We start from the raw sequence: 71,692 nt of genomic DNA on the forward strand, positions 1-71,692 counted from the left end.
TTTTGCATATTGTTACTTCTGTATCACAAGCTGATAAAACTGATGTTTTTTTGAAAAAAAAAGATTAATTTAAATGTAAAAATTGTTGAATTTTACATTCTAAAATTAAGGCTTTCTCTTCAATAAAGTACACACCCAGCAAAATTAGTGGGTGAAAAACTGAAGGAAGTATTTGAAATTTTTAAAACAAAATGTGTATATGTATTTTGTACATATATATAAAGAGTAATATGGGAAGCTCTTTAAAAGAGTGCTGAGTGAACTACATTAACAAATAAAGAACACATATAATACAATTTGTTGAAATTAAAGTTACACTTAAACTCATTGATAGAGAAATGAAAATTAAAACAAGATCTCATTTTATACCACTAAATTTACAAAATTAAAAAGCTGCAGCAGCCCGGTGTTTGCAGGGTTGTGAAATAGATGGAAATCCCCATACATTGATGGTGATGACATAATTCTGAAGAGTTTGCAGTAACAACTTGTCTAATGACGTACATATTAACCCTGCAATCCCACTTCTGAATATGTGTAATAGGAGATGTTTACCCAGCTCCAAGAGAGAACATATGTAGAGATGGTTATCACAGAATTTTTATGGTAGTGAGGGGTTGGAAGCGTGCTAGGTGTTCATCTCTATGGAAACACCTAAGTAAAATGCATTATATGCACACTATGAGATTTTGTAGTATTGATATTTCTAACAGGTATTGATAGAAACAAAAACTTGACACAGAATAACAAGGGAAGGTCTTTAAAAGAGTACTGAATGAAATAATATTAATAGGTGAAGCATATACAGTATAATACCATCTGTGGAAATTAAAGCTGTAGACATCAAACAATACCACATTTTATAAGAACACCTAGCAGGATAACATATTTATACATTAGAATGTGGGGAAGAAAAGGATATGGGGATAAATAAATAAATATTTCACAAAGGAAGTCTGCTTGAACAAGTGGTGTCCACGAGCCACAGTGGAGGAGAATGATTAAGTCAACAATCTGCACTTAAGTGTCCAAAGGCAAAACACAGCATAACAAAATAAAAATTGGGAAATGTTTAATGAGTGAATTGGGATGATGGGTTGCACCGTGAGTAGTTCCCTCTCAGGGAAACTACATAAAAAATGTAATATCATATAAAATACTTGTTTGTCTAAGAACAGAATAAAAATATCTGCAACATTAAAACACTGAAAACATGAGTTTTTGTAATCATCAAAGGCTACAGGATTGGGGTAAGTTTCTATACTTTACCACTGGGTGGCAGTAGAGATTAAAACAGTTTCGGCATCCTCATTATTATTCAAAAATTAGAAGTGTCAAGGCCCCCAAATCATCAAACAGCTTACAAATCCATGCTTAAATTCACAATAACATGTTATCTCTAAAACTAATTGAAAACCACTTACAAAAACATGCACGTAATATTAAAGACATATCAATGAAAATTTAGGAATTGAATCCAAAGGAAGATACGGCCAGTAAGTAAGATGAAATCAAGAATGGAGTAAATTAAAAAAGAAAGTGTCGGGCTTCCCTGGTGGCGCAGTGGTTGAGAGTCTGCCTGCCGATGCAGGGAACACGGGTTTGTGCCCCGGTCCGGGAAGATCCCGCATGCTGCAGAGCGGCTGGGCCCTTGAGCCATGGCCGCTGAGCCTGCGCGTCCGGAGCCTGTGCTCCGCAACCGGAGAGGCCACAACAGTGAGAGGTCTGTGTACCGAAAAAAAAAAAAAAAGAAAGAAAGTGTCATGACACCCTATACACCCTATACATGTGGGTCATGAATTGTTGGAGAACTATAAAATGATTAAGACAGGATCAATTACACATTCACAGTGTCTAGAAGAAACAGACAAATAAGTTGTTCAGGGAAAGTATCACTCTTCCTGGTCCTGAGGTCACAAGGAAAATTCTCCCATCAGTTCTTATAGAGAATAAACTATTTGGTGCAGTGAAAAATGTTCTCAAGGAGTATTCTTTCAGTAAATTTTATGAGGTTCACAGGCCCGTTTTAAGTCTCTTAAAGTGGTGATCATGCCAGCCTAAAACAAAAAGTGAGGAAAGTAACTCTACACAACATGCAGGATCTGGTCCACCTGTGCAGCTCTCTGATGTTCTGGCAAAATCAATGGCAGATCTTATATAATCTACAGGAATGAGTAGACTCTAAGTCTCCCATAAATATTGTTTATGTTGAACTAACTTGAGTTTTTTTTTAGCAGCAGAGACTTTCAGGTTATGTACTCTAACATACACCATATATATGACAGTTTTATATTATCTGTTAAATGCAGAGCAGTAACTTTAATAATCAATGGAGTTGTAGGTGGAATTTGCAATTGCAAATTTCTTGTGGCTTTTGGAGATCTACTCATGGACTGTTGTTTGAATCTTAGGAGGCTGATAATATCTGCAGTGAGGACCAAGATTCTTCCTGAGATATAATTTGGCTCTGCTTTAATACAGAGGCACTTGTTGGCCTACCTACAACTCCATCCATCCTCAATGCACAACCTATTCTACTTCAGAGAGAATGCCAGATACAACTTTAGAAGGGAAATATTTTAAATGAGTATGAGCCCTAATTTGGGTATAAAGTATCCTAAGAGAAACACTCATGGGCTTTGAACAATGTTATTTCCAGGTGACCTATTCAAGTTACCAACTATACATTCATGTACCTAAATAGATAGATGAATTACCAAACGGGGTTATATAGCACAGACACCTGGTTGTCTCCCAGAATCTATTTTGTGCTTCCTCTAAAATAAATTAACAACAAATTATTAGCTGGGCAGCACAAAACTACATCTCTTAGGGACCCTCTTAGCTGGTTGTGGTTATGTGACTGAGGTCTAATCAATGCAGTGTACAGCTCCTGCAAAGTGGATCTGAGCAGTGGTGGTGGGGGGGACTGAGTGTGCTTGGCTTATTCCTTTTTCCTTACTGTCGGCTAAAAGGTGGATTTGATGGAAGGACCTCTTGTAACCAACTCAGAGAACAGGATGACCTTTGGAATGAGGACCAGGCATGGCAAAGACCAAAAGAAAACAGAAAAAGCAAAGACAGAACCCCCCAAACAAAAGAGGAAACTGGAACCAAATCCCAGACACAATGAGATGCCATAACAGCCCTGAATTGCCTACTTCTAGTCTTTTCACAAGAGAGAAATAGAACTACATGTTTTTAAAGATATTGTTCACTTGAATTTTCTGTCACTTGCAGCCACATTTGATCCTAACTAATCCAGGATGTTAGTTGAATATCAATTGATAACTTTGGCTTTCCTTTTGCCACTTTGGCCGTGAATATGCTCCAGCTTCAGAAGAGGCTTGCTTCCAGTGTCCTTTGCTGCAGCAAAAGGAAGGTCTGGTTGGACCCCGTTGAGACTAGTGAAATCTTCAATGCTAACTCCCGTCAGCAGATCTGGAAGCTGATCAAAGATGGGCTGATCATCCAGAAGCCTGTGACTGTCCATTCCCAGGCTTGAAGCCGGAAAAATACCTCGGCCTGCCAGAAGGGCAGACTTATGGACCTAGGTAAGTGAAAGTGTACTGCCAATGCTCGAATGCCCAAGTAGGTGACCTAGATGAGGAGAAGGATAAGAATTCCACACCGGTTGCTCAGAAGATACCGTGAATCTAAGAAGATTGACTGCCACATGTATCACAGCCTGTACCTGAAAGTGAAGGGTAATGTGTTCAAAAACAAGCGGGGTCTCACGGAACATATTCACAAGCTGAAGTTAGACAAAGCTTGCAAGAAGCTTCAGACCGACTAGGCTGAGGCCCGCAGGTCTAAGACCAGGGAAGCACGAGAGCAACGTGAAGACGGGTTCTAAGCCAAGAAGGGGGAAATCATCAAGGCTCTGTCCAAGGAGGAAGAGACCAAGAAATAGGTTCTCCCCCTCTCGTCTGTACATAGTGGCCTCAGCAATTACATAGATCACTCATTCAATAAAATGAGACTTTATCTGCCTAAAAAAGCGTTGATAGCTTTGGTTTATTTATGTTTTGCTAAGGCTAAATCAAAAATTTCACAGTAACACCCATGTTATTTTTAACTAGTTTTCTTTTTTTTTTTTTTTTTTTTTTGTGGTACGCGGGCCTCTCACTGTCGTGGTCTCTCCCGTTGCGGAGCACAGGCTCCGGACGCGCAGGCTCAGCGGCCACGGCTCATGGGCCCAGCTGCTCCGCGGCATGCGGGATCTTCCTGGACCGAGGCACGAACCCGTGTCCCCTGCATCGGCAGGCGGATTCTCAACCACTGCGCCACCAGGGAAGGCCAAACTAATTTTATTTTTATCTGTATATTTTCTAAGGCAAAGGAGAAAATGCAACCAGTCATTCCAAAATTTATACAAAAAGAAACATGTTAAAAGTAAGAGTGAACTTCTGGGAAAATAGTAGAGAGAAATATTTCATAATTCATCTCACTGAAATAAGTCCAAAATAGAAAAAGGAACTTCCTCTGTACTGAACCTAGAGAAGAGCTGTAACTTAAAACAAAACCAAGGAAAGTCTATAACTTATAAACAAGGTTGGAATAAATTTTTAGCATACATTTTCACTCATTTTAAATAAAATGGAAAGTCGATGGATGTCCGTAGTTTAGGATAATAAGTTTAATTCATAAGAGAATTAATAAAGGCTGCTGTTAGAAGACAAGTACGGAGGGAAAATTGTTATGGAAATGGAGAACAAATTAATCTGTGAGAAACCTTTGGCTTTAGAAATTAGGGAATGCCCACATGAGTCTCTGGTCTCATTAGTGTGTAGTGACCCATATGGTTCAACATGGAGCTTTTTTTAAATTAAAAAAAAAATTTTATTGGAGTATAGTTGATTTACAATGTTGAGTTAGTTTCAGGTGTACAGCAAGGTGACTTTGTTATACATACATATATATATATATATATATATATATATCTCCACTCTTTTTTAGATTCTTTTGCCATATAGGTCATTACAGAGTATTGAATATAGTTCCCTATGCTATACAGTAGGTCCTAATTAGTTATCTATTTTATATATAGTAGTGTGTATATGTCAATCTCAATCTCCCAATTTATCCCCCCTCACCCTCAATGCCTGGTGACCATAAGTTTGTTTTCTACATTTGTGACTCTATTTCCATGCTGTAAATAAGTTCATTTGTACCTTTTTTTTAGGTTCCACATATAAGCAATATCATATATTTGTCTTTCTCTGTCTGACTTACTTCACTCAGTATGACAGTCTCTAAGTCCATCCATGTTGCTGCAGATGGCATTATTCCGTTCCTTTTTATGGCTGAGTAATATTTCATTGTATATAGGTACCACATCTTCTTTATCCATTCTCTACATGGAGCTTTTTGTATGCCATGTAGTTGCCTTTTTATTGTTGTGGCCTGGGCAGGTTTTTGTAGGACTTTGCTTCTCGTGTCCATTTGAGGGTTTACTGTGGCAAGTTGCTGCTACTTAGGACGGCTTTGCCCAAGTCAAGTGGCTATTTTTATACAGATGAGTGTCTTAGGTCAGTTTCTAAGGAAACATACTCAGGTAGATGTCTGCATGCAGGAGGCTTGCTGGGGGTGCTTTCAGGAACAACAGGACTGAGGAGAGGGGGAGGTTGAACTGTGATGCACTTTCAGTAGAGGATTTAGTCAAACTCACAGAGAGTTCTGGAGCTAGGATGGCCCTTCAGAGACTTCCTAAAACTAGGTAATGGGACTTAAATTTTTATTCACATATTTGGTATGTTCTCTCAGGGAAGGGATGTCTCCTTGGACAGAGCAACTCTCCCACTGAAGGCAATACCTGGAGAGGGACATGTCTGTGAGCTGTCAGCAGCCAACACTCCCTCAGGCTGAGGGAAACACTTATATTTGTCCTGAAGGGGGTACATTGGTGGCTCCACAGCATCCACTAGAGCAAGAGTGCGTTTCTATGGAAGTAGAGATTTACTTGCCAAGACTTAAGTAAACACACAGGCCTCACAAACAAAGTTAGTGTTGAAAACACAGGCCACAAAGCAAATCTTTAGGACACGTGCATGAGATTCTATGAGCAATGACCTTCAACTAGGCTGCCTCCGGAGGAATGGCTGAGGCAAATTATCTGTTAAAGGAATCAGAGACTCTTAGATATAGATTATTTTAAAGCATTAGGCAACAAAACAATTAGTGCCAGTTTTTGCCTTGGTTTTCAGTCTGGACTAGGTGTGCAGCTTAGATAAGATGCCCCAAATTTGGTTCCTCTCCTATATCATTTTGAACTAGCTTCATGGTCAAGGAGACCTGTGAAAAATTCACATGTTTTATACACATGCTCAGGGGTCACTTCCCACTATAGAGTCTCAACTTGCCTGTACCAGCTTTGTTGTTGCCTAGATTTCTGAGACATAAATTGAGGCTCCACATATGAAAGGATGGTAGGTTTTATTAATGAACAATTTTTAAAAAAGTAGAGGCCTTCTGCTTCTAGAAATGGTGGACTATCTAATTTGAACCAACTCTCTTGTCAAGGACAAGTAGAAAATGTGAGAAAATATAAAATAAAATCCTCCTAAAGACATTGAAGAACCAACAAAGGAGAAATAAATTACTGGGTCAATATCTAGGAGAAGACAGAAATTCACAGAATCAGCCCTGTAGTTGGGGCTGCTTTTCCAGTAAGAGCATCTGCTGATTCCATGAGAGGCAGATTAAAACACTGAGAAGTTCAGCAAAGCTTTCACCAGACTTGCAAATCTTCAAAGATATTCCTGGAGCCTGAACTTTAGGTTATCATCTTAAAGGGCTGCCTCTGAAATAAGTGTGAGGCAGAGGACAGTAACTTTGCATTCTATATACTTTGATCTGTGCACATTCTTTTTAAAATTTTGGTAGTAAAAGATATAGTAAAAGCCTATCTATAAATAGTTTTAAAATATCATACAAGAATGGTACTATTACGTTTCAATCTCCAACAAAACATTGGAGTGTATTGAAAATATAAATATGAAATTAAAATCATTGTTAAATATAAGAGAAGTGCTAATGCCATCATGGGATTAGGAATTCAATTCGTGGTAATCTTCAACACTTCTTTGGAAAATTTGAAGATATTAATAAAATTATGGGTTCCAGAAAACAAGCCAAATGTATACTTCCAAAAATATCCTTAAAGTTGATGGACTTAGTACTAGTTTGCCATGGTATTTTAGTAAAATTAATACCATATGTAGAATGATATTAGAATCCCAATCCAAAGTACTTAATTCCTTCCAAGCATCAAAGGATTAAGGCATTCTTTAAAGAAAAATGAAGTGATATGTCAATAAGAAGATATTATGGATGGTAACAAATTATAATTTTTAAATTTTGACTCCAAATCTTACAATATAAAGTCAGTCTTTGCTTTGCATAGTAGTGTGGGACTCTAAAAAATGATCATGCAAGGTGAAAGCAAGCAAAAGACCTAAATAAACAATGGGAAAATTATGATCATTCCATCACCTTTAAAAATTTTTGTCAAAACATTAAAAAACCCTGTTACTGTTGGTTATAAATACACAGTTGACCCTTGAGCAATGTGAGGGTTGCAGTTATAAAATCTGTGTATAACTGTACAGCTGGCCCTCTGTGTCTGTGTTTCCATATCTGTGGATTCAACCAACTGTGGATTGTGTAGTACTGTATTTATTGAAAAAAATCTATGTAAAAGTGGACTCACATAATTTAAACTTATGTTGTTCAGGGGTCAACTGTATAGGGATATTGAAAAAAATAGTAACACTAGTATTAATTTAGCATGTTATCACTGAAAACGATAAAAATGTCCAGAATTTAAATGTTTTATTTTCTTGTAAATATTTACCAAGAGCGGTTTGAACCGTGCTTGCCTTATTCTCATTCTATAACTTATAGATATGGAGTATCTTTTCTATGCCTTGGTGAATTTTCATAATTCTTTCTAAGATTGGGCCAGCTTCCAATTTACACTTTGAGTTTTTGATACATTGAGAGTGCTTTAAATGTGAAGTTTTCTGTAGGCGTCACTTCATCTGGGACACCTTCATCCTTCTCATCACAATTATTTTCCTCATTTATATTGATGTTTGCCTTCACTAAGTTCCTCTAGGTTCATATCCATAATTTCTCAACCAGTGGCAGTATCAACATTCCCCAGATCTGCTATTTCTTCTATGACTTCATTTATATTCAATTCAAAACCTCACTTCCAGCATTTTCATTTTCATCTTTCTTGGCCAATTCCCTCTTTCTATTATTCTTCATTTAAATGTCACATGGATTTATTATTGGAATACAAGGAGATAATGCAAGTACAGTTGACCCTGGAACAACGTGGGGTTGGGGGGCCAACTCTTTGCACAATTGAAAATCCACATGTAACTTTACATTTGGCCCTCTGAACCCACAGTTTTGCATGTGCAGATTCAACCAACCTCTGATCATGTAGTACTGTGACTGCATTTACTGAAAAAAAAAATTCACGTATAAGTGGACTCATGCAGTTCAAACCATATTGTTCAAGGATCACCTGTACACATTTTGCTGTCCATGCGTGGAACAGAATTAACAGCCACTGACAGACTGTGAAAGAAATGTTGTGATTGGTCACTGATGTCATTGGTTACTGATTGCACTTTTATTATTTCCATAGTCATTCACAGAATGAAGAGTTACTAGTAAAGTTTGTGCTTTGTTCAGTTACTAATCTTTGGTATATTGTGGCAACTGAAATTGAGCCATGTTGTTGGGGGATTGGCATTATTTAAATAAACCATGGTAACTGAAATTTGTGTATACTGAAATTGAGCAAAGCAAGGACTGCCTATATTAGAAGAAAGAAGATTGTATTGGTCATGGATCCCTAGAATTCAGGTTTGTGTTTGCTTCTGCCAAGTGACCAGCTTGAAACCAATTATTTTTTCAGTTGTGAGATACTTAATATTTAAAAGACACAACAGAAATGACAATAAATTTCAATTTTTAAAAAGCTGACAAACAAGGATATATTGTACAACACAGGGAATATAGCCAATATTCTATAATAACTATAAATGGAGTGTAACCTATAAAAATTGTGAATCACTATGCTGTATGCCTGTAATTTATATAGAATTATACATCAACTATACTTCAATTGAAAAAAAGCTGACAAAATTCTAGAAATAACACATCATCCAGAGAAATAATTTAAAAATGATCATTTTATTTAGAGAACATGGAAAGATAATCCAGTCTGTTGTCTAGCATAAGTTGATCAGAATTGTTTTTCTTTTTTACTGATTGCTTAGAAAAAAACTTTATGTATTCTATGGGTTTGGGCAAATATAGAGTGGCATATATCCATTATTATAATATCATATAGAGTATTTTCACCATCCTAAAAATCCTCTGTGCCCTACCTATTCATGCCTCCTCTCCTGGAACCACTGTTTTGATATTAATTTCTTGGATTGGGCATTCCAAATTAATAAGAATATTTTCAATGGCAAACTCATGTGAGGTAAACCTGTGATTAAGAAATTTCATAAGAATAATTTTAAAAATTCCTAGGCAGAGCATAAGGCAACCATAAGGTTCCTTGTTATTTCCCTGTTCAGTTGGATGGATTTTTTTTTTTTTTCTGATCCAGTTTCACTGAGGGTGTAGTAGAAAGTCTCATGACAACTTGCATTTTTTTTTTGTTTTTGGTGTGGTGGGTGATCTCAAGATATTACCTCCTCACCCATGTGGCTACTATAGACAAAAGGCTTGGGAACCAATCCTCGACAATGCCCTGGGAAGCTTCTATTTCCCACTCTTGTTTTCAATGTCTTATTTGATTTGCTTCTTGAAGACTTTATCATCTTGTAAGGTCAGCATATGCATGTATAAATAATTTATAAAACTATAGTTTACCTGGTATATCTGTTTTGTGATAGTTTTTTCTTGTTCATTTCTTGGCTTCTATTTTGCCAAAAAAAAAAAGCATCTTGCCTGTTGTTCATATATTTGCACAAAGAAATCTAACGGTCTAATGATAAGGCAATGCTTTATGTTTCAAAATTTAGCCAAGGTGGTGGGCAGCACTTAGAATGAATGGATAAATTAGGGAGGAGTGGTGACAAAATAGAGATGAGACCTTGGGGACTCAGATTAAGGGTAAATAGAGAACATTATGGAGCCATAGAAAAGTAAGAAATGAGGCCCAGGAGGCACAGAACGAAAAGACTATGTAAATAAAAACGAATGTGAACACAGACCGAGTCAAAGAATGTTAAAGTTGAATCAGAATTGGAGAATGTCAAGTTCTTTTAGTCCAGTAATTTTTTTTTTTAACATCTTTATTTGAGTATAACTGTTTTACAATAGTGTGTTAGTTTCTCCTTTACAACAAAGTGAATCAGTTATACATATACATATGTTCCCATAACTCTTCCCTCTTTTGTCAACCTCCCTCCCACCCTCCCTATCCCACCCCTCTAGGTGGTCACAAAGCACAGAGGTGAACTCCCTGTGCTATGCTGCAGCTTCCCACTAGCTATCTAATTTATATTTGGTAGTGTGTATATGTCCCTGCCACTCTCTCACATCTTCACAGCTTACCCTTCCCCCTCCCCATATCCTCAAGTCCATGCTCTAGTAGGTCTGAGTTTTATTCCCATCCTACCACTAATCTCTTCATGACATTTTTTTTTAGATTCCATATATATGTGTTAGCATATGGTATTTGTTTTTATCCTTCTGACTTACTTCACTCTGTATGACAGACTCCAGGTCTATCCACCTCATTACAAATAACTCAGTTTCATTTCTTTTTATGGCTGAGTAATATTCCATTGTATATATGTGCCACATCTTCCTTATCCATTCATCTGTTGATGGACACTTAGGTTGCTTCCATGTCCTGGCTATCGTAAATAGAGCTGCAATAAACATTTTGGTACATGACTCTTTTTGAATTATGGTTTACAGTGGGAGAAATTGAGACCCAGGACAGTGATCAATGCATTCTAGTAAGTGCTTTACCCTAGATCTCAGGGTGGGATCCTTCCTACTGCTGTAGGTGTGAGTGGGGGTGGGGGGACACAGAACAGAGGCAGGGACTGCTGCTGGGAGCCAGAAAGTGGAGAGAATAGCTTGAAGGCGTGCTAATGGGGAAATGAAAGGCCCAGTAAAAGGCGTGTGGTTGCGGCAGGCAGTGGGGTTTCTGGAATAGGGAAGTGTGCAGAGGGTGAGGTTTCTGCTGGCAGAGAGGGGATGAGGGGGTAGAGTGTGGCACTGGGGCAGGGACAGGACACTGGAGTGCTGAGGACAGTGCTCTCTGGCAGGAAAACCACCCACTGAGGTGAGCTTGGGGGAGGGCCAGGTAAGAGCCCAGGGAAAGGCAAGCATGAGGATGCCTGTGGCCTGAGCACCAATGGGGTGAGAAGAGGGGCCTTGGGGGAGGCTGGTGACAGAGGAAGAGCACTGGGCTCCCCCAGGACAGCCAGGACCCTCAGCCAGGCTGGATTATAATCAGAGGATGTCCCACCCATCTTAGATTATTCTTTGGGGGTTGTGTGTGTCTAGAGGGCCTATATAACCATCTCCTTCTCTCTCTATTGCATTTCCTACAGACTTCAGACTCTTGCATTTATGTTCATAAGTGTTCACTGGTACAAATAGTCTTGTCAGTTTCCCTTTTCACAGATCCCACCCTTTTTCTTATGGAATGTTATATCTATATGAGCCTTTTTAGATAAAATTGACATACATAGTAGGAGTTTGGATTATTTTTCATGAAAGTAATTGAAATATTTTAAGCATGAGCTTGACATGATCAGGTGTACATTTTTATAGCAATTCTGAACCAGAGTGCTGAACACATAGGGAGAGGGTTTGGATTGCATTGCACAGATAAGGGATTGTGGCAGTGACCTGGGTCACATATGATGAAAGCAGAACTAAATGATAGTGAGGTTAGAGAGGAAGAGGAGGATTTTATAAGTTATGGAGAGACAGGCGAGTAAAGGAGTAAAGGAGAGGTAAGTTTGCAAAGGATGCAGGTTTCGAGGTTTCTGCTTGGATGATTGGATGGGTATTACTCTGTCAGGGGATCGGGCTGATACCTTCTAGTTCCCCTGAAGGAGAGTTTTCCCTCCATATTTTTTGTTTCTTTTCTCAGTCTTATTCTTTTCCATGAAAATAGAGTGAATTAGCTCATTGGTGAGTCCAGGAGAGAAACTGGGTTTGTGATATGTCTTGACAGTTTCTTCCTGCCCTTGGCCTCTGGAGCCAAGCTGGTCTCAGAAGTGTCAGTTCTGATCTCCTCCTCCATCCCCTCACTCGACCAGAAACAGGCCCTCCAGTGGGGTGCTTGGAGGTTTTCTAGCACTGCCTGGACTAGGTGAGTTTATTAGTCTGCCTGGGCTGCATAGCAAAATACACAGCCTGGGTGACTTAAACCACAGACACATTATCTCACAGTTTTTGAGACTAGAAGTCCAAGACAATTTGATTTCTGGCAAAGGCTTGCTTGCAGACAGCCACCTGCTTGATGTGTCCTCATATGACCTTTCCTCAGTGCATGTGGGGAGAGAGAAAGAGGGAGATAGGGAGAGAGTTCTTTGGTGTCTCCTTATAAATTCCCACACTTAGGACATCATTTAACCTCAGTTACTTTCTTAGAGGCTTCATCTCCAAATATAACCACACTGGGAGTTAGGGCTTCAACATATGTACTTTGGGGCTCGCACAAAAAAATCAGTTTATAACAGTGAGTAAGACCACTTTGATATTCAATACCAGCAAGATTACTTGGATTACACACTTAAGGGAAATTCTCTAGAAACTTTATCAGAAATAAAATTGAAAATTTGATCCGTACATCTTACGCTCTATATCTTTACCTCATTTGGTTCTGAATTCAGGAGGTTGCAACTGAGCAGGACTCTGCAGGGCCTTTCTGGGGACAAACCCCCAGTGTTCTCGGCCTCTTGTTTGTAGAAAAACTTTAGCCTCCTAGGCCTTCCCCGAATTCCAAGGGGCAAACTTAATCAGAAAAGTGAGAAAATGCAGAAACAAAGGAAAATACTCAAGCAAGACAAGATAATAATCATCTAGCCATAAAACGAAGTCAAGGGCCTTTAATTCCTCCTCAAGGGACACAGATAATATCCTGAGCCATATCCTTGTGCTGTTTTGCAGATACTAAAACCTCTGTCAGGTGGAATAAGTTAACTGCATGCTGACCACCAGCACGTTAACTCCAGACTGCTTGGAACCAGAAGGTTGATGATTTTTAACTCCTGAAATACCACCCAGTTATTTCACCGCCAACCCATCAGAAGGATGTGCACAAGCTGATGATGCACCTGGAGACCCTCTCCCTCACCTTGTCTTTAAAAACCCTTCCCTGAATGCCATCAGGGAGTTCAGGTCTTTTGAGCATGAGTTGCCCGTTCTCCTTGCTCAGCCCCGTGTTGGGCACCTTACAATAAACACTGTACTTTCCTTCACCACAACCTGCTGCTGGTAGATTGCCTTTACTGCGAGTTGGGCAAGTGGACCCAAGTTCGATCTGGTAACAGTATTAACCAGTATAGCTAGTGGTGTTGCAGTTATAAATAAACTTGAGAATCTTAGAGGCTAAATACAACACAGTATATTTCTCATGTAGGCAAACTTCATGTAGGCCAGGCAGCCCTTCTCTGCCTGTATCTGCCATCTGGAACAGGTGACCTCCAGGGTGGCATTGCGTGGCAAGATGATCAGTCACAGTAGTTTACATGGTCAGGCCTGGAGGAGGCTTACGACTCCAGCACAACACATTCCATTGTCCAGAACTCAGTCACATGGCCCTGACCCAATTACAAGGGAGAAAGACTATAACATTTAAAAAATAGGCCCATGGGCAAAAACATGTGATAAACATGTAGCATTATATCAGCCATAGCTTCCTAAAATCACAAACTAAGAGTTTGCCATTGGCAAGAAGATTCAGTAAAGATGAGATCTGGTGCCTGTGAGTGATTTGGATGGGGTTTAAACTGTGTATGGTTCTTGAATGAGTTTGTAGCTCATAGAAATTGCCAAATATCCGTGCATAACAGAAAGAGCTCATTGAGCGTCACTTTGAATTTCATTATTAATGTTGACAAATTTGAAAGACTAATACATTCACCAAATACATTTTTGACCCCTTTCCTTCTCTCTTCTCCTCTGGGCCACCTACAATGCAAATGTTGGTACACTTGATGTCTCAGAGGTCACTTAAACTATTCTCATTTTTTATTTGTTTTTCTTTTTGCTATTCTGATTTGGTAATTTTATTATTCTATCTTCCAGATCACATATGCATTCTCTCTCACCTAGTCTGCTGTTAATCCCTTCTAGTATGTTTTTCATTTCAGTTATTGCATTTTTCAGCTCTGACAGGTTCTTTTTAATAATTTTTAGTCCTTGTTAAAATTCTCACTGTGTTCATCTATTCTTTCCCCAAGTTCAGTCGCATTTTTATTACTAAGGTCTTGAAATTTCTATCTGGTAAATTATTTATGTCTGTTTCATTAGTTGTTTTTCAGGTTTTTTTCTTATTCTTTCATTTGAAACAAATTCCTCTGTCTTCTCATTTTGTTTAACTTTCTCTGTCCTTATGAAATTAAGTGAAACAGTTACCTATTCTGGTCTTGAAAGGGTGTCCTTATATGGGAACATCCCTGTGCAGTTTGCACGTGCCCAGTAGCTTTGGTGGGAGAGCTTGATCTGAAGTGAGCATGGGTCACATCTCCCCCGAGGGTGTGCTGGCAGCTGTCACATTTTGGGGAGGTTGGGCTGGAGATGGAGGGGCTAGAGCCAAAGCCAGGTGTGAGCTGTGGCTTTTCTTATGTTCAGTGGCTGTTACCTCCCTATGGGGAGTGGGGTCAGGTTCCAAGGTGCTGGAGCAGAAGTTTTGAGTTTAGGGTCCCAGCTGGTTCTCTTCCCTCTAAATGTGCACTTCTCCCCTCCCAGCAAGGTTAACTTTGCCTCAGAGGGGAGCGGAGCTAGAGCAAGTGTGCACACAGTGGGGACTTGGGTGTTGCTGGGATGGTCCTAGCACGTCAGTCAGAGCTCGAGACAGCTCTTGGTCCACCACCTCTCTGAGTGCCAGCAATGGCTGTCTGTGCAGATGCAGTGGCAGTTAGAGCTGGCTCTGTTCCCCTCATCTGCATACTCTCCCCAGCAAAGGCACTGACAGCCTTCATCCTAGTGGGGACCTGTGCTGGAGCTAGAAGGGATGGGGTGCACGATGTGGCAGTTGCAGGAAACTGGACAGAGCCCTGGGAGTTTCAATCTGCTTCCGCTACCTTGTTCCTGGGAGTAAGAAAGCATGCTTGAGCTCTTCATGAGCAGAGCCTAGGTTTCTCACAGCCCTCCTCTAAGTCCCAGTGGTTTTCACATCATTTAAGAGCACTGGTGTTCCTGGTGTCAGACCCCAGGGCTGGGGCACCCAGTACGTGGTTCCAACCTCTCCCTCCCAGGGAAGATCTCTGAGCCTGTACAATCCCCCTCCTTTCCTATGTGCCCTCCTAGGGGCTTAGGTCCTGAACTGATCACTTCTCTTCCCTTTCTACCTGATTCCGTGTGGATTTTGTTTTACAGCTTTGGTTGTAGAAGAGTCTTTCTGCCCATCTCCAATTTGTTTTCAGTGAGAACTGCTCCACATGTAGATGTATTTTCAATGTGTTCTTGGGGGGAGGTGAGCTCAGCATTCTCCTACTCTGCCACCTTGATCTCCTCCCCTGTATGTACTCTTTGTATTTGCCCTTTCCCTGCTCCAGCATATGGTTATGTCACCCATGTTGTTTATCAATGTATCAGCAGTCTATTCCTTTATATTACTGAACAGAATTCCATGTATATATATACTGTATTTTGTTTTTTTATCCATCCACTCTTTGCTGGTCATATGGTTTGTTTCTTGTTTGAGGCTCTTCAAATCCAGCCATCATTGTTTTGTTTGCTTTACTTTTTGTGTTCTTTTGTCTGTGTATGTTGTTTAGTTACCTGCCTGGACTAATTCTGTAGATTCTGGCTGCCAGCCAGAATGCTGATGTCTCCACTCATTTTTAAAAGATATCTTTTCTTTCCTTTCTTCCTTCTTTTCTCCTCCTCCTCCTCCTTCTAGCTCTCTGTCCTTCTATGTATCTTTCTGTCACACTTCCTGTCTCCCCTTTCTTTCTCCTTCCTAGTCATTCTAGGAGTCATTCTTCTAAGAGTCATTCTTAAGTCAGAACAGCTTAGTGGTAGCCAATGATTAATCAGAGGTGGTGCCTTTACATTTTAATCAGTAAGGCTTCCACATTTTACTGAGGGGACATGTGTGGACTGGAGCACACATTTACCATTCAAGCAGTTTACAAATCTACCATGGCTTCTACTTTTTCTTTGCACAAGGTGTCATGTTTGGTGGGGGAGAAGTAGTTAACTGTGGTCCTTTTTGGTCTCCCCTTAGTCTGTGTGCAGCTTCCAAACCTCTGGGAATAAGTGGGAACTTATCAAAGTCCACTATGGCTGTCTCACTTCCCAGGTGTCTTTGATAAATTTTGTTTGGTCTTTTCTTTGCCTCAACCATCATTGCAGCCTCAGGCAGCTGTAATGTTGACCTTTGATTTTGGCCACCAACTGCTACTGTTTTCTACATCCTCCCTGGGCATGGGTCTCCCTATGGAGTTCTAAATCAGGTGTACCCTTCTGGTGACAGCAAGACTACTTGTCCTCAGGGCTTCCCTGGTGGCGCAGTGGTTGAGAGTCCGCCTGCCAATGCAGGGGATGCGGGTTCGTGCCCTGGTCTGGGAAGATCCCACATGCCACGGAGCAACTGGGCCCATGAGCCATGGCCACTGAGCCTGCACGTCCGGAGCCTGTGCTCCACAATGGGAGAGGCCACAACAGTGAGAGGCCTGCGTACGGCAAAAAAAAAAAAAAAAAAAAAAAAAAAAGACTACTGGTCCTCAGCCTACGGCATCACCAAGTCAAGGGAAGTATGGGAATAGCCCCATGTTAATTTGTCCCCATAGTTCTTGCTGAAGTTCAAGTAGTTCTTCTTGAATAAGCACTTCTCAATCTGTTGTATGCCTTTGGTCATTTTTCCAGAATTCTGAAATGAATTATTTTGAAAATGTTGTCCAGTATTATCATTGATATTTGGAGAAAGGATTTGCTGAGCTCGTTACTCTGACATTCAGGATGTCCTGCTGCGTGTAGGCATTTCATAACATTATAAAGCAAACAAACAAGAGTTTCAATTCCTAAAAATTAAAGCAAAATGCAACAAGGAACTTAACCACTTACAAAGTTTGTGACACACCAGAAGTCAGGGCCGATTTCGAGTGACTGTAAAGCATAGAAATTTGCTTGTCTCTAGTGGATATACTGTAGGGTAAGAAAACAAATCTTAAATTACCAAAAATTATATTGTTGCTGGTAATGTTTTTATTGTTATTCTAAGACTATTATGTGTGTATAGTCCAGTGAGATATAGTGTATAGTGGGATAGGTGGATAGTATAGAGTATATTGTACAGTAGGGTTAGGTGAATACATAATTTTGTTGATTCATTGGGAACAAGAATTTTCTGTGTGGGAGAAGAGAAGTTGATGTGAGGCAGTTGATTAAAACTCTGTGGTTTTAAACTAGAATTGAAAGTATAAATATAAAATCATGATATTTAGCCTTAAAAAAAAAAAAGGTCCTGGTCACTTAAAAAGCCCAGAAACCAAGACTTAGGACTCAGATTATGGCTTCCACGTAATATTTTCCCACTAAAAGGAAGCAAAACACCTTGGAGAAATGGCTAATTTCTAGTTTGGGGCAGGAAGTTTCTACAAGAGTCTGGAACAACTTTGCCATGCCAGAAGGTAAAAGAAAGCTCAACGATAAAGGCATGTTGAAAGAATTCATAAGCAACTGGCTTGAAAGGATCCCATGTCACAGATGGGACAATTTGAGCCTCAAGAAAAACAATGGTTAGGGTATATTCAAGCATTTATAATATGCTGAAATTCATGAGTATGCAATAATGCAAAAACGAACTCATTGGAAGCTGTATAAACAATTCATTCTCTCAAAAACTGGTAAATACATGGAAAGAATAAAGTACTTATTCTGTCTTTGGTTATCTCAGGGTAATGAGATAGTTATTTAGGAGAATGTATCTTTTTTAGAAATATTCTAACTTAGAAAGAAGATGTGATACTTTTACATATCACCTAAAGAAGTACCAGATCTAGGCCCGTTGTTCTCAGGGTGTTTTCAGGGATACGTGTGGATTTCTGTAACCCTTTCTGAGGGTCCATGAGTTCAAAGCTATTTTTATAACAATATCAAGATGTTATATTTTAGTGTACCTTGTTTTCCAGAGAGTATATGACATGTAAATTTGCATCAGATTGTATTTGGAAGCAGATGCGAAAATATAGCTTTCTTCTACTAAGTCAAGTGTTAAGGAGAAATGCAAAAATATTTAAAATATTCTCTATTATTAGTTTATTTTTAAGTCGTTAATAATACATATTTTAAAATAATAGTTTTTACTTCTAATATAGTATGTGCCTATCTATCTGTTTATCTATCTAGAATTCCATCCCTCACATATTGCTTATGGGAATGTACAACTGTACAGGTGCTATGGAAATCTGTTTGGATGTTACTCAAAGTTAAACACTGAGGTAACCATTTGACTCAGCAATTCCACTTCTAGGTGTAACACCCATGACGGTTGAATATAGATGTTCAAACAAATATTTGTACATGGATGTACATAGAAGCACTATTCACAATAGTGAATAGTGAATAGGAGGAAACTTACAAATGTCCTTTCATTAATGAATGAATAAACAAAACGTGGCATATACTTACAATGGACTATTATTGAGCCAAAAAAGGAACGAAGGAGTAATACATAATGCAACTTTGACGTACACCCAAAACCGTACTGTGTGCTAAGTGAAAGAAACCAGACACTAAAGGACACACAATGCATGATTCCATTTATATGAAGTATTCCGAATAGGTAAATCCAGAAGGAAGATTATTGGCTAGTAGGGGTCTTAGGTGAAGGAGAAATGGAAGGTGATGATTACTTAATGGGTATGGGATATTTTTGGGTGATAAAAATGTTGTGGAAGTTGTTAGAGCTGGTGGTTGCACAACATAGTAATGTACTACACGCCACTGAATTGTACACTTTAAAATGGTTAATTTTTTGTTTTGTTTCACCTCAGTAAAAAAAATGAATAAGCAATTATGAGATACTCACACTATAATATGAAACTCCAGATTCTAAGATGTTCCATTATAAAAGAATGGAAGAAAAGATGGAGAACCTTTAGAGAGGAAAAAATTGCCTGCCAGCAAAGTAGTAACAAATAGACTGGCAGAAGTTTCCTCATCAATAGCAGATGCAAGCAAACGATAAAATAGAATTTGATACTAGAATTTGAAATCCAGATTTACCTGAATGTGTATCTGTTATTCAGCTATAAGGATCATATGGACCTCACTCTATGCACTCTTGAAAGATAGAGAGCAGCAAGAAGAAAAGTAAATGCACAGGAACAATGTCATAAAAAAAAGAACAAAACTGAAACCCCAAATCGTCCAGTTTCGACTGAATGGTCAATAAGGTAAAAATGCAGTGGGTTTGCCAGTCAGTCTGTTTCAGAAGTTTAAATCTCTCCGTGTACAAGTAACTGGGGAAGCAGGTACATTTTCACTGAAAATATGTCCCTTACAGATCAACTCTGAGGTTTTCTCCAACACTTAAGAATCTATGGATCCTGGGGCTTCCCTGGTGGCGCAGTGATTGAGAGCCCGCCTGCCAATGCAGGGGACTTGGGTTCGAGCCCTGGTCCGGGAAGATCCCACATGCCGCGGAGCAGCTGGGCCCGTGTGCCACAGCTGCTAAGCCTGCACTCTGGATCCTGCGAGCCACAACTACTGAAGCCCGCATGCCTAGAGTCTGTGCTCTGCAACAAGAGAAGCCACCGCAATGAGAAGCCCGCTCACCACAACGAATAGTAGCCCCCGCTTGCTGCAACTAGAGAAAGCCCGTGAGCAGCAATGAAGGCCCAGTGCAGCCAAAAATAAATAAATAAAATAAATAAATTTATTTTAAAAAAAATGTATCTATGGATCCTGGACAAGACTAAGCCAAGCAAGGTTCCCAAGCTGAAAGGAAGTTTGTGAACTCACTTCCGATTTTGGGACAAGGTAGGATGGGCGATGACAATTTGAATGGTGAAGAGGTAGTTCAGAGCTACTGCAGATGCAAACAGTAGGCACTCAATAAATACTTGTTAAAAAAATGAATGCGCAAGAAAAAAAAAGAATGCGTGCATAAATAAATAAGTAGGTCAAAATATACGTGTCATTTTTGGGTCTATTGTTAACTATTAGCACTTGGTTAAAATCACAAAATTAAAAACAAAAAAGTAATACCACAGGCTACCCATTTGCTTCAGTTTTCTCTCTTTAGTTTAACATCTTGTCAAAAATCCAGAAATAGCAAAATTAAAACCACCAAATCAATAAGTAATATTTAGTAAGAGTTTATTGTACATATAAAACAGTTCACAAACTGGGAGCTTTCAAATTCAAAGCTCGGGAGCATGAAGTTATAGAATGACTTACAGAGGAAAAATGAGGAAGTTATTAATTTTTACAATGATTGGTTATTACAGTGGAGGTTTCCAGATCCCCAAACCAGGGGATTGGTTAAAAGTGATAACCCTCATGCCATTTTTAGGAAGATGACTTATGTTTCTTTTATGATTGTCAGAGCCATTTACAAAAAATAACCTACGTTGAGCTTCACTTACATTCATGAAATAAGCTGGATTTAGTTTTTTTACATGGCTTAAATGTTTTGTCTGTTCAGGAAATTCTTAAGTCCAGGCTCCATTTGTATTTAATTTTAATAATCTTAGGTACTGTGACCACCACTCAGACTGTATAGGATAGCACACAGTAGCAGCTCTCAGGCAACTGCTAGATACCAGCTTACTTGGGCAGCTAGCTGCCTTGTACTTCAGCGGGAGGTCCTCTGTCATCCTGCAGAAATCTTACTTCTGGGTCTGATGTGTGTCTTCATGGCTTTTGGAGTAGACTTAGGATATTTGTTGTATTTATTTTTGCAGGGAACTTAGGAAAATCAGAGGTAAATTTTCACATTTTCAACCCTATCCTCTCACTCTACTTTTCACCAATAAAGGCAGGACCTTTTCTTCTGAGCCCCCTGACTGGAATAATCGGAATTTTGAAATATTTGTTTCCACCCAGGCTTTTGTTTTGGCGGCTCTTTATAGTATTAGTGTGAAGTGGCTTGTGTAAAAATTAAGTTCTCAGTGCCCCTCTTCCTGTCTATCATCTTCATGTCCCAGTGAGTGTTTCAGTACCTTTAGTCAAGTTTCAGCCAAGCAGGGGATAATAATGGTGATAGCAACAATGGTATGAAGAGCACAAGTGCACTCTTCCATTGTTGGACTCCCTGAAATGGGGGCTGGAGTTCTCAGAACCTCCCTTTCTCTGGTGCTTTTCAATTCCCAGATCATGTCTCTCTGTGAATATACACCAAGGTATTGTGGGCACTCACATTGATCCATTTGGTATTCTTTCCAAGGCTACCTGCCCAACCCCTCTTTTGCTGTCACACACTGTCAGTGTTGTATTTGCTGTGTAAGAGAATTAATCTACTCTTTATGGCTGCACATCGCCAAGTTCTTAAAATTTGTTCTTGCCAGTGAATGTACAGTACATCGTATAAACTGAATCTTGAGTGTCCTACCCCAAACTCAAAGCTTACAAAGAAAAAAAAGGATACAATGTCATGATGTACAGGCAGTTAATATTGTCTCTGTTGTTGTCTGTGGCCGTTACACAAAAAGTGTATTAGATTATATTATGTGCTGGATTCAGTGAATATTGTTCAAACTTGAATACTTTGGAATTTGGAGAGTTATTCTGGAGCTTACAATTAGTCAGTGATAATCTTAAATGAAGTCTATTCTGATTTGTTTCCAGGAATAAAGAATGTTACATTACGCATTTTGTATTTTCTTGTCTATGTAAATAGGAACAATTAGTGAAAACCTCTTATACTTAAGATGTTTTACAATCACATTTCTGCTAGATGATACATATCTGCAAATTTGGAATTTTTTTCCTGAGTGGAGAAATCCAAGAATTTTCCTTAATGCTAACATATTGCTTAGAGTCCAATTGTTTCACTCAGTGAATGCTAAGTATATGGCTAAAAAATGCAAAGGACTTACAAAGAGAAGATAAGAGATAACATCTTAGGACAAACATCTTTGAACTTTTGGTGAAAAAATGCCAGGCTACTTGCTCACTTAGTAATGCTTTATTTGGTGATAGGAAAGACCAAAATGTAGATCGAGATTATAAAATGATACAAAAGAAGAAGGAGATCCTATTACCTACTACAAAAATTATCTTTGACTTGGGCTGGAGCCACACATAACTCCTGAAGTTTTACTTGTCTCATGAAGATTTGTTACTGAAAGCCCCAAAGGTCAAGAACTATAGAAAAGATGTTCATATACCAGTAGCAAATGTAATTTTCAACTTCAAAAATTGCTGTGGTGTAAGAGAATTTTGCTCAGAATATAAACTGCAGTATTTATCATATTTAATTCTGGCATTTGGGGCCCAGAATCATATACGATAAAGCAGTGATTTAAATGCTTCACCTGCATGTAAATGATTGTCAACACACAGCCACACTCAGCAACCATAATGTGAGTTAGAGAGGAAAGTTAAGAGGGATGAGATAAGAAAGAGGGGCCATTGAGAACTCTGGGAAGAGGTAATGACAAAGTGCCAGAGGAAAGGGGCAGTGAGGAGGGAGGTCGAGCTGGGTGTATAAAGCAAGGGAATTCTTCTAGATTAAAAGAAACTGTAAGCAGAGCAATTGTTTAATATTACCCTCTTATTTAACAGATGTGGAAATAAAGGATTGGGAGGTGAAATAACCTTTTAACATCACACGGGAGCTTTTCCGAAGTAACAAATATGAAGGAAGCTGAGGTCAAGGAGAACAGCTGGAAACCAGAGACTTTAAGAAAAACCTACAAGTCAAGGGCTGGAGTGGAAATGAGAGGCACGTGGGAGGACAGAGCTGTGGAAGACACAGTATTTCTGTGACGTGCAGTGTGGGTGAGGAAGAGATTTGTCAGTTAGAAGAGAGAGGAAGTCACTATAGAGTACTGAGAAAAAGGTTTGCTGAAATTAGAGATCAAACACCAGCTCTGAGAGTCAGACGTCCTACTTCCCAATGAAATGCTGCTTCTGCCACTTCTATTGCTAGCAGTTATCGTCCCAGGTGGTGACAATGAGGACGGTAAGAGTAACTCTGGCAGCTACCAGAACAGGTGCAGGGGGTCTGGATGAAAGCACGCTGCACCTATCACTAGGGGTCAGGGCCTTCCTGTCCCCAGCCCTCTCCCTCCATTCTGGAGGTTGGGGATGGAGCTAGAAGCCTTGGGGCAGGCAAATGTCTTAGGCTCTGTGTTGTTGATCAGACTCTGGGTTCTTTATCATTTCATCCTGATTCTCTTTCTCCTCACTCTTCTTATCCTTCCACCACCCACAGCCTTCCAGGGACCAACCTCTTACCATATTATCCAGATTTTGACCTTTGCCAACAGCACCTGGCCACAAAATCAAGCCTCAGGCTGGTTGGATGATGTTCAGATTCATGGCTATGACAGTGGCTCGGGCACTGCCATTTTCCTGAAGCCCTGGTCCAAGGGCAACTTCGGCGATGAGGAGATAATTAAGCTGGAGGACCTATTCCGATCCTACTTCATGGGATTCACTCGGAAAGTGCAGGACTATGTCAGTAAATTCCAGGTTGAATGTGAGTACAGTCCTCTAATCCGGGCAGATTCTCAATGGTTTTTCTCTCTCCTGGTTAAGGCTACTATTCTCTTGGATCTTGGTCCCGTCCTCCCACTTTACCCAACTGCATGCACACACTTCTCCAGAGTAGTCTCCAACTCTGGCTCCACACCTCCACCAAGTGTCCCAGATTCTTCCTGTTTCTTGCACTCCTGAGTGATAAATGAAGGTCCCCCTTTGTAACCATCTCCTGGTTTGTTTGTGCATAACTGGCTTCTCTCTAACCCCAAGGACAAAGCCCTCACTTCTCCACTCTTTGCCTGAGTGAACTGAAGCGTGACTTCCTCCTCCTCCAATCCGTCTCCTCAAGCATCTCCTGCCTGATCCCTTCTCTCAATGTAACTCTCCCCTTCACCCTGGAATGCTGCACTCCTGATTCCATCACACGCTGCTCCCCTTCTCCCCTCATGCCCACCCTACAGCCTTACAACAGCCCACCCCCACCATTTATGACATGCATACCTCTCCCCAGTGCTCTCCTTTCTGAAAAGGCTCTGAATACTGCAACTGGTTTTTGAGTCATCTCACATCTCAGACCTTTCTCCCACCCCCCAAATCCAAAGCACCAGGTCCTTTCCCCATGCCTTTCTTTCTTGTTTGCTTTTTAGTAACTTTGTCCCTGTTTTCCTTGTATCCAGACCCCTTTGTGATCCAGGGCATAGCAGGCTGTGAGCTGCATTCTGGGAAGTCCATAGGAAGCTTTCTGAGGGGAGCTTTAGGAGGACTGGATTTCGTGAGCATTAAAAATAATTCATGTGTACCTGCACCAGAGGGTGGCAGCAGGGCGCAGCAGTTCTGTGCACTTGTCACTCAGTACCAAGTCACCTGGAATATCATAGAGACGCTGCTCTCAGAAACCTGCCCTCGGTTTCTCCTTGGTGTTCTCGATGCAGGGAAGGATGAACTACAGAGGCAAGGTTAGTTCTTTTCTCTTCACAGGACTTTTCAATTTCACGTCCTGCCACCTTCTTTAAACTCAAGAGTAGGAGGTACCTAAGGAGAGAGGGGCTTAATCAATAAATGATTTGGTTCCCATAGGAGTAGAAGCGGTCACTGTCCAAACTTGTGGGTTTCTGAAAGCCTATGCTCTAGATTAGAGTCATAATCTGACAGTTTCCCTGATCCTTCCTGCCCCAGTGAAGCCCGAGGCCTGGCTGTCGAGTGGGCCCAGTCCTGGGCCTGGCCGTCTGCTGCTGGTGTGTCATGTCTCAGGATTCTACCCAAAACCCGTGTGGGTGATGTGGATGAGGGGCGAGCAGGAGAAGCCTGGCAGTCGGCAAGGTGATGTTGTGCCCAATGCTGACGGGACTTGGTATCTCCGAGTAACCCTGGATGTGACGGCTGGGGAGGCAGCCGGCCTCAGTTGCCGAGTGAAGCACAGCAGTCTAGGAGACCAGGACATCATCCTCTACTGGGGTGAGATAGAACCGGGGCCCAGCTGGGAATGGGAGGAGATGGTCCTCAAGCACAGACGGAAGGACTGGGAAAAGGGAGGGATTTGATGGATGAGATAGGGAGGGACGGGGTGGGGGGTGAGAAAGGAATGGAGAGAGGGAAGGAGAGAGATAGAGACAGAGAGTCAGACAGAGAAAAAGAGACAGAGAGAGACAGTGGTTGAGATTTATTCCTGGGACTACAGTTCCAAGAGGAATGAAAATAGATGATCTAAGGTATAGAAGAGATAAAAATGAAGGACTTATAGACTGGGTGGGATGGGGTAAGAGGGAGAGACAAAGGGTGGCTGTGAATATATGATATCCAGGAATATGAGAGAGAGAATCACAGATGCTCATGCATCAGAAGCAGGTAATGGTGGTGTTGACACTCAGGTGGGTAACAAAGCCAGGAGAACTAGAGAATGGGTTTGAAGTGACATCCCTGTTTCCTCTCCCAATTGCCAGGTCACCCCACCTCCGTCAGCTTGATAGTTTTGGCAATATTAGTGCCCTCCTTGGTCCTTTTGATATGTCTTGCATTATGGTTTTTGAGGCACTGGTGAGTTTTCCTTTTTAATCTTTCTTTTTGTCCATCCTCTCCCTCTTTCCCTGCATTTTATCTATTACATGTTTTAGCCTCAGTATTTCCAGCAGACCCTTTCCCCTTTCTTCCCCACTCCCATCTTTAGGTAAATGTATTAAAAAAAATTATTTATTTATTTGGTTGTGCCGGGTCTTAGTTGCAGAAGGTGGGCTCCTTAGTTGCAGCATGTGAATTCCTTAATTGAGGCAAGTGGGCTCCCCAGTTGCGGCTCATGGGCTCCTTAGTTGTGACATGCAAACTCTTAGTTGCGGCATGCATGTGGGATCCAGTTCCCTGACCAGGGATTGAACCCAGGCCTGCTGCATTGGGAGCACAGAGTCTTATCCACTGTGCCACCAGGGAAGTCCTGATAAATCTATTTTTAAAAAATTGTGGGGCTTCCCTGGTGGCGCAGTGGTTGAGAGTCCGCCTGCCAATGCAGGGGATAAGGGTTCGTGCCCCGGTCCAGGAGGATCCCGCATGCTGCGGAGCGGCTGGGCCCGTGAGCCATGGCCGCTGAGCCTGCGCGTCCGAAGCCTGTGCTCCATAACAGGAGAGGCCACAACAGTGAGAGGCCTGCGTACCGCAAAAAAAACCAAAAACCAAACAAACAAACAAACAAAATTGTGGTAAAATATACATGACTTAAAAACTTACTGCCTTAGCCATTTTTAAACATACAGTTTAGTAGTATTAAGTACATTCACATTTTGTGCAACCCATCTCTAGAACTTTTTTTATCTTGTAAACTAAAACTCTGCCCATTAAACCACATTCCCCATTCCTTGCTCCCCTAGTCCCTGGCAACCACCATGCTACTTTCTGTCTATATGAATCTGATTATTCTAGGTACCTCATATAAGTGGAATCATCACTATTTGTCTTTTTGTGACTGGCTTATTCCACTTAGCATAATGTCCTCGTAATTCACCATGTGGTGGCACGTATTAGAATTTCTTTCCTTTTTAAGGCTGTTTTGTTTATCCGTTCATCTGTCAGTGGACATTTGGATTGATTCTACCTTCTGGCTATTGTGAATAATGCTGCTATGAACATGGTGTACAAATATCTCTTACGTAGAACAATTTTTTGCTTGTGATCTTAACAGATCCTATCAGAATATCTCATGAGCCCTCACCATGTCTCCGTTTCCATTAGGATCATTAACCAGGAGTCCAGAAAGTCAATTTGTCAGACCAGGAGTCAATCTCATCATATTTCATCAAATAATCATCAGATTTGGACAAATCAGAGTGCCCATAGTTTGTAAGATAAGTCATAATTTATACACTAGCAGAAAGATAATTAAAAATTGTTATTATGAGACAATGTCAATAGTAGGATCCACTCAGATTTCATAGATGTGAGGTGAGAAAGCATGTACCTCGGAATAAGTGAAATGATGTCCATGACTTAACAGTGACATCCCTTTGCCTTCTTATTTGAACTCTATTTTTGGGATTCTGCTGAAATATCATTTGTTAAAGTGAGCTAACTATAATTATGCCGAGATAATTGTATTTGCAGAGATGCTGAACAATTTTAACATAATATCTCTGTCTCTGCTTGGATGCTTTTCTAACCATGAGGGCCAGCTGAGCAGCTTCTTTCTCCAGGAAGCCTTCTTTAGTGTTACCGTGGAAGTAACCCTCCCTTGTGTGGTGTCATGCTGAGCTCCATATTACTCTGTACCCACAACATTGCAGTTCTTTTCGTTTTTTTTTTTTCTTTCTACTTATAAGTTCCTTGAGAGAAAGTCTTGCTCTAGATGGATCCCAGGCAAGATCTCTCACTTGCATATATGTTTGTTTAATAAAAGAATCTAAGTTGCTATAACTGCTACGTTAATGGTCTTTTTTTTTTTTTCAAAATTATCTCCTTCTTTTTTTTCCTCTTTAGTTGATATTCTAGATTTTCCTCTTATTGAGATATTCTCACATAGCAAAAAATATTGCACTCTCCTTGTTTCTGCCCTGAACTCCTCTGGAGAAAACCACTTCTGCCCATATTATAACTATAGTCTACATATAAAGAGTAATCAGAAAAGGATCCTGTTTCTCATTTTCCAGTGAGAATGCATGAGAGGCAGTTTGGGTGAGGGGTAATAGTGAGGATAGGTTGTTAAATATTCAAGCAGAGTCAAGAGGGTTTTTCTTGCTCTCAGGGACTTTGATATCTGTGGTTTATTAAGTCAGTTATATTGTTGACTTTATGTTTATTGTTCCTTTTGCTTATTCCACAGTTTTCTAGAAACCTCATTAAAAAATCCAAACTAATTTAATTAAAAGAGTAGGAAGGGGGAAGAGGGGAGAATTTGGGTATATATATATATTTGTTTTTTTTAAATTTACTGTTTGTATTTAATGTAAATCAATTCTATAACATGAGAAGTTACTATGACCCAAAGCATAAATACACAAACACATTATACAATCCAAAATAGTTGTACAGCATTCAGGTATGAAACAAAAGAGAAGGTTCATTCATACACAGAGTAGCTTGATATCTGTTGGATATGGTTGTTCCAGTGTAGATTTCTAAAGATGGAAAAAAAATGACTTTGGTTATTAAGACTATTGTGGCCATATTAGAGTTTGGAACATCTAAGCGTCAGTGTGTGATCATGCGAACAAAAGACTTAGAGAGTGTCTATTTTTAGAAAGGTTTCCGTGCATCAAGGCAGTTGTGAAAAGATTTACTTTGCAAAATCAAGCCCATTTTAGGCTTAGGACCAGCTTTTAACAATCTAAAAATATTGATTGATAACAGAAAGTGTTCCAAAAGTGGCTATTCTGATTCAGTATAAAAAATGTATTTACAGAAAAGAGTATAAAAGTTTTTCTGAATTTAATGTAAGCAAGCTTCCAGTTTTCCCTTGCCAAATATATTTAATTTATAGTTTAGCTTCTTCACATATTTGCTTTTTTAATTTCAAGATTTGTCAATCTTACCTTCAAAACAGATCATTTTTTAAACTGTAAAAAGGATTCGAGGGCTTCCCTGGTGGCGCAGTGGTTGAGAGTCCGCCTGCCGATGCAGGGGACATGGGTTCGTGTCCCGGACCGGGAGGATCCCACATGCCGCGGAGCGGCCGGGCCCGTGAGCCATGGCCGCTGATCCTGGGCGTCCGGAGCCTGTGCTCCGCAACGGGAGAGGCCACAACAGTGAGAGGCTGGCGTATTGCAAAAAAAAAAAAAAAAAAAAAAAAAAAAAATAATAGTTGATAAGTATAGGAGCAAAATGTACTCATTATGCTTGGATTTGGGGTAGATTCCAATCCATCATTGCCCTGGTACATATCAATGACTATATTAAAGTTCAAATGCAATGTCAAACCCAAACCCCAAGGGAAAGATTTCAGTTCCCAAGAGAACAGTGGTAGCTTAACATAAAATTTTCTCTAGCGTACATCAGCATTAAATTAGTACTGCTGAAACAACACATTGAGGATTTACAGTAGCACCTGGAAGTTCCTTCTAATGTACATATAAATAGAACCACAGAAGCTTTTCGTTTCTTTTTTTTTTTTTTTTTGAATGTAAGTTTTATTGTGTGTGTACCACAGGTTCAATATATATAAATTATGTCAAATTGATTACATTGTTTTGTTTTTCAAAATAAAGAATTTTTGATATTTTACATCAGCTTCATAACATAGATACAGAAAAACTATATTTTTTTTTCTAAAGTTCAGAAATAGCCATTTTGCTCATTTGGTATACTATAAACCACTAACTTTATTAAAAAGGGATTTATGACCTCTTCCTTCCAAAGAAATATTTCTCCACTCACACAAGTTTAATAGAATGTTCCACCATGAACTGACTTCCCAACTTAGAGACGTGAGATTTTCATCCTGAAATCTCTTTCTTGCAAAAATGTCCAATTAGCATCCTAGCATTACAGAAAAGAAATGCTTTTGTCCAGATCTCAAATTCTATACAACTTTACTCAAGACATCATGTCTGTTTTTTCACACATACACACACACACACACACACACACACACACACACACACACACACTGTGTTTTATTTTTACAAGAGATAAATCAACTGACATCAAGCATTGTAAATGGATGACCACAAGAAAAGCAACAATGATAGAAGCTTTCTGTTTTACCTCATTGTTTTATGGCCTTATAAATTTAATGAGCCAAATGAAAACTGAATCTCTGTTCTACATCCCATTCTTTATCTCTAAGTAAGATAAAATCTATTCGCACTTTCAAGGTAGAGTTTTATGTGTCCATACTTCTTAAGGCACATTTAAGGAAATCATCTCTTAACTAATTTTGGATGTTGTCTCTCTTTATCTTGTACAGGAAACTCCAGCAGATTTAATATTAGAATTCATCGTCTAGTCAAACCCTTCACATGCTCTTCAAACCAATCAAATTTGGGATCCTCAACAGTTTCTGTCAATAAAATAAGTTGTGGAACTAGCAGATTAATTCAATGAAGACCTGTTTTTTTTTTTCCCTTGTCACACTGGATGTCTGGATGCCATATGAATTGGGTTGAGAGGATGGGGAAGTATAGATGTTTCTTGGCCTGAGTCTCTTAACAATAGAGGTGTAGAAGGGAGACCGAGATCACCCAGAGACTAGCTGTTGACAGCAGAGCACAGTCATTTGCCTCGGTGGTGGCATTCGCTGGATTGGGGGCAGCTGAGGTATACTGGGAGGAGTTACTTGAAGGAGTTACAACAGTTGTTTGATTTGAATAAATCTGCGTAGGTAAGAGCAGTGTCTGAAGCAGCAGCCCCAGTCCGAGCCTGGCCACCCTCGCTCTGCCCATGTCCGCTCCGCCGGTGTGCAGCACGTCACACTGGATGCGGGGTGCGTGGAGGACCGCTGGCTCCAGGCGGGCGCAGGCAAGCTCTGGGTATATTTTTTGAAGGACTTAGGAAGCGAGGTCAGAGAAAGCAGACTTTTTCAGAAGCCAGGGGTACTGGAAGCAGTTTTCCCACCTGGACGTTTTAGAACAACATGTACTTTAGGATTTGGGCAGGGTAGGAAATGACTGAAGACATAATTTTTTCTCTCTGCATTAGCACAGCTGTTTATTTCTCCGGGACGCATTAAACTCCAACTCATCTTATAGAGCCGACATGCGGCCCTATGCTTCCCTGCATCCTCAGCTACAGACCAGGGCCCTGATTAGAGTGTTTTTTGGAGTGTTGATTATGGACCACCAGCAGGAGTAGTACCTGTGAGCTTGTTAGATGAAGACATTTTCAGGCCCCACTCTAGACTTACTGAGTCAGAAAATCCTGAAATGGGAACTAGGATGCTGTGTTTTAATTAGCCTTTTAGGTTATTCAGATGAACATTTAATTTTAAATTTAAAAATTTAATTAATTTAATTAATTTTAAGAACATTTAATTTCTTAAAACATTTAGTTTTAAGAAACTCTTGTCTAAAGATTTCTCAGGCTTTGGACTGTTGACACTTTGGGCTGCATAATTCTTTGTTATGGAGGGTTGTGCAGTGCACTGCAGGATTTTTAGCAGCATCCCTGGCCACTACTCACTGGATGCCAGTAGTACCTCCCCAGTTACAATAACCAAATATATGTTCAGACATTTCCAAATACCCCTCGTGGGCAAAATTGACCCCAGATGAGAACCAAGGTCTAAGATAATGAACAGGATTTCACCTCCCCGCTCAGCCCTTAGTTGGAATAATTGGTGATCCCACTTAAATAAAGCAATAGTTTATATTTGGTGGTTGAGGAAGGAGGGACTCCGTCGCGGGGGTACGATGCCTTCAAAGCTCCAAGTTGCTATAGAATTTTGTTCCACAGGTAAAGCTGGCCCAGGAATGATGTTCACAAATAGAACAGAATGATGACAGAGCCAAAGACCACATGTGGAGACCGACCTACCTCTGGATATTTTAGTTATATGAGCACAACAGATTTCATTTTTCCTTTTAAAAGAACTGAGTTAGAATATTTAATTGTTTAAAAATTCTGATATTACTATGCTTTCTTTTCCACATTCTTATTATACCTTTCCTTGTTTTCTTTACTCTTCTTATTCTCCTCCTTCCCCCAAGTCATCATCCCTCAAAGGTGGTTTCTTGGACTTTTGATTTTCCTCTGTGTCCTTACCTTGGAAAACCTTAATTTACCCATGACTTTAACTATAACCTCTGGGTGATTGACTTTCCAAAACAGATCTTCAGTCTCAGAATATAAGGGTTTTTCAACTCTTTTTATATGAGAGTTTGTGTGCATGTGTATGTGTTTGTGTGGTTTTTGCTAATCCATAGAAATACGTTAAATATATTGTCCTTGTTTCCAGTATCTGTGTTAAATTAACTTATTAAGTTTAATATTTTATCTGTAGGTCCTTTTGGATTTTCTATGCAAATTCTCATGACAGCTCTAAGTATGAAAATTCCAGTTGTTTCTTCTCAATCCTCACGATCTCTTTTATTGTATTTTCTTGCCCAATGGCACTTGTTATGAACAGCAGTACACTGTTGAATAGAATTGACATCTGACATTCTCATCTTTTTACTTGTATTGGATAAGAATTATTCAAGAGTTAATATAGCTATGATAATTGCTGCAAGTGTTTCACATATACTTTTTATTAGATTAAGAACACTTTCAAAGATGCTAAATGTTTTTTATTATCATTATTATTATGGATGGCTACTGAATTTCATTAGGGCTTATAATGAAATGACAAAATCTTTTACATATTAGTTTTCCTTTTAATGTTGTGAGTCACTTATTGGATCTCAAATGGTAAAACAAAATTGTGTTTCTGCAGTTTATCTGTCTTGTTCTTAAAGTATTATGTGGATTCAGTTTGCTAATATTTTGTCTATAATGTTTTGTAGTTCTTATAATTTCTTTGGTATTTTGAGGGTTTTTAACCTCCTAAAACAAGTCTTTCCTCTGTTTTTGTTCTCTGGGAGAGTTTCTGTTATACATTTATTTTTTAAATAAATATTTGGTAAAATTCAGTAGTGAAGACTTATGTGTTGGGAAACTTTGTGGGGGGAGGGAGTTTTAAATTTCACAGATATTTTTTTTTTTGTGGTACGCGCACCTCTCACTGCCGCGGCCTCCCCCTCCCCCGTTGCAGAGCACAGGCTCCGGACGCGCAGGCTCAGCGGCCATGGCTCACGGGCCCAGCCGCTCCGCGGCACATGGGATCCTCCTGGACCAGGGCACAAACCTGGTCTCCCAACCACTGCGCCACCAGGGAAGCCCCCACAGATAACTTTTAAAGATAAAAATAATGGGGCTTCCCTGGTGGCACAGTGGTTACGAATCTGCCTGCCAATGCAGGAGATACAGGTACGAGCCCTGGTCCAGGAAGATCCCACATGCTGTGGAGCAACTATTCTTGTACGCCACAACTACTGAGTCTGCTCTCTAGAGCCCGCGAGCCACAACTACTGAGCCCTTGTGCCACAACTACTGAAGCCCACATGCCTAGAGCCCGTGCTCCCAAGAAGGGAAGCCACCACAATGAGAAGCCTGTGCACCACAATGAAGAGTAGCCCCCGCTCACGGCAACCAGAGAAAAGCCCGCATGCAGCAATGAAGACCCAACGCAGCCAAAAAAATAAAAGTTAATAAAATAAAATAAATAAATTTATAAAAAATAAATAAATAAAAATAACTCTTTTCAAATTGTCTATTTCTTTGTGTCCTCTTTGGTAAGTTATGTTTTTAAAGGATTTGTCCAAGTCGTTCAGATTTCTAATTTACTGTTGGCATGTGCATAATATCTTCTTTTTATCATGTTAACGTCTATAGGGTTCATAATTATGTACCCTGCCTTTTTAAACCAGATCTTAGGAATCAGTTCTCTCTCTCTTCTTTGTTTTCTCTCTCTGATCCTGACAGGAGATTATTTTATAATTTTTTTCAAAAACTGTGTTTTGAGTTGTTGGTTATTTCTATGATCGTATCATTTTCTTTATTGTCTCCTTCCTTCTACTCTCTTTGCATTTATTCTGTTGTGATATAAGGACTCTGATCACCCAGTTCCAATGCGTGAGGGAGGGGTTTCCCCCACACATCCAAGAAGCATCACTTTGGACCAGCTTGGGTGTCCTACAATTCAGTTCAATTCTGACACTATCTACATGGATATAGCATCAGATTCCACAGTTTAAGGGTTCAGACCTACAAGACTGTAGAGGGCAATCAGACTTGCCAGTCACAAATAGATTGGAGGTTCCCATGACCTCCTTCTTCGATTTGACTAATTTTCTAGAGTGGCTTACAGAATTTAGAGAAACATTTACTTATTAGATCACCTATTATAAAAGGATAGTTAAGAGCCAGATGGATGAGAGGCAAAGGGCAAGAAATGGGGTAAGGTGAGGGTGCTTCCATGCCACTCTAATCCTGCTGTTCTCCTGACCTCAATGTGTTCACCAAACTGAAAGCTCTTCAAGCACCATTCTTTGGGGTTCTTTTTGGAGATTTCATTACATAGGTAAATTGATCAAATCATTAGCTATAGGGTTCAATTCAACTGCTAGTTCCTCTTACCTCCTTGGATGTCAGAGGGTGGGACTGGAAGTTCCAACCCTCCACACATGATTGTCTCCACTGACAACCAGCACCCATCCTTAGGTTATATAGGGGGTTTCCCAAGTCACTTCATTAACTAACAAAAGATATCTTGATTGCTTTCAAAAGTTAAGAAATTCCAAATGTTTTAGGAACCCTCTGCCAGTAGTGGCAGCTCCAAAGGTCAAGAACTACTGAAAAGAAGGTCATGTACCAGTAGCGTTACAGAACACAAGTTTGTGTGCCTGATGCACAGTGAGGCCAAACAAACTGAAACGTCAGAGTTTGGAGCAGAGAAAGATTTACGCAGGGCCAGGCAAGGAGAATGGGGGCTCATGGTCAAAAACCCCAAACTCCCTGATGGTTTTTTGGGGAAAGTTTTTATGGGCAAAATTTGGGGTGCAGGGTGTGTGACTTTCTTCTGTTCAGTGGTGAGGCAACAGGGCAGTGTTCCAGGGATCTTGTGCTCAGTCTGAAGTTGCCATCCTCCACCTGGGGTAGGGGCCTTGCAGAAGAACTTAAACACATTTTTATGTGTATTTCTTGAGGAGGAACCAGGACCCTTTCCCAAGGCTGCCCTGTTGTTTCTTGCTTGCTCCTCCTTTGTTTGTGCATTCTATCCTTTCCCTGATTAACAACTGTTTGAATCTGCTTTCTGGAATTCATCGAGGGTCAGGGAGCTGAATGAAACATAATTTCTACAAACAAGAATTGGGGGCCAGTAAGGCTTTCATGCCCAGGAGGCCCAGGGTCCTGCTCAGTTTCAATCCCTCCTTTTCTTTGATACTTCTCAATCTTGAGGAGAACCGGTGTTGGATAAGAAAGGGAATAACATATTAGGTATAGAGGTTAATCAGAAACTCAGCAGAGAAAGTCAGGTGTATGGGGACTTGGTTTCAATCCCACCTTGTCTTTCAACCTTCCCCAAATCTTTCAGAGAACATGAGGACAACCACTCTGGGTACTTCCTGCTGAAATGGGGCGTAGTCCTGCCTCAGTTTGGGGAAGGGACACCAAATTATAAATATCCCTAAGTTGCAAGTCCTGGATCTGAGTCTGGTATGATTAAGACCTCAATCCCTTGGTCCGCCAGTCTGATGCAACAGACCCAATTCAAACTAACTTTAAGAGAGAAAACAAATCTCATGCTCTGAGGAAATCAGGAGAATAAACCTGGAACCTTGTCTGGACCCAGCACCTTAGGGAGACTTGTAGCCAGATAGCCAGTCTTTTATCTAAGTAGATTTTAACTTCTGATGTTGTATTAACATATACACAATAGGAGCTATTGGCCACTACACAGTCTCCTTTTTTACTGCCAACATCTAGTCTACAGAATCTTACTGTCTAAAAATTTAATTGTTACAAGAGGAAAGCTTGAAAATGTAAGGCTGCAGCTACTAGCTGCCAGCAGACACTGCTTTGAGAATGGCTAGTGGTGTCCCCTAGTCTCACATAGCTCCAAAAGTTCAGCAACCCAGGTATATATCTGAGGTCACATCCACAATGGCCAGCTAGTATTACCTTGGATGTCTGAACCATGGTTACTCTATTTTGACTTTCATGTGTACTTTTATCCTCAATGGCCAAAGTCGGTGTACAATGCATCTCTGAAAGGTCACGAAACAGGCCACTTTGGTCAGTAAACTTATAGTTAAACCATGTACAAGCCAGAACGACTCCCTCATACTTCAATGTGTGCAGATTCTTCCATCATTTAAAATTTTTTTTAACATCTTTATTGGAGTATAATTGCTTTACAGTGGTGTGTTAGTTTCTGCTTTACAACAAAGTGAATCAGTTATACATATACGTATATTCCCATAGCTCTTCCCTCTTGCATCACCCTCTCTCCCACCCTCCCTATCCCACCGCTTATGTGGTCACAAACCACCTAGCTGATCTCCCTGTGCCATGCCGCTGCTTCCCACTTGCTATCCACCCTACGTTTGGTAGGGTATATATGTCCATGCCACTCTCTCTCTTCATCACAGCTTCCCCTTCCCCTTCCCCATATCCTCAAGTCCATGGTCTAGTAGGTCTGTGTTTTATTCCCATCCTACCCGTAGGATCTTCATGACATTTTTTTTTCTTAGATTCCATATATATATGTTAGCATACGGTATTTGTTTTTCTCCTTCTGACTTACTTCACTCTGTATAAGACTCCAGGTCCATCCACCTCACTACAAATAACTCAGTTTCATTTCTTTTTATGGCTGAGTAATATTCCATTGTATATATGTGCCACATCTTCTTTATCCATTCATCTGTTGATGGACACTGAGGTTGCTTCCATGTCCTGGCTATTGTAAATAGAGTTGCAATGAACATTTTGGTACATGACTCTTTTTGAATTATGGTTTTCTCAGGGTATATGCCCAGTAGTGGGATTGCTGGGTTGTATGGTAGTTCTATTTGTAGTTTTTTGAGGAACCTCCATAGTGTTCTCCATAGTGGCTGTATCAATTTACATTCCCACCAGCAATGCAAGAGTGTTCCCTTTTCTCCACACCCTCTCCAGCATTTAATGTTTCTAGATTTTTTCATGATGGCCATTCTGACCGGTATGAGATGATAACTCATTGTAGTTTTGATTTGCATTTCTCTAATGATTTATGATGTTGAGCATTCTTTCATGTGTTTGTTGGCAATCTGTATATCTTCTTTGGAGAAATGTCTTCTGCCTATTTTCAGATAGGGTTGTTTGTTTTTTTGTTATTGAGCTGCATGAGTTGCTTAAAATTTTGGAGATTAATCCTTTGTCAGTTACTTCATTTGCAACTATTTTCTACCATTCTGAGGGTTGCCTTTTGGTCTTGTTTATGTTATCCTTTGCTGTGCAAAATCTTTTAAGTTTCATTAGGTCCCATTTGTTTATTCTTGTTTTTCTTTCCATTTCTCTAGGAAGTGTTTCAAAAAGGATCTTGCTGTGATATATGTCATAGAGTGTTCTACCTATGTTTTCCTCTATGATTTTGAGAGTGTCTGGCCTTACATTTTGGTCTTTAATCCATTTTGAGTTTATTTTTGTGTATGGTGTCAGGGAATGTTCTAACTTCATGCTTTTACATGTACCAGTCCAGTTTTCCCAGCACCACTTATTGAAGAGGCTGTCTTTTCTCCACTGTATATCCTTCCCTCCTTTATCAAAGATAAGGTGAACCATATGTGTGTAGGTTTATCTCTGGTATTTCTATCCTGATCCATTGATCTATATTTCTGTTCTTGTGCCAGTACCATACTGTCTTGATTACTGTAGCATTGTAGTATAGTCTGAAGTCAGGGAGCCTGAATCCTCCAGCTCCATTTTTCGTTCTCAAGATTGCTTTGGCCATTTGGTGTCTTTTGTGTTTCCATACAAATTGTGAAATTTTTGGTTCTACTTCTTTAAAAAAATGCCAGTGGTAGTTTGATAGGGATGGCATTGACTCTGTAGATTGCTTTGGGTAGTAGAGTCATTTTCACAATATTGATTCTTCCAATCCAAGAACATGGTATATCTCTCCATCTATTTGTATCATCTTTAATTTTCTTCATCAGTGTCTTATAATTTTCTGCATACAGGTCTTTTGTCTCCTTAGGTAGGGTTATTCCTGGATATTTTATTCTTTTTGTTGCAATGGTAAATGGGAGTGTTTTCTTAATTTCAATCTCAGATTTTTCATCATTAGTGTATAAGAGCGCCAGAGATTTCTGTGCATTAATTTTGTATCCTGCTACATTACCAAATTCATTGATTAGCTCTAGTAGTTTTCTGGTAGCATCCTTAGGATTCTCTATGAATTTTATCATGTCATCTGCAAACAGTGACACCTTTACTTCTTTTCTGATTTGGATTCCATTTATTTCTTTTTCTTCTCTGATTGCTGTGGCTAGAACTTCCAAACTTACATTGTATAAGAGTGGTGAGAGTGGGCAACCGTGTTTTGTTCCTGATCTGAGTGGAAATGGTTTCAGTTTTTCACCATTGAGAACGATGCTGGCTGGGTGTTTGTCATATATGGCCTTTATTATGTTGAGGAAAGTTCCCTCTATGCCTACTTTCTGGAGGGTTTTTGTCATAAATGGGTGTTGAATTTTGTCTGCCTCTATTGAGATGATCATATGGTTTTTCTCCTTCAGTTTGTTGATATGGTGTATCACGTTGATTGATTTGCATATATTGAAGAATCTTTTCATTCCTGGAATAAACCCCACTTGATCATGGTGTATGATCCTTTTAATGTGCTGTTGGATTCTGTTTGCTAGTATTTTGTTGAGGATTTTTGCATCTATGTTCATCAGTGATATTGGCCTGTACGTTTCTTTCTTTGTGATGTCTTTGTCTGGTTTTGGTATCAGGGTTATGGTGGCCTCATAGAATGAGTTTGGGAGTGTTCCTCCCTCTGCTATCTTTTGGAGAGTTTGAAAAGGATAGGTGTTAGCTCTTCTCTAAATGTTTGATAGAATTTGCCTGTGAAGCCATCTGGTCCTGGGCTTTTGTTTTTTGGAAGACTTTGAATCACAGTTTCAATTTCAGTGCTTGTGATTGGTCTGTTCATATTTTCTATTTCTTCCTGGTACAGTCTTGGCAGCTTGTGCATTTCTATGAATTTGTCCATTTCTTCCAGGTTGTCCATTTTATTGGCATAGAGTTGCTTGTAGTAATCTCTAATAATCTTTTGTATTTCTGCAGTGTCTGATTTTACTTCTCCTTTTTCATTCTAATTCTATTGATTTGAGTCTTCTCTCTTCTTTTCTTGATGAGTCTGGCTAATTGTTTGTCAATTTTGTTTATCTTCTCAAAAAACCAGCTTTTAGTTTTATTGATCTTTGCTATCATTTCCTTCATTTCTTTTTCATTTATTTCTGATCTGATCTTTATGATTTCTTTCCTTCTGCTAAATTTGGAGGTTTTTTTGTTCCTCATTCGCTAATTGCTTTATGTACAAAGTTAGGTTGTTTCTTCGAGATGTTTCCTGTTTCTTAAGGTAGGATTGTATTGCTATAAACTTCCCTCTTAGAACTGCTTTTCCTGTATCCCATAGGTTTTGGGTCGTGGTGTCTCCATTGTCATTTGTTTCTAAGTATTTTATGATTTCCTCTTTGATTTCTTCAGTGATCACTTCGTTATTAAGTAGTGTATTATTTAGCCTCCATGTGTTTGTATTTTTTACAGATCTTTCCTGTAATTGATATCTAGTCTCATAGCATTGTGGTCGGAAAAGATACTTGATACGATTTCAGTTTTCTTAAATTTACCAAGGCTAGATTTGTGACCCAAAATATGATCTATCCTGGAGAATGTTCCATGAGCACTTGAGAAAAACGTGTATGCTGTTGTTTTTGGATGGACTGTCCTATAAATATCAATTAAGTCTATCTTGTTTAATGTATCATTTAAAACTTGTGTTTCCTTATTTATTTTCATTTTGGATGATCTGTCCATTGGTGAAAGTGGGGTGTTAAAGTCCCCTACTATGACTGTGTTAATGTCGATTTCCCCTTTTATGGCTGTTAGTATTTGCCTTATGTATTGAGGTGCTCCTATGTTGGGTGCATAAATATTTACAATGGTTACATCTTCATGGATCGATCCCTTGTTCATTATGTAGTGTCCTTCTTTGTCTTTTGTAATAGTCTTTATTTTAAAGTCTATTTTGTCTGATATGAGAATTGCTACTCCAGCTTTCTTCTGATTTCCATTTGCATGGAATATCTTTTTCCATCCCCTCACTTTCAGTCTGTATGTGTCCCTAAGTCTGAAGTGGGTCCCTTGTAGACAGCGTATATATGGGTCTTGTTTGTGTAATCATTTAGCCAGTCTGTGTCTTTTGGTGGGAGCATTTAATCCATTTACATTTAAGGTAATTATCGATATATATGTTCCTATTACCATTTATTTAACTGTTTTGAGTTTGTTCTTGTAGGTCTTTTCCTTTTATTGTGTTTCTTGCCTAGAGAAGTTCCTTTAGCATTTGTTGTAAAGCTGGTTTGGTGGTGCTGAACTCTCTCAACTTTTGCTTGTCTGTGAAGGTTTTAATTTCTCCATCAAATCTGAATGAGATCCTTGCTGGGTAGAGTAATCTTGGTTGTAGGTTTTTTCCTTCATCACTTTAAATATGTCCTGCCACTCCCTTTTGGCTTGCAGAGTTCCTGCTAAATGATCAGCTGTTAAGCTTATGGGGATTCCCTTGTGTGTTATTTGTTGTTTTTCCCTTGCTGCTTTTAATATGTTTTCTTTGTATTTAATTTTCGATAGTTTGATTAATATGTGTCTTGGCGTGTTTCTCCTTGGATTTATCCTGTATGAGACTCTCTGTGCTTCCTGGAATTGATTAACTATTTCCTTTCCCATATTAGGGAAGTTTTCAACTATAGACTCTTCAAATATTTTCTCAGTCCCTTTCTTTTTCTCTTCTTCTGGGACCCTATAATTCGAATGTTGTTGTGTTTAATGTTGTCCCAGAGGTCTCTGAGACTGTCCTCAGTTCTTTTCATTCTTTTTTCTTTATTCTGCTCTGCAGTACTTATTTCCACTCTTTTATCTTCCAGGCCACTTATCCGTTCTTCTGCCTCAGTTATCCTGCTATTGATCCCACCTAGAATCTCTTAAGTTTCATTTATTGTGTTGCTCATCGTTGCTGCCTTCTTCTTTATTTCTTCTAGGTCCTTGTTAAATGTTTCTTGCATTTTGTCTATTCTATCTCCAAGATTTTGGATCATCTTTACTATCATTATTCTGAGTTCTTTTTCAGGTAGACTGCCTATTTCCTCTTCATTTGTTAGGTCTGGTGGGTTTTTACCTTGCTCCTTCATCTGCTGTGTGTTTTTCTGTCTTTTCATTTTGCTCACTGTGTTTGGGGTCTCCTTTTTGCAGGCTGCAGGTTCGTAGTTCCCGTTGTTTTTGGTGTCTGTCCCCAGTGGCTAAGGTTGGTTCAGAGGGTTGAGTAGGTTTCCTGGTTGGGGGGACTAGTGCCTGTGTTCTGGTGGATGAGGCTGGATCTTGTTTTTCTTGTGGGCAGGTCCACGTCTGGTGGTGTCTTTGGGGACGTTGGTAGCCTTATTATGATTTTAGGCAGCCTCTCTGCTAATGCATGGGGCTGTAGTCCTGTCTTGCTAGTTGTTGGGCATAGGGTGTCCAGCACTGTAGCTTGCTGGTCATTGAGTGAAGCTGGGTCTTGGTGTTGAGATGGAGATCTCTGGGAGATTTTCGCCATTTGATATTACGTGGGGCTGGGAGGTCTCTTGTGGACCAGTGTCCTGAAGTTGGTTCTCCCACATCAGAGACACTGCCCTGACGCCTGGCTGGAGCACCAAGAGCCTTTAATCCACACGGTTCAGAATGAAAGGGAAATAAAATAGAAAGGAAAGAATGGAAGGAAGGAAGGAAGAAACGAAGGAAGGAAGGAAGAAAGGAGGAAAGGAAGGAAGGAAGAAAAGAAGGAAGGAAAGAAGAAAGGAAGAAATGAAGGAGGGAAGGAAGAAAGGAAGGAAGAAAGAAAGGAAGGAAGGGAAGAAGGAAGGGAGGAAGAAAGGGAGGAAGGAAGGAAGAGGAAAGGAGTAAAGCAAGGAAGAGAGAAAGGAAGAAAGGACGAAAGAAAGAAGATAAAATAAAGTAAGAAAAAATAAAGTTATTAAAATAAAAATAATTATTAAGAAGAAAAATTTTAAAAAGTAAAAAAAAACAAAAACAAAAACGGGTCGGTCAGAGCCCTAGGACAAATGGTGAAAGCAAAGCTATATAGACCAAAATCTCACACAGCAGCACACACATACACACTCAGAAAAATGGGAACATAGTAATATTTCTTGCTCCCAAAATCCACCTCCTCAATTTGGAATGATTCGCTGTCTATTCAGGTATTCCACAGATGCAGGGCACTTCAAGTTGATTGTGGAGATTTAATCCTCTGCTACTGAGGCTGCTGGGAGAGACCTCCCCCCTCCTCTTTGTTCGCACAGCTCCTGGGGTTCAGCTTTGGACTTGGCCCCGCCTCTGCGTGTAGGTCGCCCGAGGGCGTCTGCTCTTTGCTCAGGCAGGATGAGGTTAGAGGAGCAGCTGATTAGGCGGCTGTGGCTCTTTCAGGCCCGGGGGAGGGAGGGGTACGGATGCGGGGCGAGCCTGTAGCGGCAGAAGGCAGCGTGACGCTGCACCAGCCTGAGGCGCTCTGGGCGTTCTCTCGGGGAAGTTGTCCCTGGATTCCGGGACCATGGCAGTGGCGGGCTGCACAGGCTCCCAGGAGGGGAGGTGTGGACAGTGACCTGTGCTCGCACACAGGCTTCTTGGTGGCGGTAGCAGCAGCCCTAGCGTCTCATGCCCGTCTGTGGGGTCCGCGCTGATAGCCGCGGCTCGCGCCCGTTTCTGGAGCTCCTTTACGCAGCGCGCTTAATCCCCTCTCCTAGAGCCCCAGGAAGCAAAGAGGGAAGAAAAGGTCTCTTGCCTCTTTGGCAGCTCCAGACTTCGCCCGGACTCCCTCCCGGCTAGCCGTGGCGCACTAGCCCCTTCAGGCTGTGTTCATGCCGCCAGTCCTCTCCCGGCTTCCGACCGAAGCTGGAACCTCAGCTCCCAGCCCCCGCCCGTCCCGGCGTGTGAGCAGACAAGCCTCTCGGGCTGGTGAGTGCTGGTCGGCACCGATCCTCTGCGGGAATCTCTCCGCTTTGCCCTCCGCACCCTGTTACTGCGCTCTCTTCCGCGGCGCTGAAGCTTTCCCCTCTGCCACCCGCCCGTGAAGCCATTTTAACTTTTGATTGTAAATCTTTCAGTAGAAAACTTTGATGATCAAAATATCCATTCCTCAATGCTGGGGTGAGTCAGCTGCTTGCACGAGTAAGCAGCTGGGGTGCTAGGCCTCCTTTATATTTGCCTAGTTTTTCACATTGGGGGAAAACTGATCAGATATTGTGAACAAGCTCAGAGGTATGTTAATAGGGAAACATTTTAGAGGTTATATATATATATATATAAAATCTATTACACACATTTGTCACACAAGCATTTGTACATGTGCTTTTAGCAGACTTAAAGCAAGCAGTGTCATACATCACTAGTAGTTATACTCTGTGATAATTCTACTAGGTAATTTTCTTGTCCTCCTGAATATTAAGGCAAAAGTGTGCTTAACACAATAGCTTTAACAGAGCTAGAATTTAAAATCTATTGGAAGATATTATTTTTCTCCCTAATTATCCTCATCTCCATCAAACACAGTCAAATCAAGACTAATTTGTTTCCAAAATAGGTCCAGTCTATTGACCACATAGGCTCCTCCACACTCTCTGGTGCAACTCCTCAGGAGTCTCAGACTGAATTCCCACAAAGGCCTCTCAAGGCCAGGAAATCCATGCCAAAGGCCTGCCATCAGATTCTGCCTCAGTGGACTTCTCTTTTCTAGAGGTCTCCAAAATATCAAAGTTCTTGCACATGCCAGGAGATAGTTTTTCCCATTCACTTGAGAAGCCTCCTCAGAACCCAAGACTCTCCTATTTCTGGAGAGACCAGGCAGAGAGAAAATAATAGCATTTGGATTCTATCCACAGAAATGTAATTTACCCAATTGCTGTTAAGTCATAGTAGCTTGAGGGGAAGGGCTTCCCTATATCTGGAAAACATAGATCAAAACCAGTAATATTCCAGACAAAAACCCATAAACATTATAACTATATTCACCAGTTCACTCAGTAACTAATCCTTTTGTTAACTTTTTATGAAGCCACCAGGTTTTCCATCAGGATTCTTTAATTTCTTACCCAGTTCAGTGGTATAATCTGAAATTTATCAGAGACTTGTACTTGTCCAAATTTCCTTCCTATGAATCTTCTTGAAGATAAAGCACTTTGGCAAAAGCATCAGACAACAACAATAACTGTCTTTAAATGACAGAAAGATTTAAAAGTCATGGTTAAACACCTGATTATGATGTAATCAGTAAAGAAACTTGGTTACAATAACCAGAATTATGACTGGTAACATTTTATCAGGACATACCAGATTTTTAGGAATTTCATGTAATTTTTAGAATATCTGTATTAGTAACATTTATCCATACAGTATAACCTGAGAGGGCTTATCATTCATTTGACAATGCTTTCCCTGTAATTTAACATGCCGGGTAATGGTAGTTAATTTAATATTTCTCTGAGATGCCCCAGGGTTACTTTGAAGCATCTCAAAGGTAGCTGGAGGTCAAACTTTTAGAATCTGGCAGACAATACTTATTCACTTAACCAAAGTGAAAAGATTTCAAAAGCAAATACAGATCACTCACTTAAAGGCAAAGAAGCTCACACAATTTGTTATCAAAAGCAGCATTCCAAGAAAACTTTGTTCTCTTAACAGAGAAACCAAATCCAAACCAAATCCAAGTAGCCCACTCCCAACAAAATCCATTTACCCAACTATATTTAATCCAATCATAGAGAATCCTGAGATTCACAGCTCTTCTCAGTATTCCCTTTCACAAACATTCTACAAATTTCTGTATCCATATCACTTTCTCCCTTATTTTCTTTTCCATTCAGAAACAGCCAGCTGTAGGAGAAAATTGCCCTTTTCCCCTTTAACAAAATGCAGTTCCATTCCTCATACCTCCTTTTATTGAAAACATGAATCTTCCTTTCCTGGCACTCTGAAATATTTCCCTTATTTAGTAGCTTTAATTACATGTTTAAATTAGAATCCTCAACTCTAAAAACCTTCATTTCTAGTGAGAACTAACAAGTAAGCAATTATGAGCTGTCTTTCATATTAGCATTCTGTAGATTGCTAAACATAAATACCAACAATAATTTCTCAAAACGTGCTTTCTTATAGAGAATATCTCAGAGTGGCACCAAACATATTCATCAATTATCCCTTATTTTCTGTGCAAAGGGAAACCAATGTTTGTTATTAGTGTTTCAGTATCTTATTTTATTTGGAAGTGTCCTAGCTATTCAGTAAACTTCCAACATTTAACTCAATGTGGGTCCAGAAGCAACCTAAACAGTAAGATTCCTTCCTCTCTTCATACCATTTACCCTGTCTTTTACATCAACAAGAAGATCCTTCCTTGTTTCTGAACATCCATGCTGTCTTTCTATAGCAAAACATGCCTATTAGCATCATTTCTCTGGTCTAGACCTAGGTTTCCGATTAGAGCCCTGAAGCATTAGGGGTTGACTGGCCTGCCAAAAATGGGCAAACTTTGGTGGAGCAAAAGTTTTATAGGGAAAATTTTGGGGGAGGGCAGCAGAGTGTGTGACTTTTTTCTGGTTGGTTGTGAGGTAGCAGGGCGGTGTTCCAGGAATCTTGTACTCAGCCTGAAGTTGCCATGCTCCGCCAGGGGTGGTGGTCTTATTTCCTGCAGAAGAAGTCAAAGATATTGTGATGTATATTCTTTGCAGAGGAACCAGGACACTTCCCCAGGGCTGCTCTATTGTTTCTTGATTGCTCCTCCTTTTTCTGCATTCCCTCCCTTCCCTGATTAGCAAGGGTTTGAATCTGCCTTTTGGAACTCTGGGAAGGTAAAGGAGGCTGAATGAAGCCTATTTGGTACAAACAAGAAACATGGGACTAAAAGGATTTTGTGCTCAGAGGGTATCACAGTGTCCTGCTCAGTTTCAGTAGAATGTAATTTTCACCTCAAAAATTGCTATGGTATGAGAGAATTTTTCTCGGAATACAAACTGCAGTATTTGTCATATTTAATTCTGGCATTTGGGTCCCAGAGTCAAAAAAACTAAAGCAGTGATTTAAATGCTTTGCATGCTTGTAACTGATGGTCAACACACACCCACACTCAGCAACCATAATGTGAGTTAGAGAGGAAAGTTAAGAGGGATGAGATAAGAAAGAGGGGCCATTGAGAACGCTGGGAAGAGGTAATGACAAAGTGCCAGAGGAAAGGGGCAGTGAGGAGGGAGGTCGAGCTGGGTGTATAAACCAAGGGAATTCTTCTAGATTAAAAGAGACTGGAAGCAGAGCAATTGTTTAATATTACCCTCTTATTTAACAGATGTGGAAATAAAGGATTGGGAGGTGAAATAACCTCTTAACATCACACGGGAGCTTTTCCGAAGTAATAAATATGAAGGAAGCTGAGGTCAAGGAGAACAGCTGGAAGCCAGAGACTTTAAGAAAAACCTACAAGTCAAGGGCTGGAGCGGAAATGAGAGGCACGTGGGAGGACAGAGCTGTGGAAGACACAGTATTTCTGTGACGTGCAGTGTGGGTGAGGAAGAGATTTGTCAGTTAGAAGAGAGAGGAAGTCACTATAGAGTACTGAGAAAAAGGTTTGCTGAAATTAGAGATCAAACACCAGCTCTGAGAGTCAGACGTCCTACTTCCCAATGAAATGCTGCTTCTGCCACTTCTATTGCTAGCAGTTATCGTCCCAGGTGGTGACAATGAGGACGGTAAGAGTAACTCTGGCAGCTACCAGAACAGGTGCAGGGGGTCTGGATGAAAGCACGCTGCACCTATCACTAGGGGTCAGGGCCTTCCTGTCCCCAGCCCTCTCCCTCCATTCTGGAGGTTGGGGATGGAGCTAGAAGCCTTGGGGCAGGCAAATGTCTTAGGCTCTGTGTTGTTGATCAGACTCTGGGTTCTTTATCATTTCATCCTGATTCTCTTTCTCCTCACTTTTCTTATCCTTCCACCACCCACAGCCTTCCAGGGACCAACCTCTTACCATATTATCCAGATTTTGACCTTTGCCAACAGCACCTGTCCACAAAGTCAAGCCTCAGGCTGGTTGGATGATTTTCAGATTCATGGCGACGACAGTGGCTCGGGCACTGCCATTTTCCTGAAGCCCTGGTCCAAGGGCAACTTCAGCGATGAGGAGATAATTGAGTTGGAGGACCTACTCCGATCCTACTTCATGAGATTCACTCGGAAAGTGCAGGACTATGTCAGTAAATTCCAGGTTGAATGTGAGTACAGTCCTCTAATCCGGGCAGATTCTCAATGGTTTTTCTCTCTCCTGGTTAAGGCTACTATTCTCTTGGATCTTGGTCCCGTCCTCCCACTTTACCCAACTGCATGCACACACTTCTCCAGAGTAGTCTCCAACTCTGGCTCCACACCTCCACCAAGTGTCCCAGATTCTTCCTGTTTCTTGCACTCCTGTGTGATAAATGAAGGTCCCCCTTTGTAACCATCTCCTGGTTTGTTTGTGCATAACTGGCTTCTCTCTAACCCCAAGGACAAAGCCCTCACTTCTCCACTCTTTGCCTGAGTGAACTGAAGCGTGACTTCCTCCTCCTCCAATCCGTCTCCTCAAGCATCTCCTGCCTGATCCCTTCTCTCAATGTAACTCTCCCCTTCACCCTGGAATGCTGCACTCCTGATTCCATCACACGCTGCTCCCCTTCTCCCCTCATGCCCACCCTACAGCCTTACAACAGCCCACCCCCACCATTTATGACATGCATACCTCTCCCCAGTGCTCTCCTTTCTGAAAAGGCTCTGAATACTGCAACTGGTTTTTGAGTCATCTCACATCTCAGACCTTTCTCCCACCCCCCAAATCCAAAGCACCAGGTCCTTTCCCCATGCCTTTCTTTCTTGTTTGCTTTTTAGTAACTTTGTCCCTGTTTTCCTTGTATCCAGACCCCTTTGTGATCCAGGGCATAGCAGGCTGTGAGCTGCATTCTGGGAAGTCCATAGGAAGCTTTCTGAGGGGAGCTTTAGGAGGACTGGATTTCGTGAGCATTAAAAATAATTCATGTGTACCTGCACCAGAGGGTGGCAGCAGGGCGCAGCAGTTCTGTGCACTTGTCACTCAGTACCAAGTCACCTGGAATATCATAGAGACGCTGCTCTCAGAAACCTGCCCTCGGTTTCTCCTTGGTGTTCTCGATGCAGGGAAGGATGAACTACAGAGGCAAGGTTAGTTCTTTTCTCTTCACAGGACTTTTCAATTTCACGTCCTGCCACCTTCTTTAAACTCAAGAGTAGGAGGTACCTAAGGAGAGAGGGGCTTAATCAATAAATGATTTGGTTCCCATAGGAGTAGAAGCGGTCACTGTCCAAACTTGTGGGTTTCTGAAAGCCTATGCTCTAGATTAGAGTCATAATCTGACAGTTTCCCTGATCCTTCCTTCCCCAGTGAAGCCCGAGGCCTGGCTGTCGAGTGGGCCCAGTCCTGGGCCTGGCCGTCTGCTGCTGGTGTGTCATGTCTCAGGATTCTACCCAAAACCCGTGTGGGTGATGTGGATGAGGGGCGAGCAGGAGAAGCCTGGCAGTCGGCAAGGTGATGTTGTGCCCAATGCTGACGGGACTTGGTATCTCCGAGTAACCCTGGATGTGACGGCTGGGGAGGCAGCCGGCCTCAGTTGCCGAGTGAAGCACAGCAGTCTAGGAGACCAGGACATCATCCTCTACTGGGGTGAGATAGAACCGGGGCCCAGCTGGGAATGGGAGGAGATGGTCCTCAAGCACAGAGGGAAGGACTGGGAAAAGGGAGGGATTTGATGGATGAGATAGGGAGGGACGGGGTGGGGGGTGAGAAAGGAATGGAGAGAGGGAAGGAGAGAGATAGAGACAGAGAGTCAGACAGAGAAAAAGAGACAGAGAGAGACAGTGGTTGAGATTTATTCCTGGGACTACAGTTCCAAGAGGAATGAAAATAGATGATCTAAGGTATAGAAGAGATAAAAATGAAGGACTTATAGACTGGGTGGGATGGGGTAAGAGGGAGAGACAAAGGGTGGCTGTGAATATATGATATCCAGGAATATGAGAGAGAGAATCACAGATGCTCATGCATCAGAAGCAGGTAATGGTGGTGTTGACACTCAGGTGGGTAACAAAGCCAGGAGAACTAGAGAATGGGTTTGAAGTGACATCCCTGTTTCCTCTCCCAATTGCCAGGTCACCCCACCTCCGTCAGCTTGATAGTTTTGGCAATATTAGTGCCCTCCTTGGTCCTTTTGATATGTCTTGCATTATGGTTTTTGAGGCACTGGTGAGTTTTCCTTTTTAATCTTTCTTTTTGTCCATCCTCTCCCTCTTTCCCTGCATTTTATCTATTACATGTTTTAGCCTCAGTATTTCCAGCAGAGCCTTTCCCCTTTCTTCCCCACTCCCATCTTTAGGTAAATGTATTAAAAAAAATTATTTATTTATTTGGTTGTGCCGGGTCTTAGTTGCAGAAGGTGGGCTCCTTAGTTGCAGCATGTGAATTCCTTAATTGAGGCAAGTGGGCTCCCCAGTTGCGGCTCATGGGCTCCTTAGTTGTGACATGCAAACTCTTAGTTGCGGCATGCATGTGGGATCCAGTTCCCTGACCAGGGATTGAACCCAGGCCTGCTGCATTGGGAGCACAGAGTCTTATCCACTGTGCCACCAGGGAAGTCCTGATAAATCTATTTTTAAAAAATTGTGGGGCTTCCCTGGTGGCGCAGTGGTTGAGAGTCCACCTGCCAATGCAGGGGATAAGGGTTCGTGCCCCGGTCCGGGAAGATCCCGCATGCTGCGGAGCGGCTGGGCCCGTGAGCCATGGCCGCTGAGCCTGCGCGTCCGAAGCCTGTGCTCCACAACAGGAGAGGCCACAACAGTGAGAGGCCCGCGTACCGCAAAAAAAACCAAAAAACAAACAAACAAACAAACAAACTTGTGGTAAAATATACATGACTTAAAAACTTACTGCCTTAGCCATTTTTAAACGTACAGTTTAGTAGTATTAAGTACATTCACATTTTGTGCAACCCATCTCTAGAACTTTTTTTATCTTGTAAACTAAAACTCTGCCCATTAAACCACATTCCCCATTCCTTGCTCCCCTAGTCCCTGGCAACCACCATGCTACTTTCTGTCTATATGAATCTGATTATTCTAGGTACCTCATATAAGTGGAATCATCACTATTTGTCTTTTTGTGACTGGCTTATTCCACTTAGCATAATGTCCTCGTAATTCACCATGTGGTGGCACGTATTAGAATTTCTTTCCTTTTTAAGGCTGTTTTGTTTATCCGTTCATCTGTCAGTGGACATTTGGATTGATTCTACCTTCTGGCTATTGTGAATAATGCTGCTATGAACATGGTGTACAAATATCTCTTATGTAGAACAATTTTTTGCTTGTGATCTTAACAGATCCTATCAGAATATCTCATGAGCCCTCACCATGTCTCCGTTTCCATTAGGATCATTAACCAGGAGTCCAGAAAGTCAATTTGTCAGACCAGGAGTCAATCTCATCATATTTCATCAAATAATCATCAGATTTGGACAAATCAGAGTGCCCATAGTTTGTAAGATAAGTCATAATTTATACACTAGCAGAAAGATAATTAAAAATTGTTATTATGAGACAATGTCAATAGTAGGATCCACTCAGATTTCATAGATGTGAGGTGAGAAAGCATGTACCTCGGAATAAGTGAAATGATGTTCATGACTTAACAGTGACATCCCTTTGCCTTCTTATTTGAACTCTATTTTTGGGATTCTGCTGAAATATCATTTGTTAAAGTGAGCTAACTATAATTATGCCGAGATAATTGTATTTGCAGAGATGCTGAACAATTTTAACATAATATCTCTGTCTCTGCTTGGATGCTTTTCTAACCATGAGGGCCAGCTGAGCAGCTTCTTTCTCCAGGAAGCCTTCTTTAGTGTTACCGTGGAAGTAACCCTCCCTTGTGTGGTGTCATGCTGAGCTCCATATTACTCTGTACCCACAACATTGCAGTTCTTTTCGTTTTTTTTTTTTCTTTCTACTTATAAGTTCCTTGAGAGAAAGTCTTGCTCTAGATGGATCCCAGGCAAGATCTCTCACTTGCATATATGTTTGTTTAATAAAAGAATCTAAGTTGCTATAACTGCTACGTTAATGGTCTTTTTTTTCAAAATTATCTCCTTCTTTTTTTTCCTCTTTAGTTGATATTCTAGATTTTCCTCTTATTGAGATATTCTCACATAGCAAAAAATATTGCACTCTCCTTGTTTCTGCCCTGAACTCCTCTGGAGAAAACCACTTCTGCCCATATTATAACTATAGTCTACATATAAAGAGTAATCAGAAAAGGATCCTGTTTCTCATTTTCCAGTGAGAATGCATGAGAGGCAGTTTGGGTGAGGGGTAATAGTGAGGATAGGTTGTTAAATATTCAAGCAGAGTCAAGAGGGTTTTTCTTGCTCTCAGGGACTTTGATATCTGTGGTTTATTAAGTCAGTTATATTGTTGACTTTATGTTTATTGTTCCTTTTGCTTATTCCACAGTTTTCTAGAAACCTCATTAAAAAATCCAAACTAATTTAATTAAAAGAGTAGGAAGGGGGAAGAGGGGAGAATTTGGGTATATATATATATTTGTTTTTTTTAAATTTACTGTTTGTATTTAATGTAAATCAATTCTATAACATGAGAAGTTACTATGACCCAAAGCATAAATACACAAACACATTATACAATCCAAAATAGTTGCACAGCATTCAGGTATGAAACAAAAGAGAAGGTTCATTCACACACAGAGTAGCTTGATATCTGTTGGATATGGTTGTTCCAGTGTAGATTTCTAAAGATGGAAAAAAAATGACTTTGGTTATTAAGACTATTGTGGCCATATTAGAGTTTGGAACATCTAAGCGTCAGTGTGTGATCATGCGAACAAAAGACTTAGAGAGTGTCTATTTTTAGAAAGGTTTCCGTGCATCAAGGCAGTTGTGAAAAGATTTACTTTGCAAAATCAAGCCCATTTTAGGCTTAGGACCAGCTTTTAACCATCTAAAAATATTGATTGATAACAGAAAGTGTTCCAAAAGTGGCTATTCTGATTCAGTATAAAAAATGTATTTACAGAAAAGAGTATAAAAGTTTTTCTGAATTTAATGTAAGCAAGCTTCCAGTTTTCCCTTGCCAAATATATTTAATTTATAGTTTAGCTTCTTCACATATTTGCTTTTTTAATTTCAAGATTTGTCAATCTTACCTTCAAAACAGATCATTTTTTAAACTGTAAAAAGGATTCGAGGGCTTCCCTGGTGGCGCAGTGGTTGAGAGTCCGCCTGCCGATGCAGGGGACATGGGTTCGTGTCCCGGACCGGGAGGATCCCACATGCCGCGGAGCGGCCGGGCCCGTGAGCCATGGCCGCTGAGCCTGGGCGTCCGGAGCCTGTGCTCCGCAACGGGAGAGGCCACAACAGTGAGAGGCTGGCGTATTGCAAAAAAAAAAAAAAAAAAAAAAAGAATAGTTGATAAGTATAGAAGCAAAATGTACTCATTATGCTTGGATTTGGGGTAGATTCCAATCCATCATTGCCCTGGTACATATCAATGACTATATTAAAGTTCAAATGCAATGTCAAACCCAAACCCCAAGGGAAAGATTTCAGTTCCCAAGAGAACAGTGGTAGCTTAACATAAAATTTTCTCTAGCGTACATCAGCATTAAATTAGTACTGCTGAAACAACACATTGAGGATTTACAGTAGCACCTGGAAGTTCCTTCTAATAGAACCACAGAAGCTTTTCGTTTCTTTTTTTTTTTTTTTTGAATGTAAGTTTTATTGTGTGTGTACCACAGGTTCAATATATATAAATTATGTCAAATTGATTACATTGTTTTGTTTTTCAAAATAAAGAATTTTTGATATTTTACATCAGCTTCATAACATAGATACAGAAAAACTATATTATTTTTTTCTAAAGTTCAGAAATAGCCATTTTGCTCATTTGGTATACTATAAGCCACTAACTTTATTAAAAAGGGATTTATGACCTCTTCCTTCCAAAGAAATATTTCTCCACTCACACAAGTTTAATAGAATGTTCCACCATGAACTGACTTCCCAACTTAGAGACGTGAGATTTTCATCCTGAAATCTCTTTCTTGCAAAAATGTCCAATTAGCATCCTAGCATTACAGAAAAGAAATGCTTTTGTCCAGATCTCAAATTCCATACAACTTTACTCAAGACATCATGTCTGTTTTTTTTCACACACACACACACACACACACACACACACACACACACAGTGTTTTATTTTTACAAGAGATAAATCAACTGACATCAAGCATTGTAAATGGATGACCACAAGAAAAGCAACAATGATAGAAGCTTTCTGTTTTACCTCATTGTTTTATGGCCTTATAAATTTAATGAGCCAAATGAAAACTGAATCTCTGTTCTACATCCCATTCTTTATCTCTAAGTAAGATAAAATCTATTCGCACTTTCAAGGTAGAGTTTTATGTGTCCATACTTCTTAAGGCACATTTAAGGAAATCATCTCTTAACTAATTTTGGATGTTGTCTCTCTTTATCTTGTACAGGAAACTCCAGCAGATTTAATATTAGAATTCATCGTCTAGTCAAACCCTTCACATGCTCTTCAAACCAATCAAATTTGGGATCCTCAACAGTTTCTGTCAATAAAATAAGTTGTGGAACTAGCAGATTAATTCAATGAAGACCTGTTTTTTTTTTTCCCTTGTCACACTGGATGTCTGGATGCCATATGAATTGGGTTGAGAGGATGGGGAAGTATAGATGTTTCTTGGCCTGAGTCTCTTAACAATAGAGGTGTAGAAGGGAGACCGAGATCACCCAGAGACTAGCTGTTGACAGCAGAGCACAGTCATTTGCCTCGGTGGTGGCATTCGCTGGATTGGGGGCAGCTGAGGTATACTGGGAGGAGTTACTTGAAGGAGTTACAACAGTTGTTTGATTTGAATAAATCTGCGTAGGTAAGAGCAGTGTCTGAAGCAGCAGCCCCAGTCCGAGCCTGGCCACCCTCGCTCTGCCCATGTCCGCTCCGCCGGTGTGCAGCGCGTCACACTGGATGCGGGGTGCGTGGAGGACCGCTGGCTCCAGGCGGGCGCAGGCAAGCTCTGGGTATATTTTTTGAAGGACTTAGGAAGCGAGGTCAGAGAAAGCAGACTTTTTCAGAAGCCAGGGGTACTGGAAGCAGTTTTCCCACCTGGACGTTTTAGAACAACATGTACTTTAGGATTTGGGCAGGGTAGGAAATGACTGAAGACATAATTTTTTCTCTCTGCATTAGCACAGCTGTTTATTTCTCCAGGACGCATTAAACTCCAACTCATCTTATAGAGCCGACATGCGGCCCTATGCTTCCCTGCACCCTCAGCTACAGACCAGGGCCCTGATTAGAGTGTTTTTTGGAGTGTTGATTATGGACCACCAGCAGGAGTAGTACCTGTGAGCTTGTTAGATGAAGACATTTTCAGGCCCCACTCTAGACTTACTGAGTCAGAAAATCCTGAAATGGGAACTAGGATGCTGTGTTTTAATTAGCCTTTTAGGTTATTCAGATGAACATTTAATTTTAAATTTAAAAATTTAATTAATTTAATTAATTTTAAGAACATTTAATTTCTTAAAACATTTAGTTTTAAGAAACTCTTGTCTAAAGATTTCTCAGGCTTTGGACTGTTGACACTTTGGGCTGCATAATTCTTTGTTATGGAGGGTTGTGCAGTGCACTGCAGGATTTTTAGCAGCATCCCTGGCCACTACTCACTGGATGCCAGTACTACCTCCCCAGTTACAATAACCAAATATATGTTCAGACATTTCCAAATACCCCTCGTGGGCAAAATTGACCCCAGATGAGAACCAAGGTCTAAGATAATGAACAGAATTTCACCTCCCCCCTCAGCCCTTAGTTGGAATAATTGGTGATCCCACTTAAATAAAGCAATAGTTTATATTTGGTGGTTGAGGAAGGAGGGACTCCGTCGCGGGGGTACGATGCCTTCAAAGCTCCAAGTTGCTATAGAATTTTGTTCCACAGGTAAAGCTGGCCCAGGAATGATGTTCACAAATAGAACAGAATGATGACAGAGCCAAAGACCACATGTGGAGACCGACCTACCTCTGGATATTTTAGTTATATGAGCACAACAGATTTCATTTTTCCTTTTAAAAGAACTGAGTTAGAATATTTAATTGTTTAAAAATTCTGATATTACTATGCTTTCTTTTCCACATTCTTATTATACCTTTCCTTGTTTTCTTTACTCTTCTTATTCTCCTCCTTCCCCCAAGTCATCATCCCTCAAAGGTGGTTTCTTGGACTTTTGATTTTCCTCTGTGTCCTTACCTTGGAAAACCTTAATTTACCCATGACTTTAACTATAACCTCTGGGTGATTGACTTTCCAAAACAGATCTTCAGTCTCAGAATATAAGGGTTTTTCAACTCTTTTTATATGAGAGTTTGTGTGCATGTGTATGTGTTTGTGTGGTTTTTGCTAATCCATAGAAATACGTTAAATATATTGTCCTTGTTTCCAGTATCTGTGTTAAATTAACTTATTAAGTTTAATATTTTATCTGTAGGTCCTTTTGGATTTTCTATGCAAATTCTCATGACAGCTCTAAGTATGAAAATTCCAGTTGTTTCTTCTCAATCCTCACGATCTCTTTTATTGTATTTTCTTGCCCAATGGCACTTGTTATGAACAGCAGTACACTGTTGAATAGAATTGACATCTGACATTCTCATCTTTTTACTTGTATTGGATAAGAATTATTCAAGAGTTAATATAGCTATGATAATTGCTGCAAGTGTTTCACATATACTTTTTATTAGATTAAGAACACTTTCAAAGATGCTAAATGTTTTTTATTATCATTATTATTATGGATGGCTACTGAATTTCATTAGGGCTTATAATGAAATGACAAAATCTTTTACATATTAGTTTTCCTTTTAATGTTGTGAGTCACTTATTGGATCTCAAATGGTAAAACAAAATTGTGTTTCTGCAGTTTATCTGTCTTGTTCTTAAAGTATTATGTGGATTCAGTTTGCTAATATTTTGTCTATAATGTTTTGTAGTTCTTATAATTTCTTTGGTATTTTGAGGGTTTTTAACCTCCTAAAACAAGTCTTTCCTCTGTTTTTGTTCTCTGGGAGAGTTTCTGTTATACATTTATTTTTTAAATAAATATTTGGTAAAATTCAGTAGTGAAGACTTATGTGTTGGGAAACTTTGTGGGGGGAGGGAGTTTTAAATTTCACAGATATTTTTTTTTTGTGGTACGCGCACCTCTCACTGCCGCGGCCTCCCCCTCCCCCGTTGAAGAGCACAGGCTCCGGACGCGCAGGCTCAGCGGCCATGGCTCACGGGCCCAGCCGCACCGCGGCACATGGGATCCTCCTGGACCAGGGCACAAACCTGCGTCCCTTGCATCGGCAGGCAGACTCCCAACCACTGCGCCACCAGGGAAGCCCCCACAGATAACTTTTAAAGATAAAAATAATGGGGCTTCCCTGGTGGCACAGTGGTTACGAATCTGCCTGCCAATGCAGGAGATACAGGTACGAGCCCTGGTCCAGGAAGATCCCACATGCTGTGGAGCAACTAATCTCGTACGCCACAACTACTGAGTCTGCTCTCTAGAGCCCGCGAGCCACAACTACTGAGCCCTTGTGCCACAACTACTGAAGCCCACGTGCCTAGAGCCCGTGCTCCCAAGAAGGGAAGCCACCACAATGAGAAGCCTGTGCACCACAATGAAGAGTAGCCCCCGCTCACGGCAACCAGAGAAAAGCCCGCATGCAGCAATGAAGACCCAACGCAGCCAAAAAAATAAAAGTTAATAAAATAAAATAAATAAATTTATAAAAAATAAATAAATAAAAATAACTCTTTTCAAATTGTCTATTTCTTTGTGTCCTCTTTGGTAAGTTATGTTTTTAAAGGATTTGTCCAAGTTGTTCAGATTTCTAATTTACTGTTGGCATGTGCATAATATCTTCTTTTTATCATGTTAACGTCTATAGGGTTCATAATTATGTACCCTGCCTTTTTAAACCAGATCTTAGGAATCAGTTCTCTCTCTCTTCTTTGTTTTCTCTCTCTGATCCTGACAGGAGATTATTTTATAATTTTTTTCAAAAACTGTGTTTTGAGTTGTTGGTTATTTCTATGATCGTATCATTTTCTTTATTGTCTCCTTCCTTCTACTCTCTTTGCATTTATTCTGTTGTGATATAAGGACTCTGATCACCCAGTTCCAATGTGTGAGGGAGGGGTTTCCCCCACACATCCAAGAAGCATCACTTTGGACCAGCTTGGGTGTCCTACAATTCAGTTCAATTCTGACACTATCTACATGGATATAGCATCAGATTCCACAGTTTAAGGGTTCAGACCTACAAGACTGTAGAGGGCAATCAGACTTGCCAGTCACAAATAGATTGGAGGTTCCCATGACCTCCTTCTTCGATTTGACTAATTTTCTAGAGTGGCTTACAGAATTTAGAGAAACATTTACTTATTAGATCACCTATTATAAAAGGATAGTTAAGAGCCAGATGGATGAGAGGCAAAGGGCAAGAAATGGGGTAAGGTGAGGGTGCTTCCATGCCACTCTAATCCTGCTGTTCTCCTGACCTCAATGTGTTCACCAAACTGAAAGCTCTTCAAGCACCATTCTTTGGGGTTCTTTTTGGAGATTTCATTACATAGGTAAATTGATCAAATCATTAGCTATAGGGTTCAATTCAACTGCTAGTTCCTCTTACCTCCTTGGATGTCAGAGGGTGGGACTGGAAGTTCCAACCCTCCACACATGATTGTCTCCACTGACAACCAGCACCCATCCTTAGGTTATATAGGGGGTTTCCCAAGTCACTTCATTAACTAACAAAAGATATCTTGATTGCTTTCAAAAGTTAAGAAATTCCAAATGTTTTAGGAACCCTCTGCCAGTAGTGGCAGCTCCAAAGGTCAAGAACTACTGAAAAGAAGGTCATGTACCAGTAGCGTTACAGAACACAAGTTTGTGTGCCTGATGCACAGTGAGGCCAAACAAACTGAAACGTCAGAGTTTGGAGCAGAGAAAGATTTACGCAGGGCCAGGCAAGGAGAATGGGGGCTCATGGTCAAAAACCCCAAACTCCCTGATGGTTTTTTGGGGAAAGTTTTTATGGGCAAAATTTGGGGTGCAGGGTGTGTGACTTTCTTCTGTTCAGTGGTGAGGCAACAGGGCAGTGTTCCAGGGATCTTGTGCTCAGTCTGAAGTTGCCATCCTCCACCTGGGGTAGGGGCCTTGCAGAAGAACTTAAACACATTTTTATGTGTATTTCTTGAGGAGGAACCAGGACCCTTTCCCAAGGCTGCCCTGTTGTTTCTTGCTTGCTCCTCCTTTGTTTGTGCATTCTATCCTTTCCCTGATTAACAACTGTTTGAATCTGCTTTCTGGAATTCATCGAGGGTCAGGGAGCTGAATGAAACATAATTTCTACAAACAAGAATTGGGGGCCAGTAAGGCTTTCATGCCCAGGAGGCCCAGGGTCCTGCTCAGTTTCAATCCCTCCTTTTCTTTGATACTTCTCAATCTTGAGGAGAACTGGTGTTGGATAAGAAAGAGAATAACATATTAGGTATAGAGGTTAATCAGAAACTCAGCAGAGAAAGTCAGGTGTACGGGGACTTGGTTTCAATCCCACCTTGTCTTTCAACCTTCCCCAAATCTTTCAGAGAACATGAGGACAACCACTCTGGGTACTTCCTGCTGAAATGGGGCATAGTCCTGCCTCAGTTTGGGGAAGGGACACCAAATTATAAATATCCCTAAGTTGCAAGTCCTGGATCTGAGTCTGGTATGATTAAGACCTCAATCCCTTGGTCCGCCAGTCTGATGCAACAGACCCAATTCAAACTAACTTTAAGAGAGAAAACAAATCTCATGCTCTGAGGAAATCAGGAGAATAAACCTGGAACCTTGTCTTGACCCAGCACCTTAGGGAGACTTGTAGCCAGATAGCCAGTCTTTTATGTAAGTAGATTTTAACTTCTGATGTTGTATTAACATATACACAATAGGAGCTATTGGCCACTACACAGTCTCCTTTTTTACTGCCAACATCTAATCTACAGAATCTTACTGTCTAAAAATTTAATTGTTACAAGAGGAAACCTTGAAAATGTAAGGCTGCAGCTACTAGCTGCCAGCAGACACTGCTTTGAGAATGGCTAGTGGTGTCCCCTAGTCTCACATAGCTCCAAAAGTTCAGCAACCCAGGTATATATCTGAGGTCACATCCACAATGGCCAGCTAGTATTACCTTGGATGTCTGAACCATGGTTACTCTATTTTGACTTTCATGTGTACTTTTATCCTCAATGGCCAAAGTCGGTGTACAATGCATCTCTGAAAGGTCACGAAACAGGCCACTTTGGTCAGTAAACTTATAGTTAAACCATGTACAAGCCAGAACGACTCCCTCATACTTCAATGTGTGCAGATTCTTCCATCATTTAAAATTTTTTTTAACATCTTTATTGGAGTATAATTGCTTTACAGTGGTGTGTTAGTTTCTGCTTTACAACAAAGTGAATCAGTTATACATATACGTATGTTCCCATAGCTCTTCCCTCTTGCATCACCCTCTCTCCCACCCTCCCTATCCCACCGCTTATGTGGTCACAAACCACCTAGCTGATCTCCCTGTGCCATGCCGCTGCTTCCCACTTGCTATCCACCCTACGTTTGGTAGGGTATATATGTCCATGCCACTCTCTCACTTCATCACAGCTTCCCCTTCCCCTTCCCCATATCCTCAAGTCCATGGTCTAGTAGGTCTGTGTTTTATTCCCATCCTACCCGTAGGATCTTCATGACATTTTTTTTTCTTAGATTCCATATATATGTGTTAGCATACGGTATTTGTTTTTCTCCTTCTGACTTACTTCACTCTGTATAAGACTCCAGGTCCATCCACCTCACTACAAATAACTCAGTTTCATTTCTTTTTATGGCTGAGTAATATTCCATTGTATATATGTGCCACATCTTCTTTATCCATTCATCTGTTGATGGACACTGAGGTTGCTTCCATGTCCTGGCTATTGTAAATAGAGTTGCAATGAACATTTTGGTACATGACTCTTTTTGAATTATGGTTTTCTCAGGGTATATGCCCAGTAGTGGGATTGCTGGGTTGTATGGTAGTTCTATTTGTAGTTTTTTGAGGAACCTCCATAGTGTTCTCCATAGTGGCTGTATCAATTTACATTCCCACCAGCAGTGCAAGAGTGTTCCCTTTTCTCCACACCCTCTCCAGCATTTAATGTTTCTAGATTTTTTCATGATGGCCATTCTGACCGGTATGAGATAACTCATTGTAGTTTTGATTTGCATTTCTCCAATGATTAATGATGTTGAGCATTCTTTCATGTGTTTGTTGGCAATCTGTATATCTTCTTTGGAGAAATGTCTTCTGCCTATTTTCAGATAGGGTTGTTTGTTTTTTTGTTATTGAGCTGCATGAGTTGCTTAAAATTTTGGAGATTAATCCTTTGTCAGTTACTTCATTTGCAACTATTTTCTACCATTCTGAGGGTTGTCTTTTGGTCTTCTTTATGGTATCCTTTGCTGTGCAAAATCTTTTTAGTTTCATTAGGTCCCATTTGTTTATTCTTGTTTTTCTTTCCATTTCTCTAGGAAGTGTTTCAAAAAGGATCTTGCTGTGATATATGTCATAGAGTGTTCTACCTATGTTTTCCTCTATGATTTTGAGAGTGTCTGGCCTTACATTTTGGTCTTTAATCCATTTTGAGTTTATTTTTGTGTATGGTGTCAGGGAATGTTCTAACTTCATGCTTTTACATGTACCAGTCCAGTTTTCCCAGCACCACTTATTGAAGAGGCTGTCTTTTCTCCACTGTATATCCTTCCCTCCTTTATCAAAGATAAGGTGAACCATATGTGTGTAGGTTTATCTCTGGTATTTCTATCCTGATCCATTGATCTATATTTCTGTTCTTGTACCAGTACCATACTGTCTTGATTACTGTAGCATTGTAGTATAGTCTGAAGTCAGGGAGCCTGAATCCTCCAGCTCCATTTTTCGTTCTCAAGATTGCTTTGGCCATTTGGTGTCTTTTGTGTTTCCATACAAATTGTGAAATTTTTTGTTCTAGTTCTTTAAAAAAATGCCAGTGGTAGTTTGATAGGGACGGCATTGGCTCTGTAGATTGCTTTGGGTAGTAGAGTCATTTTCACAATATTGATTCTTCCAATCCAAGAACATGGTATATCTCTCCATCTATTTGTATCATCTTTAATTTTCTTCATCAGTGTCTTATAATTTTCTGCATACAGGTCTTTTGTCTCCTTAGGTAGGGTTATTCCTGGATATTTTATTCTTTTTGTTGCAATGGTAAATGGGAGTGTTTTCTTAATTTCAATCTCAGATTTTTCATCATTAGTGTATAAGAGCGCCAGAGATTTCTGTGCATTAATTTTGTATCCTGCTACATTACCAAATTCATTGATTAGCTCTAGTAGTTTTCTGGTAGCATCCTTAGGATTCTCTATGAATTTTATCAAGTCATCTGCAAACAGTGACACCTTTACTTCTTCTTTTCTGATTTGGATTCCATTTATTTCTTTTTCTTCTCTGATTGCTGTGGCTAGAACTTCCAAACTTACGTTGTATAAGAGTGGTGAGAGTGGGCAACGGTGTTTTGTTCCTGATCTGAGTGGAAATGGTTTCAGTTTTTCACCATTGAGAATGATGCTGGCTGGGTGTTTGTCATATATGGCCTTTATTATGTTGAGGAAAGTTCCCTCTATGCCTACTTTCTGGAGGGTTTTTGTCATAAATGGGTGTTGAATTTTGTCTGCCTCTATTGAGATGATCATACGGTTTTTCTCCTTCAGTTTGTTGATATGGTGTATCACGTTGATTGATTTGCATATATTGAAGAATCTTTTCATTCCTGGAATAAACCCCACTTGATCATGGTGTATGATCCTTTTAATGTGCTGTTGGATTCTGTTTGCTAGTATTTTGTTGAGGATATTTGCATCTATGTTCATCAGTAATATTGGCCTGTACTTTTCTTTCTTTGTGATGTCTTTGTCTGGTTTTGGTATCAGGGTTATGGTGGCCTCATAGAATGAGTTTGGGAGTGTTCCTCCCTCTGCTATCTTTTGGAAGAGTTTGAGAAGGATAGGTGTTAGCTCTTCTCTAAATGTTTGATAGAATTAGCCTGTGAAGCCATCTGGTCCTGGGCTTTTGTTTGTTGGAAGATTTTGAATCACAGTTTCAATTTCAGTGCTTGTGATTGGTCTGTTCGTATTTTCTATTTCTTCCTGGTTCAGTCTTGGCAGCTTGTGCATTTCTATGAATTTGTCCATTTCTTCCAGCTTGTCCATTTTATTGGCATTCAGTTGCTTGTAGTAATCTCTAATAATCTTTTGTATTTCTGCAGTGTCTGATTTTACTTCTCCTTTTTCATTCTAATTCTATTGATTTGAGTCTTCTCTCTTCTTTTCTTGATGAGTCTGGCTAATTGTTTGTCAATTTTGTTTATCTTCTCAAAGAACCAGCTTTTAGTTTTATTGATCTTTGCTATCATTTCCTTCATTTCTTTTTCATTTATTTCTGATCTGATCTTTATTATTTCTTTCCTTCTCCTAAATTTGGAGGTTTTTTTGTTCCTCATTCTCTAACTGCTTTATGTGCAAAGTTAGGTTGTTTCTTCGAGATGTTTCCTGTTTCTTAAGGTAGGATTGTATTGCTATAAACTTCCCTCTTAGAACTGCTTTTGATGCATCCCATAGGTTTTGGGTCATCGTGTCTCCATTGTCATTTGTTTCTAAGTATTTTTTGATTTCCTCTTTGATTTCTTCAGTGATCACTTCGTTATTAAGTAGTGTATTGTTTAGCCTCCATGTGTTTGTATTTTTTACAGATCTTTCCTGTAATTGATATCTAGTCTCATAGCATTGTGGTCGGAAAAGATACTTGATACGATTTCAGTTTTCTTAAATTTACCAAGGCTAGATTTGTGACCCAAAATATGATCTATCCTGGAGAATGTTCCATGAGCACTTGAGAAAAACGTGTATGCTGTTGTTTTTGGATGGACTGTCCTATAAATATCAATTAAGTCTATCTTGTTTAATGTATCATTTAAAACTTGTGTTTCCTTATTTATTTTCATTTTGGATGATCTGTCCATTGGTGAAAGTGGGGTGTTAAAGTCCCCTACTATGACTGTGTATGGCGAGCTGCGTCTGACCAGCAGAATAACAGTCGCCACACGCTAGATTCTTCTCGTATCACACTTTATTGGAGTACAGCTTGGTTAGAGAAAGATGGAAGGAAGACCCCGCAGCCTTAGCGGCAGCTGCCTATATAAGATTCGGGGTACTGTGCAAGTCTCTGACTGGTTCATATCGAAGGCATAATTACACGTCGCCTTCGGACTGGTTACTGCTCTAAAACCTTGTTAGCATATCTCAACGCATGTGCACTGGCTACAGGATGGATGACTCAGCTTTTTCTATCCTGCTTTGCGGCAACGCTTTGCCGCGCCCCACATCTCCCCCTTATTTATTTACTATAGCACAGTGAAGTTTTGCCGGTACGCATGCTCACACCATGGTGTGCTCACGGTTCAACGGCAGTTTTCCACTGGCACATCTATGACACCCTCCTGCGTGCAATGCCAGCATAGGGCGGCAGGGTGCTAGGGCTGTCGAGACCTAAAACAGAGCTCCCTATGGAGGTGCAATGGCAGCAAGGCCTCTCCGTGCAAGGGCAGTCATCTGGGATTATTCAGGGCAGAGAGCCAGGCTGCAGGGGAATCACCTTCACCGATAGCCAAAAGCGCCTGAGTGAGCAGAACCTTATCTCGACGCGCTCGGATACGAATTCGACAGACCAACCAGAGACATAGCACAATCCCAAACAGGCAGCAGGCTGCAAACGTAGCTACTCCCACCCACTCTTTGAAAAAGGAGAAAGCAGAGGAGAGCCAAGAGGTAAAGTCCCCGAAAGTAACTGGCTCCAGTTTGGTAGCATTAAGCCGCAATATTTGAATCTTCCGTTTCAGTATCATCCGTTCCGCCTCTCGGGACCAATTTCCCGCTAGGAATCTTCCGATCACTCTGCTTTTATTGAGTGCATCTGGAACGAGAAAAGGTGTGACACACACATGGCCTACATGCTGCATGCAGCCCACTTGTATGAGGCCATATAAATCATCCATGGCCTCTTCCAATAGATTGATTCTTTCATTGGTAGCTAAAATGCCACTCACAATATGAGCATCAAATCGAGTCTGTTCTTCCAAAATCTGTGAAGTTTTTGTCACAATATCATTGATTTCTCCTGCGGCCTTAACTTGGCTCGCCATTGCTACACCTGCGGTAACCGCTGCGGTGGCAGAAATGGCTATTGCTGTGACAATGGCGGCAGTAATGCCAAAATCTCTTTTAATACGAAGCAAATTTAAAATAGGAAAATTGTTTGGATCTGCCCGAATCGGAATAGGTACGAAAGTAGGCACCCGCACCACGATGGCAGTGGTAACCTGAGTCCCATTCCAACACTCAGACAGCCAGCAGTGGCCAGACCTCGTGCAATTTGCACTGTCATTAGTTAGCAGCAGCACAAAGGGCGATTTCACACAAACCGCTGCTGCTGATCTGGTGTAATTATACACTGATTCATATGTTTTCATGATCTTAAGTTTATATCTGGTCCCATTGGAATGTTGCACCGTCCCAGAAACATTGTAATAGGTACCATTACTTTGCTGCAACATGGCCAAAGCAGAGATATCCATGCTGGCCCCCACTTCATTAATCAACAGCCAGGAGTAAAATGGCCACCCTTCAAAAACCCAACGCTCATTAGTGATTTTATTCTTTCTACCCATATAAGACTTCAAATCAGGGGAAAATCGAAAACCTGAGCTAATTTCATATTTCGCTAGGGTTCTATCTTGACATTGGGTGAAATTCGGGGGTGATGCCGTATCTGGCTCACAGTAGGGAGCAACAATGGTCCTATTAGCCAGTACACAAGAAGAGTTTTTCCTTACTGGGACTATGCCTGTATGCTCCAAGGCAAAGGTAGTGACATTTGCCTCGTCAGTGCCATTGATTCCCGTACCCTGACCTTGTTGGGCTCCAGAGGCAATCTGCTGTAACGCTTCCGTCAAAACCTTTAATGGAACTATACTATGCCTTAGTGGGCTTTCCCACGCCTGTAATATTCCTTTTTTCAAAATAATACAATCCTTGTCAGTATCGAAACTGAAACAAAGACTTCTGTTCAAAACTATATTACTAGCATTATAAGGCACCCAATCAAGCTTTAATGGTGTGGTGCATGCCGCATTCATGTCACAACTAGTGGAATACAGCATAGGGAGCACTCTACTCTGGGAATGCACCGGCATGGGAACTGGCCAGGTCCGGCTGATTCCCCAAAAGGTCAGGTTCTCTGCCTTGAGCAAGGGAAGAAACATTACGATCATCCATTGTTGCATCATCCGTGCGACACTCGGCATCCCTTTCGAGTTTCTCTTCCACGCTCCGTGTCAATCTTGACGGCACCCAAATCGGGTCCTGATCCTGTGGAGAGACACAAAGAGATCCCCTGGATCGAGCAATAACGCGATCCGGGCCTTTCCATTGGTTGGATAATACATCTTTCCACATCACTGTACTATATTCTTTATGAGTCAATGCCACATGACGCTCTGCAGCAGTTTTATCATCATCATGCACATTCAAAAAATTTATAGTAAATAAGGCAAGTGATAATCTCTGTTTGGGGGTGCAGTTCTCTGCTATTCCCCCTTTTTGTTTAAATAATAGTTCTTTGAGTGTCCGATTGGCACGCTCTATAATCCCTTGGCCTTGTGGGTTATAGGGCAAGCCAGTAACATGCAGCACCTGCATTCGTTGACAAAAAAGAGCAAAACTTTTAGAACTATAGGCTGGGCCATTATCCGTCTTTATCTTGGTGGGCTTACCCCAGGCTGCCCAGGCCTCAAGGCAATGGGTAATAACATGGTGAACCCGTTCCCCAGAGAGGGGAGTTGCATGAAATACTCCCGAGCAAGTATCTACTGACACATGTACATATTGTAGTTTTCCAAACGAAGAGACATGAGTGACATCCATTTGCCATAACTCATTTGGAGCAACACCTCTGGGATTAACACCAACATGTTGGGCAGGCAAGAACTGAGCGCAGGCAGAGCAACTTTTCACAATGTGTCTAGCTGATTCCCTGGTAATATGAAATTTTTTTCTTAAGACAGTAGATGACACGTGATATAGGTCATGAAATTCTTGAGCTTGCACTACGGGATCCAGCGCTACCAAAACACGTGTAGCCAGGTCAACCTGCTCATTTGCTTTTGCCATAGGGCCAGGCAACAAGGAATGTGCTCGAATATGAGTAATATAAAAGGGCTGCACACGTGACAATATCTGTGACCTTATTCCTGTCAATAGGGTCGCTACTGTACTAGATGATTTCACATAGGGTGTAATTTCCAAGATTTTTACTGCATTCACTACATATAATGAGTCAGAAATTAAATTAAAGGGCTCCTGAAAGCGTCTAAAAACTTCCAACACCACCTGACATTCTACAACCTGAGGAGTGCCGGGTCGATAGTTCATAACCACCGGCTGTTGTCCTTGGACCATATAAGCTCCTTTTCCTGATTTAGATCCATCTGTGTAAATGGTTAAGGCATCATCCAAGGGCTGTTGCACAGTAACTTTTGGAAAAATAACAGGTTGTTGAATCATGAACTCCAAAAGCTCGCTTTTAGGCAAATGATTATCAATTACACTGGAAAAGGTATAAATAAGAATAGCCCATTCAGAAGTAGTTGCAGTTAAAACCTCTATTTGATTTTTCGTATAGGGGATTACAAGTCTGTCTGGTGAGTTTGCAAAAGAGGAAACACATTGTTTAATACCTAATAGAGCTACCTCAGCAACCATGGATGGATAGTGCGACAGGGTTCTCATCCCCACAGATTTAGTGTGGATCCAAAGCAAGGGTCCATTTTGCCATAGAACACCAGTAGGAAACCCCAAGGTGGGGAGAACACACATCCAAATAGGCAGGGTAGGCACACAGCGCAGCAATTGTGCCTTCATAAGGGCCTGTTCCACCTTATGGAGTGCTTTCCGAGCTGCAAGAGTCATGCGACGCGGAGAGTTAAGATCAGGATTGCCTTCTAATATTTCAAACAAAGGCTTCAATTCCAATCGAGTCAAACTTAAATATGGTCGAACCCAATTTATGTCTCCTAAAAGTCGCTGGAAATCATTCAGGGTGGTTAAGCTATTAGTCCGGGTTTCAATTTTTTGGGGAGTAATTGTAGTCTCATCAATAGTGGTCCCTAAAAATTTTATGGCATCTCCTTTTTGAATCTTTTCTGGGGCAAGAAACAAACCTTTCGTTCTCAAATGTTCAGCTAATTCACCTAAAACGTTATCAAGTAAATCCATACTACGGGCCGCTAATAACACATCATCCATATAATGGATGATTCTTACCCCGGGAAATTTGTCTCGTACAGGTTGCAAAGCCGTGTCAACATACAGCTGGCACATAGTGGGACTGTTAGCCATGCCTTGAGGAAGCACAACCCATTGATATCTCCGATCAGGCTTTTCATGATTAACAGAGGGTAGGGTAAAAGCAAATCTCTCTTTATCCTGCCTATTCAACGGAATAGAGAAAAAACAGTCCTTTATATCTACTGCTATAACTGGCCAGCCTCGCGGGATGGCTGTCAACATTGGCAACCCGCGTTGTATGGGACCCATGACCTGCATTTGTTGATTTATTGCTCGCAGATCATGAAGCAAACGCCATTTCCCTGACTTTTTCTTAATAACAAAAATGGGAGTATTCCAGGGTGAATGAGAGGGTTCTAAATGCCCCAACTGTAACTGTTCTTCCACTAGCTGTGATGCTGCCTCCAGTTTTTCCCTTGATAGAGGCCACTGAGGTACCCACACTGGTGTCGTGGTCATCCAAGTAATCGGAATCATTAACTCAGTGACCCCTGGGAAAAACCCAACCCTCGATGATGAGGATTCCCATGGGCTTCTATAGGGGCGGTAATCCCCTGTAACCTTTTTCCTAACCCTCTATCTGGTATGAACCCTGACTTCAACATAATTTGTTGAGAAACCTCAGAATAATCATTAGTAAGCCTAAGTTTCAATTGACTCTGTACATCTCTTCCCCATAAGTTAAGCGGTAAACCCTCAACCACGAAGGGACGAAACTTCCCTCTCTGATCTCCTGAGATCCAGGTCAATTCTTTGGAACTAATGTGAGGGGCCTGTGCATACCCTAGCCCCTGCAACGTCTGGGAAGATCGTTGCAAAGGCCAGGACCTTGGCCAAAACTTGAGGGTGATGATGCTACGGTCTGCCCCAGTATCCACTAACCCGGGAAATATCTTCCCTTCAATCTTCAAATCCAACATTGGCCGATCGTCAAGAGACAATGACAAAAGGGCAAAATCAACTCCTGTAGATCCAAAACCGTTAGCTCCCCGCTCCTTAGGGCATGCAGGATAATTCTCATGGAGAGATGGTAAAACTAACAACTGAGCAATCCGATCTCCAGGATTTATGATACTTACCCCCCTAGGGGATTGACACATCACTTTAATGAGCCCAGTATAATCGGGGTCAATTACTCCAGGCTGGACTATAAGTCCTTTCAAAGTAGAAGAGGAACGGCCAATCACCAACCCAACTGCTCCCTTTGGCAGTGGTCCACTCATGTCTGTACTTACAGGTTGTATACCCATAGATGCTGTTAATACCACTCTGGAGGTGGCACGGAGGTCCAGCCCTGCGGATCCTGTCGTGGTTCTCCTTGGGGTCGGGGTGGCTGAAAAGTCACATTCTCGTGGGCCCCAAAAACTTTCGGGCCCTGGGACCATGGGCCCGTTCTCCCGTTTTTTGACTCGGAAGCATAGGTGGATCTAGGGTTAACTGCAGATGCAACAGGCTGAATAACTTGTCCAGTTATATCTTTAATAGATCTACATTCGTTGGCCCAATGCTTTCCTTTTTTGCATCGGGGACAAGTCCCTGGCCTTTTCTGGGGCGAAGACGTTTTAGGTCTCGCGCCTAAATTTTTACATTGCCTTTTAATGTGCCCAGACTGTCCACATTGGAAACAAACCCCTGATTTCACGGTACTAGTTGTATTTCGGGCAGCGGCCAGAACTGCTGCAGCAAGACCAGTGTTAGACAATGGCCCGCCTATTTCTCTGCACATTTTCATCCAGACATCTAAAGGCTTTCCTTTTACTGGTGTGATTGCTCTACGACATTCCTTCGTGCATTGCTCATAAATCAATTGCTTCACTAATGGCATAGCATCTTCTACACTACCAAAAATCCTACCAGCAGCTTCCATCATTCTGGCTACAAAGTCAGAAAATGCTTCTGTACTGCCCTGTATGATCTTAGTCAGGTTTCCTGAAACTTCTCCTTTATTTGGGAGGGCACGCCAGGCCTGCATACCAATTTGGTTTATTTGGCCATAGACCTCCACAGGAAACACTGTTTGGTTATTCAACCATTGACCTTGCCCTAATAACATATCAACATTCCAGGCAGGCTGCCCATGAGCGGCATTCTCCCTCGCCTGACCATATGCCAAGTCAGTTAAAATAGATTTCCAGTCCAGATACTGGCCCATCGATAAGCAAGCACGCGCAATGTCCTGCCAATCTGTAGGCGTCAATGCATTTCGGGTAAGGCGTTGCAATAACATCAGAGTATAATTAGCAGTGACTCCATATCCTCTAGCAGCCTCTGCAAGATCCTTGATTATTTTATGATCTATCATCTCATAATATCTCTGACGAGTGGCTGGATCCTCAAATGCAGGAAAGGCCATGGGCACTTGAGACCATGCCTCCCGAGGGATAAAAGTACATTTTAATGGTCCTTGAGGTACACAGGGGGCATTAGCGGCTGAAGCAGGGGTCTGTACAAGCGCGGAAGCTCGTGCCGCAGCGGGGGCATATAATGGCGGACGAGCACACGGGGAACTCCCATACTGTCCCCGTTCATACTCTGCAGCTGCCTCTTCTAAAGCTGCCTCTTCTTTGGGACTCAATTCTTCCTGAGATAAATGTAAAGCTTTAAACTCATCTAAGAGCGGATACAATTTTGGCGCCGGCCCTTGTTTTTCTGCTTGTTTTTCTTCTCTTCTTCTTGGATTTTTAGGCCTATTTACAGTAGTCCCTACATTTTCGCCTTCTGACGCGCTATCTTGACACATACTAAGAGCCTTGCGTCCCCTTTGAATTATATCCTCACATCCTCCCCCCTTGAGACACGAGTGTATCAACTTCCACAACGGGAGGGTACCTCGAGAAAGCTCTCCCAGCTTACTATGCTCAGTTAGATCTCTTCCGAGTTTTTCCCATGATGGAACAGTCAAGCTGCCAGACACTGCAAACCAGGGTGCAGCGCCATCAATATCTTGTAATAACTTGCTTATGGCTTTCTGTGACAGCTTAAGTCCCCGATCTCTCAATAAGGCTTGAATGGGTTCATGAAACTCAATGGCAGTTTCGGCAGATGAGCTATTCCCCATACCGCCGATTCCTACTGAAAGCAGCTGGAGAACACTCGAACTGTTTACCGACCAGGGGTGCGCATTCGGCCACGCCGACAACACACAAAGGAAGAACGCGAGGACAACAAAAGGAACAAAAGTGAAAGCGAAAATTTACCTGACTGGACTACTCACCGACGGTTCACTCCGACGGTTCACTCCGTGTGTCGAGTTCTGAATCGGTCCTCCATGCGAGGTGCAACGAGTCCCGGGTTTCGGCACCACTTATGGCGAGCTGCGTCTGACCAGCAGAATAACAGTCGCCACGTTAGATTCTTCTCGTATCACACTTTATTGGAGTACAGCTTGGTTAGAGAAAGATGGAAGGAAGACCCCGCAGCCTTAGCGGCAGCTGCCTATATAAGATTCGGGGTACTGTGCAAGTCTCTGACTGGTTCATATCGAAGGCATAGCTACACGTCGCCTTCGGACTGGTTACTGCTCTAAAACCTTGTTAGCATATCTCAACGCATGCGCACTGGCTACAGGATGGATGACTCAGCTTTTTCTATCCTGCTTTGCGGCAACGCTTTGCCACGCCCCACAACTGTGTTAATGTCGATTTCCCCTTTTATGGCTGTTAGTATTTGCCTTATGTATTGAGGTGCTCCTATGTTGGGTGCATAAATATTTACAATGGTTACATCTTCATGGATCGATCCCTTGTTCATTATGTAGTGTCCTTCTTTGTCTTTTGTAATAGTCTTTATTTTAAAGTCTATTTTGTCTGATATGAGAATTGCTACTCCAGCTTTCTTCTGATTTCCATTTGCATGGAATATCTTTTTCCATCCCCTCACTTTCAGTCTGTA

General features: G+C 40.9%; 2 protein-coding genes and 1 pseudogene across 4 annotated transcripts; all 3 read left to right on the plus strand.

Annotated features, from left to right (window-relative positions):
• Positions 1–3,322: 3,322 nt before the first annotated feature.
• Positions 3,323–3,913, plus strand: LOC131764270 (large ribosomal subunit protein eL19-like; annotated as a pseudogene).
• Positions 3,914–23,220: 19,307 nt separating this feature from the next.
• On the plus strand, positions 23,221–30,403 carry LOC131764113 (T-cell surface glycoprotein CD1b-1-like). Of its 2 annotated transcripts, XM_067039239.1 has the most exons (7): positions 23,221–23,368; positions 23,621–23,887; positions 24,567–24,845; positions 25,066–25,344; positions 25,830–25,923; positions 27,106–27,213; positions 30,272–30,339. In XM_067039239.1, exons 1-7 carry the CDS (start codon positions 23,308–23,310, stop codon positions 30,288–30,290), a joined length of 1,107 nt encoding a protein of 368 aa, XP_066895340.1. In that variant the 5' UTR covers positions 23,221–23,307; the 3' UTR covers positions 30,291–30,339. The 2 variants fall into 2 exon arrangements, with proteins under 2 accessions (XP_066895340.1, XP_066895347.1); XM_067039246.1 differs by lacking the exon at positions 27,106–27,213 and having other exon boundaries at positions 30,272–30,403.
• Positions 30,404–46,726: 16,323 nt separating this feature from the next.
• Positions 46,727–53,865, plus strand: LOC131764124 (T-cell surface glycoprotein CD1b-1-like). 2 transcript variants are annotated; one of them, XM_067033684.1, is made up of 7 exons: positions 46,727–46,874; positions 47,127–47,393; positions 48,073–48,351; positions 48,572–48,850; positions 49,336–49,429; positions 50,612–50,719; positions 53,744–53,811. In XM_067033684.1, exons 1-7 carry the CDS (start codon positions 46,814–46,816, stop codon positions 53,760–53,762), a joined length of 1,107 nt encoding a protein of 368 aa, XP_066889785.1. In that variant the 5' UTR covers positions 46,727–46,813; the 3' UTR covers positions 53,763–53,811. The 2 variants fall into 2 exon arrangements, with proteins under 2 accessions (XP_066889785.1, XP_066889846.1); XM_067033745.1 differs by lacking the exon at positions 50,612–50,719 and having other exon boundaries at positions 53,744–53,865.
• Positions 53,866–71,692: the final 17,827 nt, after the last annotated feature.

The sequence above is a fragment of the Kogia breviceps genome, chromosome 1 (genome assembly GCF_026419965.1).
Source record: "Kogia breviceps isolate mKogBre1 chromosome 1, mKogBre1 haplotype 1, whole genome shotgun sequence".
NCBI classification, from domain to species: domain Eukaryota; kingdom Metazoa; phylum Chordata; class Mammalia; order Artiodactyla; family Physeteridae; genus Kogia; species Kogia breviceps.

Excerpts from the sequence above, each read along its gene's own strand:
- LOC131764113 (XM_067039239.1), top strand. The coding sequence starts at position 23,308 with ATGCTGCTTCTGCCACTTCTATTGCTAGCAGTTATCGTCCCAGGTGGT. Across the intron at positions 23,888-24,566 it reads CAGTAAATTCCAGGTTGAAT|ACCCCTTTGTGATCCAGGGC; the intron begins GTGAGTACAGTC and ends CCTTGTATCCAG. Across the intron at positions 25,345-25,829 it reads GGACATCATCCTCTACTGGG|GTCACCCCACCTCCGTCAGC; the intron begins GTGAGATAGAAC and ends CCCAATTGCCAG.
- LOC131764124 (XM_067033684.1), top strand. The coding sequence starts at position 46,814 with ATGCTGCTTCTGCCACTTCTATTGCTAGCAGTTATCGTCCCAGGTGGT. Across the intron at positions 47,394-48,072 it reads CAGTAAATTCCAGGTTGAAT|ACCCCTTTGTGATCCAGGGC; the intron begins GTGAGTACAGTC and ends CCTTGTATCCAG. Across the intron at positions 48,851-49,335 it reads GGACATCATCCTCTACTGGG|GTCACCCCACCTCCGTCAGC; the intron begins GTGAGATAGAAC and ends CCCAATTGCCAG.